Source organism: Delphinus delphis, chromosome 17, assembly GCF_949987515.2.
Source record: "Delphinus delphis chromosome 17, mDelDel1.2, whole genome shotgun sequence".
In the NCBI taxonomy this organism is placed as follows: Eukaryota; Metazoa; Chordata; class Mammalia; order Artiodactyla; family Delphinidae; genus Delphinus; species Delphinus delphis.
The window spans coordinates 24573560-24634507 of NC_082699.1; the positions used below are offsets into that span (position 1 = coordinate 24573560).

Here is a 60948-nt window from a genome sequence, read left to right on the forward strand (position 1 = left end):
TTCACTTTTGAACACTAACATACTTGTGACATTTTTTCTGGTTGCCTTATAAACAGTGTTATATAAAAGAAAGATTCATGAGCTCTGGAGTTAAGACATGTTGAAATTCTGTTTCCACTATTCACTAGCTTGTGACCTTTGGTAAGCTAGCTAATTTCTCTGACACTTAGCTTTCTCATCTGTAAAACTGGGAAGCTATATTTGATGGTATTGTTTAAGTTAGCAATCTTAAATTTCAGATATTTTATATGTTGCCTAGCTAACTCGACATGAGTCAGTTAGTACTGAAAGTAGTAATAATAATAATAAAGTACCAGAAGACAAACCACGTACTTGGGATGTGAGTTCTGGGGTGGGAAGAATTAGGAAATTTTCTCTAATGAAGAATAGTCTTATTTTCAGTCATCTTTGGTTTAGAAGTCTCAAAAGTTTGAGCTTTCTCCAAGCAATGATTCTGGAGTGAAAGTTCAGTCGTGAGAGCACAGAAATTCATGGAATTCAAAAGGAGTTTTCTTGAGGATTGACTGAATCAATCAATCAATTGACTGAGGATTGACTGATTGAGTTTTGAATGTATGGTTCAGAACAAGACATTTTTGTTCTCAAGAACATGATACCATTAGCATGATACCATGTTAATCCTCCTTTCCTCTCACCGGGATAAATTTTCCTCCCCAAATGGAAATATTTTAATGTTTTTTAAAAAAATTAATATATGCTTGATATAAAAATTCAAACAATATAGATATAGAGGAGAAAGGAATTGTTCCACTCTCCAGATAATTTCTTTTAGTGATTCAGTGAATATTCTTTCAATCTAGGCACATGCAAACAAACACATGGAATCTGAGTATGAATTTTTACTAAAGACACTGGATGATACGTCAAGACTTTGTACATACATGCTTTCCCATAACTGTCATCTTCACTTAGTAATGTACCATGGTCATCTCTTCATGTCAATGAACATAAATCCATCTCATTTTTAAAAATTTGCTGCCAAGTATGCCATTTACATATGTGCCGTGTTTTAACCAATAATTCCACTTTTCATAGTTAAAAAAAACTTTAGTAAACATTGTTGTACATGTGTATCTTTGTCTATTTGTGTTACTATTTCTGTAGAATAAATGCTTAGAGATAGAGTTGAAGGGTCAATGGGTATACACATTTTAAATGATGATACATATTATTGAATTGCCCCCAAAAGAGGTTATGCCCTTTAACCTCCCACCAATAGTGAACGATATTACCTATTTCTTCTCAATGGAATTGGCTCAAAATGGGGCTTGTTTTCAATGGGACTTATCATTTGAAATAGTCAACATGGGCACAAGGTGAGTAGACAACAGAACACAAACTTGAGTATGAGGCTGTCTATCCATGATCATCAAGGGCCTGGCTTAGGAAAGGTAAATGAATTGGATGGAGAAATAAGTAATATTATGTACAGAGTTCATGGTCTTCTGCTTTAAAAAAAAAAAAAGAGTAAAGGACATTAAAGCAACTTCTCTTGAGAAGGCTTAGGGGAGATGGTGAGACCTTTTCAAGTTCCAGTCAGAGAGAAGTGGAATATCCAACCTTTAGTCATGTATTTTCACCTGCTTTCCAAATAATGAGGCAGGAAAATTACAGTGATTATTCTTTGGTCATAACTATTCTCTCAATACCAATCAAGAGCTCACAAAGTGTGGTTTTTCCATTTGTGCCTTCTGGGGAGTTGAGAATTTGCTCTTATAGCTCCCAATGGAGATAATTTATTAGTTAGTATAGGAAGCAAGTTTGAAATATTGTATTTTTCTGGGATTAAAAACTTACTATGATTCTAATCCTCTTGGAATGCTTATTCCCTTTAGTGTATAAATATTAGAGATTGCCTTACACAGATTAAGAGACTGGGTTGCATGAGTGCGTTTATCAGTCAGGGAACTAAGTACCCTAATCAAATTAAGTGTAAATCTGCAATGAATATATAATAATCAAAAGTGCATTTTGATTATTGCGTTGGAGTTCCTTTAACATAGAAACAGAGAGAAAAATCTAGCATAAAATCTATTTAAAATTCAGGAAACTGTGGATTGTGTTTCCTAACATTATGATCTCCATGCCCAAGCGTGACCATTGGGACCATGTGCCCTTTCGTTACCCTCCCATGGTTGTGTACACCACGAAGCTGCAAGGATTCTACCAAGAATAATTGTTTCGCTTACATAAAAGCATCAGTCATTCTTCAAAGACATATCAATGAATACAAATGCTGAAAACTTCCTTTGAACAACTCTATTAAAAACTACTACTAGGGTTCGATATTGGTAAATGAAAAACTCCAGGTAGCAACAGTTTCATCTAATACAAATAAAATCAACCCCTTGATTACTTCTGAATGGATTAACCATTAGTATGTGTGTAAAGAACCATGAATTACTTTGACATGAGTTGATTTTTTTTTCAAGGATTTCTTTTGTCTCCCTTTTTCCCCTGGAGAAATCTTTTAATCTTATAATCTTTTCGTTATAAGTTTTGGAGGTTGTAAATTTATTTATGCACTGAAGCCTGTCCTTTTTCAAACGATCATTGAAGCTTATATTTTTAATACGTGTTATTTTCCCAAGATATTCCCTGGAATATATTTACTTCTGCTCCTTAGAATGTTCCTAATTATTTATTTCTTAAATCATCAAAGAAAGGAGTTCTGGCTTAGGGAAAATATCTAATATGAAGTACTCCTTTAAAAAAAATTTTACTTTGCCATAATGTGTCTGAGTTTTACTATAAAATGTGTTTCTTTTCCCTTTCCTGCTTTAGCCAAAGGAAGAGATTTTTCAATAATATTAACAGGCAAGACTATACACTTAAGCATTCCCAGGGATGCCAAAGTGGAATTTCCCTTCATCCAAATTTCTTCAGGGTTTTGATTGCCAACTGCCCTAAAACTTGGAAACAGCTATTCCAGTTCTTGCTCTTTACCCTAGTTATCTTGCCAAATTCTGCAAATGTCATTCTTGCTTCTTTCCAAATCACACTCAGGGACATTGTCCTCACTTTTTTCTAGATGGCTTTTTTCCTTGTCCTTTGACATACTTCTCAGTGCCTCAGGGCTACAGAGCATAGACTATTTTAAATCGAGTCAATGACACATTCTCAGTTCCTAATATTCATGAATTTTAAAAATTCTGATATATGTATTGTCTTTATTCAAAAATAGCATTCTATTAAAAAGAATCACTGAAGAGTAGTCCAAAGTTCAACCCACTATTTCATAGTTGCAAAGATATTTGGAACATAAAACCTTAATGAACAGATCTTAAAAGTACATTATTCCTTCTAATTGATGGATATTTGCCTAATATCATGATTTGGAACTGCAAACAAAAAAAAATCTAACTACATAAAAGAAGGCATATGATAATTTTACGTCTTATGTAGGCTCAACTTTTTGATGTTTTTAAGTTAATTTTTACAAAAATGTGCTTTTATCCTTTATGGACTATAAAATATACTATTCTTAAAATGTTTACTGTTCTTAATTTTCCTCCTAGATTCCTTTAATTACTGCAATTTTATAATAACACCAAGAAAATAATAAGAAAAATCATAGAATTATGCTGCTGTCCCAGTTCTAGTACATTTTCTTTGTTTTACAGATGAGAAAATAGATCCCCAATATGTTGTATGGCTTGTCCTAATTCACACAGATACTAACTCAACCAGCATCAAAACAGAATTCTTTTCATTTTCTCTGTATGCTGTCTGCCATATTGAAATTTTATTTTCCCAGTGTTATTCTATTTTCCATAAATTATTGTCCAATGTATATCATGCTAGAAGTTACAATACTCACCATATATATTGAACACATTGAAATATCTCCTTAAATTTTCTTGATGATGTTGTCTCTTGGGTCCTCTGCCCCAGCTTCCACAGCAACCAAGACAGTAAAACATAAATAACACTGCATTCCTAGAAGGATTGTGGATGTTAACATCAGCATCAATGCAGGGATTGGTGTCCCCATCATATCTCTATTCAGTTTACCTACCTGTCTAGCCCCTGTGAAAACTAGATGGATCATGGAAGTCGATGATGGACTAACCATCAACTTAACCAGAAGGTATCTCCAAACAAAGCTGATGTGTCAGCTCTGGTATTTTTACTGCATCAGACTAGCACATTCAGAGATCTAAGCAAGCAGGCATGGTCAGGTGGGGCTCCCACACAGGTAGCAGGATCACAGGGCACTACTTGGGTCTCCACCAGAAGGCTGATTAACAATAACTAGGCCCAGCTGCTTGAGTAAGGCAGAGAGTTCCGTGTAGTCTGCAAAGTAGGCACTGGGTCCCATAAATAAGAAGGAAGCCCGATTACCAGAATCTAGACACTGATGCTCTGGAGGCTGGGCTGGGAGTCTGGAGGGTATGAAATTGCTGTCTTCAGTGAGGACTGGGATATAGCTTGTGCTTCCAGGGGACAGCAAAGCTGAGTCTCCAGGAAAGGATGACACTTCATATAATGAGTGACCAGGGCCTAAATGGGTCATAATAACCATGAACAATTCCCACCCTCCCTCCCCTAACTGGGCTTTTAAGGTCTTTTTTTTTCTGTGTATTTCTCACATGTGTATTTTATTTTAATGTCTATCTACTACCAGCTACTATTATTACTTTTACTTTTATTAATATTAATGATAATAACATTAAAACATGGTTAAGTCTATTGGGGAGACTAGACTTTAAAATAAATAAATATAATATAGAGTAATAGGTGCTATGGTACAGGCATGTACAAGATTCAGAGGGAAGAATAATTCTACTTGGAATAGTCATAGAAGACTTGACAGGTTGGCTCACATTTTAACTTAAGGTCCACCAAACAGTCACGAAAAGGATGTTGCAGGCAAAGGCGTTTCTTTACACTCTGTGAATCGAGATGGTAGGTGGGGGTGGAAACGTACAAAGAGGCGACATGAAAAACAGCATTAGATCCTTTGCTGAAGAGTCTGGATTTGGTATGGGTAAATTACTGAGAAGAGTTTGAAGCTACAGAGATTTGAGGATTGTTAAGCCACTGAGAAAAACACAATTTACCTTTTATAAAATTCATTCTAACAGCACTATGGGAGTTGGGGCTGGAATCAAATTGGGAAAAGGGAGACAGACAAGCCAGGGAGACCCTGAAGGCAAGAAGACTAAGGAAGAGCTGTTGAAATATATCAGGAGGGAGGGGATGAGCATCTGTATAGCCTGTGTTTTTGTTTGTTTTTTTTTAGGTACACTGGCCTCTCACTGTTGTGGCCTCTCCCGTTGCGGAGCACAGGCTCCGGACGCGCAGGTTCAGCATCCATGGCTCACAGGCCCAGCTGCTCCGCGGCATGGGGGATCCTCCCGGACTGGGGCACGAAGCCGTGTCCCCCTGCATCGGCAGGCGGACTCTCAACCACTGCGCCACCAGGGAAGCCCTAGCCTGTGTTTTTTTAACTGAGATTCTCCCATCTTAATCCTGAGCAAGATACACCCGGAAACCCACCCTATCCCTGACAGGCACCCTCTCCACTCTCACTCTCTCTCTGGCACTGGGGCTGTCCAGACACAGGTTGGTATGGCATTTGGAAGACTTTTGGAACTGACCCTGGACCAGAAACCGCTGAGCCTCTCAAATCTTTGCCCTTCTGCTTCCTTTTTGCTAAACCTTGAATGGAACAGCATATCTTAAAATGAGGCACACTGGCCACCTGCTTCAGAAGCACCCTGGGGGCTTATTAAAATGCCTATTTCTGGACCCCTCACAGCAATCAGAATCCCTTGGGGTTGGACATCAAATCTACTTTTTACAGTCTCCCCAGGGGAGAGTGACTTTGAGAAGCCTTGCAAGAGACCACAGGATAAGGGGTCCTTAAACATAACTAATCATCTAACTGGCTTGGCGAACTTTTAAAAAGTAGCCTTTGAGGCCCCATTCCTCCAGAGATCTGAGAGCCTAGGGTCAAGCGTGGAGTCCTCACACAGCAAGATCCCTGCTGGAGCTGGGATGCTATCAGGTTTGAGAACAATTGCCTAATATTGCCTTCTTGGTAAATTACCCTTATGCTGCTTGAATAAAGGAAATAATTAGTCACAAACCTTTCCTTGTGTAATTACAAAGGGATGGCTGAGTTGCCATTTTACTGAATTACCACAGAAAGATTTTGAAAAACAAAGAGACTAAGATGAAAGAGGAAGGTCCTTCTCACAACTTATTGCTATTAAGAGATAGCCTTGAGAAGGAATACTTCCCAATGACCACAGCACTTCTTCATTTATGCCTGACAAGATGCACATCAGGCAGAAAACCACCTGACATGGGACAAAGAATTGCCTTTCATCTAATCACTTGTATCAGAGCCCTTCCTTCTCCAGCTCTTCCCTCATTTGCCTCAGAAATCTAGAGGAACTCCCTTTAACTATGTAATGCTTGTGCTTCCAGTTCAGAAAGCAAGGGTCATCACTTTTCCACTTGCTCACTTGCCATGCTGTGTGAAGATTTTAGGGCCTAAACATGATCTAATCTAATAATGGACCTGTTTGGGATGAGAGAAGAATTGGGGTAGGGTAAGAACTTTGGATGAATTCAATAACAACTAATAATTGTAAACAAGAAGACAGCAATGAAAAAAATACCTTCCTGAGTTTGTTCACCATATCAGAATCAAGTCTAAGGATGGCAGTCTAAGACTGCAGTTTATGTGAGTTACAATGAGATTAAAGAGTTGAAAGGGAAAGTCCTACAGAAACAGAACATTATGCTGTGAGTTATCACTTAAACTGGATCTGGCTCCACGACTTATTTTTTCCTGATTTAATGAAACCCTCATGGGATTGACTATTAAATTTCTTTGCTCCGTCAGACACACTTGTGAATACAAGGAGGGAGATTTTACTGGTTTCAAAATGATGAAAAGATGCTCTTGGAAGATTGAAGTTCCAAGCTTTAATTTACTATGGTTAAATTAAAGCCTACTTAGACAGATTTCCAGCAAGAGACATTTTGAGAACTTGCAAGTACAAAAGAGGGTGAGCTTTTGTCTCAGGTAAAATGTGAGCCTTCTCCTAATTTCTGTCGTTTAAACATTCATGAAAAGAGAATAACCCAAGAACACACATAACTATTCTTTCTAACACCAGGGAGACCAAGAAGATAATTTCTTTTGAAGCATACCCTGCCAATAGTAAGGCTGCTCATCCATTAGGCCTGGACATTCCAGAAAAGTCTTGGAAAGAAAAATCCTCCTGCGATCTAGAAATATTTAATTCATTATTATTAGGGAAGGATAAGAAAGGTTTTACTGAAGAAGTACCACTTGAGCTGAATATTGTTGGATAATACAAGTTTGCCAGATGGAGGAGGAGGGGAGGGCATTCTAGGAGTGTGACGTGTGGTGATTAAAAAAAAAACGTTCATGTTTTAGTGTCCAAAAGTATGTGGGGGTGCGGGGGCTGAAGAGGAGAGCATAAGGTGTCTGTGTTTGGGGCCGGGCCATCCTAGCTGGTGGATCTGGAGCTGTAGCCAGGGTGTTTGTCAGCAACAGGAACATCATCAACTCTTTCCAGTAGGGGAGTTAGTTGGGAAATCAGATTCAAGTTTTAAGGAGGTAATTCTAGTTGCAGAGTGGCTTAGTTTAAGGAATGACTGGCAGCTGTGACTAGAGACCAATTAAAAGGCTAATGCAATTGTCTAAAAGAAAAATAAATGGGGGGTGCGTTAAGATGGAACTAGGGCTTCCCTGGTGGCACAGTGGTTGAGAGTCCGCCTGCCGATGCACGGGACACGGGTTCGTGCCCCGGTCCGGGAGGATCCCGCGTGCCGCGGAGCGGCTGGGCCCGTGGGCCGTGGCCGCTGGGCCTGCGCGTCCGGAGCCTGTGCTCTGCAACGGGAGAGGCCACAACAGTGAGAGGCCCGTGTACCACAAAAAAAAAAAAAAAAAAAAAAAAAAAAAAAAAAAAAGATGGAAATAAAGGGGGCAGCAGATTTGACAGTGATTTGACTAGGATCACACAGAGAGGGTATTTTGATCTGTAGTCCTGTGGCTTTTCATACTCCACCCCCTTTACTATTGTATCGTCATTTGCTGTCATTTGCTTTTTTCAAAACTCTGTCCTCTTATCTCCTACTCCCACATGGCTGATCGCAGTCTCCCTTCTCTGAAATACCATTTCACTAATCACATCCTGACTTGCATCATTTGTACACTTGTTTGAAATAGGATTTTCTTCCTGCTTTGAACCCAGCTTTGAATGTTACCGCTTATCACTCCACTTAGGATCCAAACAAGTATATTAAGAGAAGCCCAAATACATTCTTCCCATCCACCACCATGACTTCTGCCTTAATGAGATAAACTATGAAATGCGGAAACTTCACAAAGACCCTTTACTTTTCCAAAAGAGCCTGATCCCAAGTGAAATATACAAGCAACTCCTAATTTCCTTCCTCAGGCCCCCTCTATGGCCTTTTTAAAACTTTCCCAAAGTGTAGTATTTCCCAAGAAAGAACACAAGTCCCCAGAACTCTTCAGCCTTTAGAGGAAAAGAAAAAAGAGAGAGCAACAGGAATAAAACGTTTACAATTCCTTTCTACCCTCCTGTTAATTATTTCATGCCTTAGACTTGGTGAAGGGGACAGTCAGGTCATTGCTTTTTGGTGGCCCTACTCTCTGATCAATGTCAGGGACCAAAAGATGATAACAATGAGGATGGGATTTTCACCTTCTTGAGAGCAGGGCTAAGGCTCCTACTATACTGTAACTGCTACGGTGGCTTACTTATCGTGGATATTTAATTGCAATTAAATAAAGTGTGTTGAATTGAATCCTCATTATAATTTTTGAAAATTTGCACTGGTCTTCATAGTTTTAGAGAATTCCTACACTATCTCCTTCTGTCCTGTCCATAATCTTGTAACATAATCAGTCAAAACCTTACTGGTCTCATTACATAAATGATCATTTAAAATGTGGGTTAAAGTAACTTAACCAAGACCAGTAGGCAGTTAAGTGGCAAGCCAGAACTCAAACTCAGGGTTTTTGACTGAGTATTCTCGTCTCTCCATCATTCCTAGGTTTTCTCTGGGATTCTTATTATGATGCTTGCATTGAGGAGCCTGGATCCAGATATATGCATATAGTTTCAAATTTGGGGGCAGTGATGTCAGGCCTCCACTTTCTGCCTGTGAAGGAATTTTTGAAAACTAGGAAAATGGGAAAAGAATAGTAGTGATGGGACAAACCAAATATTTGTCCATCTACCCTGAGTTGATGAAAACTTAGGATTAGACTTCAGATAAGAATATAGGGCTTCCCTGGTGGTGCAGTGCTTGAGAGTCCGCCTGCCGATGCAGGGGACACAGGTTCGTGCCCCGGTCCGGGAAGATCCCACATGCCGCGGAGCGTCTAGGCCCGTGAGCCATGGCCGCTGAGCCTGCTCGTCCGGAGCCTGTGCTCCGCAACGGGAGAGGCCACAACAGTGAGAGGCCCGCATAACGCAAGAAAAAAAAAAAAAAAAAATATATATATAGCACAAGATGTTCCCTGGTTACCTATTATAACAAAGCATCATCCCCCAAATCCTGCATTTGGGGACCATCTGAGGATCTTATGAAAAATGGAGAACCCAGGTCCCACCCCCACGTACTGAGTTAGACTCCCTAGGATTTGAACCCAGAAATCTATGTTTAAAAATCTCTTTTGAAAGTTTGAAAAAAAAAATCACTGGACTAAGGACTTAGTCACCTCATTAAACCTCTCCTGATATTTTAGCCTCAGTTGTTTTATCTGCAAAATGAGATAATAAGATCTTACCTCCATAAAGCTAAGAGGCTAGATCCAATTGTTTCTTCCTGTCCCTCATGTTTGTAAAATTTGCTATTCAATTATTCATTTTTCTCATGAGTCATTACTGATGATTCATTCATGCTTCCATGGGGTTACATCACTGCCTTTGCCCAAATTCCCTTCTCCAAATCCTTCTTTCATTTACAATCCACCCCTTTGTGAAACAGTTCCCAAATGCTCCTACCCTGAGTTTATTCCCCTCTCTTCTGTGAACTCTTAAAGCATTTTTTTTCACATCTTTATTGGAGTATAATTGCTTTACAATGGCGTGTTAGTTTCTGCTTTATAACAAAGTGAATCAGTTATACATATAAATATGTTCCCATATCTCTTCCCTCTTGCATCTCCCTTCCTCCCACCCTCCCTATCCTACCCCTCCAGGCGGTCACAAAACACAGAGCCAATCTCCCTGTGCTATGCGGCTGCTTCCCACTAGCTATCTACCTTACGTTTGGTAGTGTGTATATGTCCACACCTCTCTCTCGCTTTGTCACAGCTTACCCTTCCCCCTCCCCATATCCTCAAGTCCATTCTCTAGTAGGTCTGTATCTTTATTCCTGTCTTACCCCTAGGTTCTTCATGACATTTTTTTTTCTTAAATTCCATATATATATGTTAGCATATGGTATTTGTCTTTCTCTTTCTGACTTACTTCACTCTGTATGACAGACTCTAGATCTATCCACCTCATTACAAATAGCTCAATTTCATTTCTTTTTATGGCTGAGTAATATTCCATTGTATATATGTGCCACATCTTCTTTATCCATTCATCTGATGATGGACACTTAGGTTGTTTCCATCTCTGGGCTATTGTAAATAGAGCTGCAATGAACATTGTGGTACATGACTCTTTTGAATTATGGTTTTCTCAGGGTATATGCCCAGTAGTGGGATTGCTGGGTCGTATGGTAGTTCTATTTGTAGTTTTTTAAGGAACCTCCATACTGTTCTCCACAGTGGCTGTATCAATTTACATTCCCACCAACAGTGCAAGAGGGTTCCGTTTTCTCCACACCCTGTCCAGCATTTATTGTTTCTAGATTTTTTGATGATGGCCTTCTGACTGTGTGAGATGATATCACATTGTAGTTTTGATTTGCATTTCTCTAACGATTAATGAAGTTGAGCATTCTTTCTTGTGTTTGTTGGCAATCTGTATATCTTCTTTGGAGAAATGTCTATTTAGGTCTTCTGCCCATTTTTGGATTGGGTTGTTTGTTTTTTTGTTATTGAGCTGCATGAGCTTCTTATAAATTTTAGAGATTAATCCTTTGTCAGTTGCTTCATTTGCAAATATTTTCTCCCATTCTGAGGGTTGTCTTTTGGTCTTGTTTATGGTTTCCTTTGTTGTGCAAAAGCTTTGAAGTTTCATTAGGTCCCATTTCTTTATTTTTGTTTTTATTTCCATTTCTCTAGGAAGTGGGTCAAAAAGGATCTTGCTGTGATTTATGTCATAGGGTGTTCTGCCTACGTTTTCCTCTTAGAGTTTGATAGTTTCTGGCCTGACATTTAGGTCTTTAATCCATTTTGAGCTTATTTTTGTGTATGGTGTTAAGGAGTGATCTAATCTCGTACTTTTACATGTATCTGTCCAGTTTTCCCAGCACCACTTATTGAAAAGGCTGTCCTTTCTCCACTGTACATTCCTGCCTCCTTTATCAAAGATAAGGTGACCATATGTGTGTGAGTTTACCTCTGGGCTTTCTATCCTGTTCCATTGATCTATCTTTCTGTTTTTGTGCCAGTACCATACTGTCTTGATTACTGTAGCTTTGTAGTATAGTCTGAAGTCAGGGAGCCTGATTCCTCCAGCTCCATTTTTCGTTCTCAAGATTGCTTTGGCTATTTGGGGTCTTTTGTGTTTCTATACAAATTGTGAATTTTTTTTGAAATCAAAAGCATTTGTGGTCCCAGTGCTAATTTGGCCTGAGGAAGCTATTGCCTTGTGGTGACAACCTTTCTTAAGTCTTTACCCTCAGAGTAAAGACTGTTCTTGTGGATGACAGTGATGTTGACCAACACTATGTAAACTACCATTTCAGTTTGTAATAAATTGAAAGTATACAAGTTTTATAATCACTTTGTGATATATGTTCAAACATCATTAAATAGATCCTCTGAAAAGTCTACTAATCACAGACTTTAAGCCAGTCTCTTATAGATTTGGACTCATAGGAATCTGCCTTTCATTAGCTAAATGAAGTTAATTCTCCAGTGTCTAGTTCTCTAGATTCTTCAATTCAGAAAGAGTATAAAGTATTTTCTAAAGCAAGGAGATTATAATTAAACTACATAAAGATGCTAAGTTGAAATTACCAGTCTATGGCTTATGAGGGAAGTAAATATGTTTGAAAAATAATATGTAAAAAGGGTTGTATTCAGCAAGTCAGCTCTTCCCAAGGTGCCCCAAAAATGGATAAGAAAGCAGGAAGCTATATTTTTGACATTGAAACGGGTGGTATTCAACTTCCCCCCCAAAAACAGCACCTCTATTTAAACCTCTATTTAAATATCTGCTAAATTTTCCAAAGTCCCTAGTCAAAAGCTCTCTTAATGCAGGACTGCAATAAACAATTGCAATTTTTTTATTGTACCCTAGTCTTAAAGTTTGTAAAAGACAATGCTTATATATTATCTGATTGTCAGCTTTAAGATTTCTGTTTTATTTTAAAATTATCTGTTTAAAATAAGAATAAGAATACTTTTGGACTTCCATGGCGGCACAGTGGTTAAGAATCCGCCTCCCAATGCAGGGAACATGGGTTCGATCCCTGGTCTGGGAAGTTCTCACATGCCGCAGAGCAACTAAGCCTGTGTGCCACAACTACTGAGCCTGCCCTCTAGAGCTCACAAGCCACAACTACTGAAGCCCGCGTGCTCTAGGGCCTGTGCTCTGCAACAAGAGCAACCACCACAATGAGAGGCCTGCGCACCGCAACAAAGAGTAGCCCCCGCTCGCCACAACTAGAGAAAGCCTGTGCACAGCAACGAAGACCCAAGGCAGCCAAAAAAACACACAAACGTATAAGAATGCTTTTATTTTAAATTCTAACTTTTGAACTTCATGACATTCAGGTTTGAAATTAGAAAGAGAAAATTAATGTCCTGAATAAGCAATTGCATAGAGAAATCCATTGGATATTAGTGGCGTCAAGGGGGAGCCAATATTCAAGCAGTTTCAGAAAGAACCCTGGTGTCTCTCCGGCAGTTCTCTACACTTTGCTATATTCCTCATTCAAAAGCAGCAAAGACAGTTATAAGAGATATGTTTATAGCAACACAAGCTTACCTCAGGAAACAAGAAAAACCTCAAATGAACAACTTAACTATACACCTAAAAGAGCTAGAAAAAGAAGAACAAAAAACCCCAAAGTGAATAGAAGGAAAGAAATCACAAAGATAAGAGCAGAAATAAATAAAATAGAGACTAAAAAAAATATTTAGAAGATCAATGAAAGTAAGAGCTGGTTCTTTGAAAAGATACACAAAATTGATTAAACCTTTAGTCAAATTCATCCAAAAAAAGTGAGAGAAATGTAAGTGAGAGAGGGTCCAAATAATTAAAATTAGAAATGAAAAAGAAGTTACAACTGACACCACAAAAATACAAAAGATCATAAGAGATTACTATGAACAACTATATCTCAATAAAATGGATAACCTAGAAGAAATGGACAAATTCCTAGAAATGTACAAACTTCCAAGATTGAACCAAGAAGAATAGAAAGTATGAACAGACCACTTACCAGTCATGAAACTGAATCCATAACTGGAAAACTCCCAAAAAGCAAAAGTCAGGACCAGATGGTTTCACAGGTGAATTCTACTAAACATTTGAGGAAGAGTTAACACCTATTCCAAAAAAAAACTGCAGAGGAAGGAATGCTTCTGAACTCATTCTATGAGACCAGCATCACCCTGATATCAGAACCAGATAAAGGTATCACAAAAAAAGAAAATTACTGGTGAGTATCACTGATGAACATAGATACAAAAATCCTCAACAAAATATTAGCAAACCAAATCCAGGGCTTCCCTGGTGGAGCAGTGGTTGAGAGTCCGCCTGCCGATGCAGGGGACATGGATTCGTGCCCCGGTCTGGGAAGATCCCACATACCGCGGAGCGGCTGGGCCTGTGAGCCATGGCCGCTGAGCCTGCATGTCCAGAGCCTGTGCTCTGCAATGGGAGAGGCCACAACAGTGAGAGGCCCGTGTACCGCAAAAAAAAAAAAAAAAAAAAAAAAAAAAAAAAAAAAAAAAATTAGCAAACCAAATCCAATGATACATTAAAAGAATCAAGGAGGATTTATCCCAGAGATGCAAGGATTTTTCAACATCCTCAAATTTATCAATGTGATACACCACATTAACAAATTGAAAGAAAAAAAATATGATCACCTCAATAGATACAGAAAAGCTTTTGCCAAAATTCAACATCCATTTATGACAAAAACTCTCCAGACAGTGGGCAGAGAGGGAACATACCTCAACAAAATAAAGACCATATATGACAAACCTACAGCCAACATTGTACTCAATGGTGAAATGCTGAAAGCATTTCCTTTAAGATCAGGAACAAGACAAGGATGCCCACTGTCACCACTTTCATTCAGCAGAGTATTGGAAGTCCTAGCCACAGCAATTACACAACAACAACAAAAAATCCAAATTGGAAATAAAATTGTCACTCTTTGCTGATGACATAATTCTATACCTAGACTATCATAAAGACACCATTAAAAAACTACTAGAACTAATCAATGAATTTGGTAAAGTTGCAGGATAAAATTAATATACAGAAATCTGTTGCATTCTATACACTAAAAATTAACTATCATAAAGAGAAATTAAGAAAGAAATCCCATTTACAATTACATCAAAAAGAATGAAATACTTGGGAATAAGTCTAACTAAGGAGATTAAAAGACCTGTACTCAGAAAATTGTAAGACACTGACGAAAGTAATTGAAGACAACACAAACAGATGGAAAGATATACTGTGCCCATGAACTGGAAGAATTAATATTATTAAAATGACCACACTCTCCAAGGCAATCTACAGATTCAATGCAATTCCTATCAAAATACCAATGGCATTTTTCACAGACTAGAACAAATAATTCTAAAATTTACATGGAGATTCAAAAGACTCGAATAGCCAAACTATCTTAAGAAAGAAGAACAAAGCTGGAGGTATCACACTCCCTGATTTCAAACTACACTATAAAACTACAGTAATCTAAACAGCATGTTACTGACACAAAAACAGATACATAGATCAATGGAACAAAATAGAGAGCCCAGAAATGAACTCACACTTATATGGGCAATTAATCTACAACAAAGGATGTAAGAATATACAGTGGGGAATAGACAGTCTTTTCAATAAATGGTTTTGGGAAAACTGGACAGCTACATGCAAAAGAATCAAACTGAACTGCTTTCTCACACCATATACAAAAATAAACTCAAAATGTATTAAAGAAAGATTTAAATGTAAGATCTGAAACCATAAAACTGCTAGAAGAAAACATAGGCAGTATGCTCTTTGACATCAGTCTTCGCAATATTTTTTTGGATGTCTCCTCAGGCAAGAGAACCAAAAGCAAAAATAAACAAATGGGACTATATCAAACTAAAAAGTTTTTGCATAGCAAAGAAAACTATCAACCAAACAAAAAGGCAGCCTGCTGAATGGGAGAAGATATTTGCAAACAATATATCCAATAAGGAGTTTATATCCAAAATATACAGAGAACTCATACAACTCAACATCAGAAAAAAAAGCAATCCAATTAAAATGGAAGCAGAGGATCTGAATAGACATTTTCCAAAGAAGACATGCAGATGACCAACAGGCACATGAAAAGATTCTCAACATCACTACTCATCAGGGAAATGCAAATCAAAACCACAATGAGATATCACCTTAAACCTGTCAGAATGGCTATTATCAAAAAGACAGCTATGTCTGTGAGTCTCTTTCTGTTTTGAAAATAAATTCATTTTTTTTAGATTCCACATATAAGCAGTATCATATGATATTTGTCTTTCTTTGTCTGGCTTACTCCACTTAGTATGATAATCTCTAGATCCATCCATGAGATAATGCTGCAAATGGCATTATTTCATTTTTTATGGCTGAGTAATATTCCATTGCATAAATATACCACATCTTCTTTATACATTCATCTGTTGATGGGCATTTAGGTTGTTTCCATCGCTTTTCTATTGTAAATAGTGCTACAATGAACATTGGTGTACATTTCTTTTTGAATTATGGTTTTCTCTGGATATATGCTCAGGGGCAGGATTGCAGGATCATATGGTAGCTCTATTTTTAGTTTTCCAAGGAACATCCATATTGTTCTCCATAGTGGCTGTACTAATTTACATTCCCACTAACAGTGTAGGAGGGTTCCTTTTTCTCCACACCATTTCCAGGATTTATTATTTGTAGACTTTTTGATGATGGCCATTCTGACCAGTGTGAGGCTTATGATTACCAAAGGGGAAAGGGGAGTGGGGGAGGAATAAACTAGGAGGTTGGGATTAACATATACACACTACTATATACAAAATAGATAACCAACAAGGACCTACTGTATAGCAAAGGGAACTATACTCCATATTTTATAATAACCTATAATGGAAAAGATTCTGAAAAAAAATATAAAACTGAATCACTGTGCTGTACACCTGAAACTGACACAATATTGTAAATCAACAATACTTCAACTTAAAAAGAGGAAGAAGAGAGGAAAGCAAAAGAGAAAATAAAAACAAATAAAAAGACAGCAAAAATCGATCTATATATCTCCATCTCTATATCTATCTATCTATCTAGATATAGATCATATCTTATTCCTCCATTTATTTATAGATGGGCACTTAGGTTGCTTCCATATCTATCTATCTATCTATTTATATAATGGAATATAACTCAGCCATAAAAATGAATGGAATCTTGCCATTTTTGACAATATGGATGGACCTGGAGATTATTATGCTAAGTGAAAGAAGTCAGACAGAAAAAGACAATTGCCATAAGATTTTACTCATATGTGGAATGTTAAAAACAAAACAAATGAACAAACATAACCAAACAGAAACAGAGTCATAGATACAGAGAACAAACAGATGGTTGCCAGAAGGGAGGGGTTGGGGAAGGAGAGAAATAGATGAGGAGATTAACAGGTACAAACTTTCAGTTATAAAATAAATGTCATGGGTATGAAATGTACAGTGCTGGGAATATAGTCAACAACTATGTAATATCTTTGTATGGTGAAAAAATAGTAACTAGACATCATGGTGATCTTTTTGAAATGTATAGAAATATTGATTCTCTATGTTGTGTACCAGGAACTAACATAGTGTTTTAGGTCAATTATACTGCAAAACCAAACAAACTTGTAGAAAACGATATGAGATCTGTGGTTACCAGAGGCAGGAGTTGGGAGGAACGGGGAACTGGATGAAGGCAGTCAAAAGGTACAAACTTCTAGTTATAAGATAAGTGAGTACTGGGGATGTAATATGTAACATGCTAAGTATAATTACCACTGTTGTATGTTAAATATGAAAGTTTCAAAAGAGTAAATCCTAAGAGTTATCATCGCAAGGGAAAAGAGTTTTTTCAATTTCTATAGTGTATCTATATGAGATAATGGAAGTTCACTAAACTTATAGTGGTAATCACTTTATTTTGTATGTCGTCCGATTATGCTGTACACCTTAAACTTATACAATGTTGTATGTCAATTATATCTCAGTGAAACTGGAAGAAAAAAAGAAAGCAAGTCAATGGATCAGTGCAGGGCAGCATTATGACCTTCATGGTCTCTCATAATTTTTGCCTTCATAAGTCCTTCCCACAAAATAATAACAACATTAAAAATTATTTTTATATAACTTTAAATATTTTATTATTTTAGGCAAATTTAATAAATTGTAAAGGCCCTAAAAATGTTATTCTTTTCTGATGTGAGAAAAAATTTAAAACACTTTTATTACCCTAAAACTTCATTCTTTTTTTATGATTTAACAAAATTTAAAAATTTTAATGGGTCTCTAACAGTATTGTGAGCCATTTGATCTGTGCCACTATGACTAATAGATAAGTTGGCCCTGAATCAATGAAGTAAAGATCATAATTGAAGTGAAATAGGTCTTTTCCACTCTGAACCTTCATTTCTTAGATTTTACCTGGTACTAAAACCCCCTCCATAGTAGATACTCAGTGGTATAGCTCTAATCAAGAGAAATCTGAGAGAATATCTTCAAAATATCTTCACTCTTACACCTGCCTCTCTTATAGGATTAGTCCTTCTAACCACTATATAGTCTCAGATTTTTGCTGAATTTTAAGTAATTGCTTGGACTGGAAAATTGCATTTATGGGACTAGGTTAAAACCGTTTTCCAGTGTCCTCTGACTCAACTAGTTTGCTTGATATTATTTTGACATTTGATCAGCAATTATATTTCTCACAGGTCTTAGAAAACTCTTAAAGTTTTCAAAGATTGAGATTAATTAAGTCAATTTAGTGACTTAACCAAGAATTGATGATAATGATGATGATGATAACTATATTCCGATGTTTTCTTATACATGTTTATTCATTCAAAAAAGGAATACAAATATGTGAATTTCAGTTCAGTTTCTTCCTTATAGTCAATATGTTTAATTATCTCTGCTTCTTACTTAACAGTGTTATTCCTGTTCCCAAAAGAGTGAAAAATAATAAATTAAAAATATTAACTTTTCCCAAAATACATTGATTTAACAATAATGAACCTGACCTCAAAATTACATTCAAATGGTAAGAAGAATATGATATATTGTAAAGAGCACTGGGAATCAAGCTACTTTAGCCTTACTTCTGACCTTTACACTGTGAGAATTTGGGAAATTTAGATGCCTTCTGTATATTAAAAAAATTTAGAAGAGGTAGAAAATTTCCAAGCCCTCTTCCAATGTTAGAATTCTGTGAAAGCAGCAAAAATGTCATAATCTTAATTAATAAAAATTATTTCGTTCAACACCGTGCTTACACATATCTATCTATACTGCAAACTCTTTTGAAAATGCAGCTTCTGGGCCCCAGTTTATGCCCTCACCCACTGCAGAGGTTCTAATTTCTAACAGACACCCCAGAATTGAGAAACATTAACTGAGATAATAGAAGATTTATAAATGTTTCCATTTTACAAGAGTTTTAGCATATCTGTGTCCTAATTAACAAAGATCTATGTTGAAGGAATTAATTGCATTAAGAGGTTGGGAGGAAAGCAAGGTATCTAACTATAGTAACATTGCAAAGGGCTAAGGGCATAGATCAAGTTCAATAATAAAGTCACAATACATAAGCAGGAGACTGCTCTTAGGAAATAGGTTATAAATGCTAATGGGAACTGTCGATCAATAGAGTCAAAAATAGGAATATTATTGAAAAGTTATTAAAATCTTTCCTGTCTCAAAATTAACGCTAATCGTGATTAAAATTAATTTTGAGACAGGGAAGATTTTAATTTAATCAATGGTTTGAGTCTGGAATATCCATTTATCTATTCCTTTGTCTTGTATTTTCTTTAGTTTTGAGAAACAATATTTTTGGAATCTACTTCCTTAACTATATCTAACACTTACTTAGTGTTTACTATGTACCAAGCAATGTTCTAAGAGCTTTCTGTAGAATAAATTATTTAACCACCACAAGAACTCTATGATTTGGGTACAATCATTATCCCTGTTTTACAGATGAAGGCATAGAAATGTTTGATAACTTGATCAAGGTGACCCAGTTGGCATGGCAGCCATTGCTAAACTCTGTCAAATTATTGGTTCTCATCTTATTAACTTCAAAACACTATGTGGTGCATTTTAAATGATTTTATATTTAATGTCCCCCTCCCACCCCCCCCACCCATGCACACCACATGCCAGGCATTGAGAGGGGAGAATGAGAGGAGGAGGGAAAAATGATAAATTAGGATATTCTCTGTGCTCACGTAGCTTACAAATACTGGCTTACATTTGTTATGTTTAATTGAAATGTTTTATATTTGCATTTATATAAATGTGTGCTTGGAATATACATTTTGCATGAATACTGTGAAAGAAGTCACAGTATCTTTGCTAAGCCAGCGTATATTCAGAGGTGGAGTGGGCATAGCGCACTTTTGTGCTTCCCAGAGCTCAGTCTGGAATTTGCACTCTTGAGTATGCTGAATCTTTACAGTTTTGTAGAGGGCAAAGAGAAGAGAGACTCCCCTGAGGGTGAGAGTTAGATCAGTAGCCTGCAGCCCCCAGATATCTCAGTCCCTATCTGACCCATCTGCATTCCTTCCTCATAAGAGCTCTTAAGATGTGAACTCATCCAGTGTTAGGAGACAAGTGACCTTAAAGAAGCCATTTCCCCAGCCATACTTGGTTTTAAAAGACAGAAAAACTTTGAAGAGCCAAAGGGAATAAATGGTGTCATTTGAGGACTCCTGAGAGAAGGAGATATCAAAGAGGTAGAGGAGAATGAGGAAATGGTGTCATGATATCTCTCAAGTTATTCCTCCTACACCTATGCTAGTCCCTCCTATATTCGAGGCTAATGATACATGGATCTTATTGTATCTAGAGTCAATCTTTTTTTTTTTTGCGGTTCGCGGGCCTCTCACTGTTGCGGCCTCTCCTGTTGCGGAGCACAGGCTCCGGACGCACAGGCCCAGCAGCCATGGCTCATGGGCCCAGGCGCTCCGCGGCATGTGAGATCTTCCCGGACCGGGGCACGAACCCGTGTCCCCTGCATCGGCAGGCGGACTCTCAGCCACTGCGCCACCAGGGAAGCCCTAGAGTCAATCTTTTTAAGAATAACTAACCACACTCCTTCCATTTTTAAAAGCCATATTTTTCTTCATTCATACATCTTTTTCCTTTATGTCTAATGATAATGTCAGTATATATAAAATTTTATGGAATTCATAAAAAACTGAAAATGTATCTAAACATAAGAAATTGGTCTTAAAAAGTGATCAGTCATCATTATACACATATCAGAATAGCTAAATTAAAAAGAGTGATTATACCAAGTGTTGGCAAGGATGTGAAAAAACTGAAACACTCATACACTGCTGGTAGGAATATTAAATAGTACATCCACTTTGGAAAATAATTTGACAGTTTCTTTAAAAGTTAAGCATTCTTTTACCATATGATTTAGTAATTCCACTCCTAGATATTTACTCAAGAGAAATGAAAGCATCCATGCAAAAGTCTATGGCACAAATGTTTACAGCAGCTTTATTTGTAATAGCCAAAAGCTCAAAAGGGCCCCAGAGTACATAAAAAATGAATGAATAAACCAATTGTGGTATATCCATATAATGAAATACTACACAATAATACAAACAAGTGAATGACTGATACACATATTTATGATGAGTGAAAGAAGCCAGAAGAAAAAGAATAAATGGTGTATGATTCCATTTACTTAAAACTCTAGAAAATAAAAACTAAATTATAGTGACAGAAAGCAGATCAGAGGTTGCCTTTTGATTGTGGGATGAGTTGGGAGGGAGAGAGTGGGGAGGGATCACTAAGGGAACCAAGGAGACTTAAGAGCAAACGCTATGCTCATTATCTTGATTGTGGTGATGGTTTCACAGGTGTATGTATATTTCAAAACATATCAAATTACATAATATATGTGCAGTTATTCTATGCCTATTATATCTCAATAAAACCATTACTTTATAAAGGAGGAGTTAGTTTAAAGTTGAAGCAGAAAAAAAATACTGGACAATAAACAGCTAGAAAAAAACAATGGACTGAGAAATGGAAAACTTAGCATTGACTGTATCAAAGATTTTCAGATAAATCCTTCTATGATAAATGATAGACATAGTAGGTAGAAATGAAACAGTATATGTAATATCTTTCAAGAAGGGTTCAAAGGGAGATTTGCTTGTACAGTTTGGTAGAGATAAATGGTGGGAGGAAAAACCAAGAAAGCCAACACCTCTGACAATCTTGTAAAGCCTCTTCCAGGGAAGAAAATAAATTTAAAAAATTAAGAGTTTGGAAAGATGAGAAGATTTTTAAAAAACAAAAAGGACACACAATAAAAGGAAATTGATCAGATATCAAGGCAATATTAGAAAAAAATGATATTGCTTAAGTGACAATTTATACTGTACACAGCACCACCTTGAGGAAAAAAATAGGAAATTCTATTTCATGTGTAATAGAACCCAATTCATTTATTGATTTATTCAGCCTTCATTCAGCATTTACCTAGCAATTCTAAGTATACCCAGCATCATTCTAGATACTTGGAGTACAAAAATAAACCAAAATAACAATAACAAAAAAATCTCTGTTCTCTTACAGCTTATTTGTCAAGAAAAGCAGATTTGTTTCAAATAATTTATGGTCATGTGTAAATTCATTTTACAAACTTTAAGACTGACATACACACACTACCAAATATAAAATAGATAACTAATAAGAACCTTCTGGGAGATTGGTTCAAGATGGCAGAGTAGAAGGACGTGTGCTCACTCTCTCTTGCGAGAGCACCAGAATCACAACTAACTGCTGAACAATCATCGACAGGAAGACACTGGAACTCGTCAAAAAAGATACCCCACATCCAAAGACATAGGAGAAGCCACAATTAGATGGTAGGAGGGGCGCAATCATAATAAAATCAAATCCCAGAAACACTGGGTGGGTGACTCACAAACTGGAGAACAATTATACCACAGAAGTCCACCCACTGTAATGAAGGTTCAGAGACCCACATCAGGCTTCCCAACCTGGGGGTCCAGCAACAGGAGGAGGAATTCCCAGAAAATCAGACTTTGAAGGCTAGTGGGATTTAATTGCAGGATTTTGACAGGACTGGGGGAAACAGAGACTCCACTCTTAGAGGGCACACAAAGTAGTGTGTGCATCAGGACTCAGCGGGAAGAAGCAGTAACCCCACAGGAGACTGAACCAGACCTACCTGCTAGTGTTGGAGGGTCTCCTGCAGAGATGGGGGGCAGCTGTGGCTCACTGTGGGGACAAGGGCACAAGCAGCAGAAGTTCTGGGAAGTACTCCTTGACGTGAGCCCTCCTAGAGTTCACCATTAGCCTCACCGAAGAGCCTGTAGTCTCCAGTGCTGGAGAGAACGTACCTCAACATAATAAAGGCCATATATGACAAACCCACAGCAAACATCATTCTCAATGGTGAAAAACTAAAATAATTTCCTCTAAGTCATGGCAAACAGAGAGGGAAAAGAAATGAAAGGAATACAAATTGGAAAAGAAAAACTGTCACTGTTTGCAGATGATGTGATACTATACATAGATAATCCTAAAGATGCCATGAGAAAACTACTAGAGCTATCAATGAATCTGGTAAAGTTGCACAATACAAAATTAATGCACAGAAATCTCTTGTATTCCTGTACACTAACAATGAAACATCAGAAAGAGAAATTAAGGAGATGATCCCATTCATCACTGCAACATAAAGAATAAAATATCTAGGAATAAACCTACCTAAGGAGGTAAAAGAACTGTACTCAGAAAAGTATAAGACACTGATGAAAGAAATCAAAGATGACACAAACAGGTGGAGAGATATACCATGTTCTTGGACTGGAAGAATCAATATTGTGAAAATGACTATACTACCCAAAGCAATCTACAGATTCAATGCAATCCCTATCAAATTACCAAACACATTTTTTACAGAACTAGAACAAAAAGTCTTAAAATTTGTATGGAGACACAAAAGACCCTGAATAGCCAAAGCAATCTTGAGGGAAAAAAATGGAGCTGGAAGAATTAGACTCTCTGACTTCAGACTATACTTCAAAGCTACAGTAATCAAGACACTATGGGGCTTCCCTGGTGGTGCAGTGGCTGAGAGTCCGCCTGCCAATGCAGGGGCCACGGGTACGTGCCCCGGTCCGGGAAGATCCCACATGCCGCGGAGCAGCTGGCCCGTGAGCCATGGCCACTGAGCCTGAGCGTCCGGAGTCTGTGCTCTACAATGGGAGAGGCCACAACAGTGAGAGGCCTGTGTACTGCAAAAAAAAAAAAAAAAAAAAAAAAAAAAAAAAAAGACAATATGGTACTGGCACAAAAACAGAAATATAGACCAATGGAACAGGATAGAAACCCAGAGACAAACCCATGCACCTATGGTCAACTAATCTATGACAAAAGAGGCAAGGATATACAATGGAGAAAAGACAGTCTCTTCAATAAGTGGTGCTGGGAAAACTGGGCAGCTACATGTAAAAGAATGAAATTAGAACACTCTCTAACACCATACACAAAAATAAACTCAAAATAGATTAAAGACCTAAATGTAAGACCAGACACTATAAAACTCTTAGAGGAAAACATAGGAAGAACACTCTTTGACATAAATCACACCAATATCTTTTTTGACCCACCTCCTAGAGTAATGGAATAAACAAATGGAACCTAATGAAATTTAAAAGCTTTTGCACAGCAAAGAAACTATAAACAAGACGAAAAGACAACCCTCAGAATGGGAGAAAATATTTGCAAATGAATCAACAGACAAAGGATTAATCTCCAAAATATATAAACAGCTCATGCAGCTCAATATTTAAAATGGAAACAACCCAATTAAAATATAGGCAGAAGACCTAAATAGACATTTCTCCAAAGAAGACATACAGTTGGCCAAGAGGCACATGAAAAGCTGCTCAACATCACTAATTATTAGAGAAATGCAAATCAAAACTACAATGAGATATCACCTCACACTAGTTAGAATGGGCATCATCAGAAAATCTACAAACAACAAATGCTGGAGAGGGTGTGGAGAAAAGGGAACACTTTTGCACTGTTAGTGGGAATGTAAATTGATACAGCCACTATGGAGAACAGTATGGAGGTTCCTTAAAAAACTAAAAATAGAACTACCATATGACCCAGCAATCCCACTGCTGGACGTATACCCAGAGAAAACCATTATTCAGAAAGACACATGCACCTCAATGTTCATTGCAGCACTATTTACAATAGTCAGGTCATGGAAGCAGCCTGAATGTCCATCGACAGACAAATAAATAAAGAAGATGTGGTACATATATACAATGGAATATTATTCAGCCATAAAAAAGAATGAAATTGGGTCATCTGTAGAGACGTGGATGGACCTAGAGACTGTCATACAGAGTGAAGTAAGTTAGAAAGAGAAAAACAAATATCGTATATTAACACTTATATGTGGAATCTAGAAAAGTGGTACAGATGAACTGGTTTGCAAGGCAGAAATGGAGTCACAGATGTAGAGAACAAACATATGGACACCAAAGGGGGAAAGCTGGAGTGGGGCGTGATGGTGGTGGGATAAAGTGGGAGATTGAAATTGACATATATACACTAATAGGTATAAAATAGGTAAGTAACAAGAACCTGCCGTATAAAAAATAAACAAAGAAAAAAGAAACCTTCCATATAGCACAGAGAGCTCTACTCTGTAATGACCTATATGGGAATAGAATCTAAAAAAGTGGATGTATGTATATGTATAACTGATTCACTTTGCTGTACAGCAGAAACTAACACAGCATTTTAAATCAACTATACTCTAATAAAAATCAATTTTAAAAATATTTTGAGAATTCAGAGGAAGGCTTTGTGTGGAAAATAAGCGAAGAAGTCCATTGTGTATTTTTACATGGTTTTTCACATAAGAGATTTGCATAAATCAGAGGTTTTTTGTACCCCTCCATAGTCAATTCTAAGATTGTTTAAAATAAAAGGTATGCTTTATCCCCCTTTTAGGACTGAGGCACACATCCATCCCAGCTTCAGGGGTGTAGGCTTCTAAAGACTCACAGCTGTGATCCCATCCTGGAATGACTGTACCCTTATATCAAACAGTCATTGGATTGTGGCTGCTCCTCCTTCCTGACAGGTGTTTAAACTTGGGAGCTCTCTGTAGCCAAAAGCAGTTTCCAGTCTTCATTTCTCTCCATGCTTCAATCTGGATAGATTCTATTGCTATGTCTTCAAGTTCACTCATCTTTTCTTCTGCAGTTTCTAAACTGTTCTTAAACTATCCTGCAAATGTTAATTTCAGGTGTTGTACTTTTCATTGCCAGAAGCTTTATTTTCCATTTCTCTCCTCATTATGCTCAGGTTTTCATTAAATCATTTAGCATTTCAGCATATAGGCATACCTCATTTTATTGTGCTTTTCCTTATTGCACTTTGCAGATACTGTATTTTTCGTTTTTACAAATTAAAGTTTTATGGCAATCCTTCATTGAGAAAATCTATTAGAGCCTTTTTATAATGGCATTATTTTTTAATTAAGGTATGTACATTGTTTTCTTAGGCATATGCTATTGCACACTTAATAGACCACCGTCCATTAAATTTACAATAGTGTAAATTTAACTTTTATATGCATTAGGAAATGAAAAAAGTGTGTGACTCACTTTATTGAGATATTTTCTTTATTGTGGTGGTCTGGAAGCAAACCCACAATATCTCCAAGGTATGTCAGTATTAATATATTTTGAAGCAATCTTAAATTCTGTGTCTGCTAGTTGCCTCATCTCTGTTATCTCTGGGTCTGTTACTACTGACGGATTTTTTTCCTCACTATAGATTTCATTTTCCATCCCTTTTTCTTGTTGTGTTTAATAATTTTTGACTGGATGCATGGGCATAGTGAATGTAACATTGTTGAGTACCTGAATGTTGTTTTCCTTCAAAGTGTATTGATCTTTGTTCTCACAGAAATTTGAGTTACTGGCAGATCAGCTTAATCCTTCCAAGGATTTTTTTAACCTTTGTTAAGGTGGGTCTAACCTCACCTTTATTCTGGGGATAGTTTAGCTCTAGTACCAACAGAAGACCTTTCTGGGGTCTCTCTGACCCATAACTGAATACCAAAGATCTCCATTCTGGCAAGAGCTTAACCAACTCCCTGCCCTGTATGAGCTCTCTGAGTTGTCAGTTTACAGCCCTCCGGTAATTCTTTCCCTGGCCTCTGAAGTTTTATTCTATGCATGAGCAGCTGAGGATTTTGCCAAGAATGTAGAAGAACTTTAAAGCAGATTTCTAGAGCCTTTTTTTCTGTAAATCTTTCCTCACCAGAACCCTGCCCCACATCTTCCAGCTGCCTCAAACTCCCTACCTTCCCATCTCTGTCTTCTCAACTCAGTGAGACCACTGTACTCTTTTTGTGATTCCCCTCCATGCACTCCCATTGGGGAAGTGTCCCCAGGCAGAAAACTGGGACAATGGTGGGATCTCCCCTCAAGTGTTTACCTTCTCAAACATCATGGCCCTGTATGTCCTGTAAATTCAATATATAAAAATAGCTGCTTCATGTACTTTGTCCAGTATTCTAGCCATTTATGGTGCAAAGGTAAACCCAGATCCTTGTCACTACACCATGGCTAGAAGTAAAGTCTCAAACTTTCTTTTTATCTAATCTGCACATGTAGTATAGTATGAATACAAGTTCATTTAGATAATTCATATCTCCATCTTTATAACATTGTTCTTTAAGAACATGTATTTGAGGTCCTAAGGTAGGAGAGGGCATAGCTTTTTCTCTTTGCCAATCCTTAAGTAGTGGGAATGGAGGTGGGTGCTGGGAATAGAGACTTGAGATGCTGATAGCCATCAGTACAACAGGCTGCCTCTCCGTATTCCTACATTTGTGCAGGAAATGGTAACTCTCTAAGAAACAAACAAATGAAGAAAAAATGAAGGGTAGTACTGCAAGGGAAGAAAGGAGCTGGAATCTAGACTGAAAATTATGCTGACCTGAACTGTTCTATTGCAAGCTGGGGGCTTACAAGGACTTTACTATTTTGAAACACAGTTTAGACTCTCCTCAAGGGAAGAGACAAAATAAAGATTGCCAAACACAAGGTATTACATCTTGCATGTAAGAGCTCCGATGTTTCACATTTGATAAATTTGTGCTTGGTATTCCAGGGTTACCGTTGCCAAAAAATAAACAGAAAGTCCCAATACTTTACTATAGGCATTGAAATAATAGTTATAGAATTCTTGAGATTAAATTATTCTTCCATTCCTTCTCTATCCTTTTCTAGCCTTCAACATCTTTTGAAGTAAAAAGTAACACATAATTAGAAATAATCCTGGCTTAGGTACAATCTCAGAAGTAATGCCGAAAGCCTTACTTTACTTTCAAAGCTTTTTATCCAGCTGCAGTGTTACTTAGTGATTTAGAACAAAGCCTTTACAATGAGGTAGACTTGAACCCTGGATGTGCCATTAGCGTCTCCAAAATCTTGGGGAAATTATTTAACTTCTGTAAGACTTAAGTATAAATGACCTAGTAGATCACTTGACACATAGTAGGCGTTCTATCCCAGTCAGAACAAGTAGAAATCACACAGCAGAGAGATTTCAGTATTAGGAATTGTTGAAGCTGGTAGTAGAGAACTAAAAAAGTCACACAGAGATAACACAGAGATAGTCAACAGCAGGATTTAGCTACTACCCCTGTAGCTGCAGGAGCAAAGGAAGAAGACTGGGGTTTTACCATTTTAAAGGTTTGAGGAGGTGTCCCATGAAGCTGGGATTCAGACTTCTGAGTAGAGGGCATATGCTGCTGAGCTGGTGTTGGTACCCCCTGAGTATATGAAGAGACTGGGGCAGTGAATGAGTTCACCTTATTGTTTCCCTTCTCTTAGGGATTCCTGTTTGATTTTTCTGAAGTCCTGTGTCTTAAAAACCACTGTTTCATATCTTGTGTGTGGTTTTCTATTGTTTCAGGTGGGAAATAAATCTGACGCCTGCTACTCCATCTTGGCCAAGAAGAAAGTCTCTAATGTTTTCTAAATAAATAAATGAACCAGTTTAGTTGATTTTCATACCCTGTTCAGTTTTCCAGTGAATTTATAAAATCAGACAATTGTATGGCCTAGCTTAGATGTAATGTCACTTAGTAACATGTATCTCTCTAAAATCTAAGACCAAAATGTTTTAAATCACCCTTAGCTCTCTCCTTCTTTCAAATTCAACCCATTAGTAAATTCTGTTAACTCTAGAACTAAATCCCAAATCCCACAACTTCTTGTCGCCCCCACTGCCATCTCCATTGCAAGTCACATCATCACATGCTTGGAATATGGTTTCAACTTCCTAATTGATCGGCTTAAATGACTGGCTCATTCCTTAACTTCCTCATAGCTTTACTCAAATGTCATGTTTTTTGTTCCTATCAGCACGACCCCAGCAATATTCCTTCAGACTGCCAGCAGCAGTAGGTTCCAGTAGCTGCAACTGTTTTCAGTTCAGTTTTCCAACCCTCTCAGAACCAACCTCATTTCACCACATCAGAGAAGCCAGCCCCAGCCATCTGGAGTCTCCTCCTCAGAAATCTGGGTCCCAACCCCACTGGTCTCTCATGAAGGTTGCTATCAGCAGACAGGAAGTGAGTTAAAGGTGTCCTCTAGAGCCTTCCTGGAACATGGGAAAGGCAGATGGAATCATGCATGGGATTCTGGGACAGCCTGCACAAGCAGAAGGGTTCGGCATTGATCTGTTGTATACGTTAGGGCTCTGCACAGAATTTATTTGGCAAAAGTGTCTATTAATTTAAAAAAGTGTTTGAAAACTGCCCATGACCAAAATTAGATCAATAAGTTTTGCAGGGTATGCAAAGAAGTGCTCATATCACAAAAAATGGAAGGTATAATTCTTTGCCATAAGGCTTAAGTGAGTCTCTTTCTGTCAGCAAGAGTCATGTTTGCATCTGGTGCTGGACTGGATTCAGTATATTCATTTTATTAAACGTCAAATCTCATCAACAATTCAGCTCAGAGCAGGTTTAGACTAGTGACTTTAGTTTTCCTTTCATTTTGTCTATAAGACAAAAGACATTCCCAATGGTGTATAGCGATTGCTAAGAGCAAATCCACACCACACACCAGAGGGCAGTCAGATCTGGGACAACCACAGACAAGACCTGGTCACCTCTGTTGTCAAGGGCACCTCAGTTCACCAGTCTCTTAAATGACAAATTCTATTTTATGAGCCTCAGAGCCCTGCTTAGTGCTAGAAGCATCTTTCCATGACTTCTCCACACTGTCAATGTGAAAATTTCCCAAATTCATAACATGTAACAATATTCTCCACTGATACTTAAACATACTTCTCATCTACAAATGCTAAGCTAAAACTTACGAGACCTCCATTTCTCTTAGTCAGCTCCTCTGGTCTCAGAATCTTAGATTTTATTCCTTTTCTTTAGCACATTGAGCAAGAATTTTCTGACAAATCTGTCTCTCATACAGGTGATAGATTAGTCATGGTTTTCCTGTTTTGCTTCTTAAATCTTCAGCTCCAAAAGGTCATCTTTTTTTTTTTTTTTTTTGCGGTACGCAGGCCTCTCACTGTTGCGGCCTCTCCCGTTGCGGAGCACAGGCTCCGGACGCGCAGGCTCAGCGGCCATGGCTCACGGGCCCAGCCGCTCCGCGGCATGTGGGATCTTCCCAGACCGGGGCACAAACCCGTGTGCCCTGCATCGGCAGACGGACTCTCAACCACTGCGCCACCAGGGAAGCCCTAAAAGGTAATCTTTTTAAAACATTGAGGGCATGAGAGTTTAGGTAGGGTAGGTTTCTCAGGCTTTACAAGTTCAGGTTAATCGTTTTAACTATGCATTTATTTATCTTATTTTTACATAGAAAGACTCTAAAAGAAACTCTAATAATTTCATCTTGATTTCTGGGAGAGGCATTCTGGCATCATGGTTAAAGAACATAGACTTGGAGTCACAGACACCTAGCTTTGAACTTTGACCATGGTATTGATGAGCTGAGGAACTTCAGGCAAAATATTTAACCTCCCTGAGTTTTAGTTTATACTTTTGTTAAGACTTCACAGAAGAGAAAGAAGATGAGGTTTGCACAGAAAGTGCTAAACACGGTGTCTGGCAATTAATAACTACTGAAAAAACAGTCTGCTATTATTATTGTTATTCTATTTTCCATCTCAGATTATTGTCAACTGAATTATTCAAATGGAACATAATTTTCCCAAACATATTTACCAGATAGAAAATATTCAACATTTGTTCATTCCACTGTTTAAATAAGACCTAAATATCCTCCTTTACTGTAGTCAGTGGTTTTCTGATTTCTATTCTGGTAATATTTTGGCCAAATCTGAATCAAAGAGTATGATTTTTTTTAATCTATTTTTTAAAAAAACTTAAATTTTTTTTTTAAGTTTTGATTTTTTAAAAACCTTTCCCAGCTTAGGAAATCCAGGTCAGATCATACCTCTCTAGGAATAACTTCACATTCCCTAAATATCCTGAATAATGATCATTGACTTGAACTGAATTGGTGCAAACCGCTCTGCGGCCACAGCACAGAAGGCTGCACTCTAGGACAGAAGTAAAGTAGGACACAGGGTCCACCTGTTCTTCTCCCACCAAGACTGTCCTCATCCTTTCTGCTCCTGCCACCCTATTGTTAATATTCTTTCCCTCTGAGCAAGAAAGTTATTCACCAAGAAAGTGGTATTAGATCTTCCTTTTTCTAGGTGGAAACATTTGTTTTACAATCTGTTACAGACCTTCCTTGACTTACGATAGAGTTACATGCTGATAAACTCATCATAAGTCAAAACATCATGTCAAAAATGGACTGAATGCATCTACCTTACCAAACATCATAGCTTAGCCTAGCCTACTTTAAATGTGCTCAGAGCACTTACATTAGCTTATAGTTGGGCAAATTCATCTAACATAAAGCCCATTTTATAATAAAGTATGGAATATCTCGTGTAATTTATTGAATACTGTATTGAAAGTGAAAAACAGAATGGTTGTGTGGGTACAGAGGGTTGTAAATATATTGGTTGTTTCCTCTCCCGATCCTGTGGCTGACAGAGATGAGGCTCGCTGCCCTGCCTAGCATCATGAGAGAGTATCAACATGCATATGACTAGCCTGGGGAAAAGATCAAAATTCAAAATTTGAAGTACAGCTTCTACTGAATGTGTATCTCTTTCACACCACTGAAAGGTGAAAAATCATGAACCATCTGTATTTATATTGATAAATTCCCTGAGATTAGCGTGCTGATATGATACTTTCCAACAGATCCCTTTTCTTCCGAGTCAATCAAGGACAGTGAACACGACTTAGCTCTCCTTCCATCACCAGTTCTCACGCAATGCCTGGAGTGTGCAATAAATCCTGAATTACAACATCACCTTAGAGCAGTGGTAGTCTTGATGGATTTGGTTTTGGATGGATTGCCCGACCATACCTGAAGGATATTCCATGTCCATTAGCCAGTGTGAGTGACCTTCTATTTTAATGATTTTCAGTCAGGTGAAGGGGTGAGAAGAAGGTGGGCTGTTAACCTCCCCTGAAAACTTTTGCTTGCTTCAGTTGTATTTGTGTGTGTGTGTGTGTGTGTGTGTGTGTGCGTGTATTTGGAGTACCCTAAAGTCTGTAGACTTCATCAGATTGTTGACAAATAAAATCATATTAACAGCTATATCCAAATGCCTGGGAGTCATCAGGGTGTCCTGTGTTCTGCTTGTACCTGATACCTATCACTTCACCTCAAGGCTTCCTGCATGGGCTCCTACTGCCTGTGAGACTACCCCTTGCTAATGCAGACAAGGAACCCTCATACCAAAGACAGAAGCACTGTTTGTGAAGGTCCCATAGCCACTGACCCTTGAGGTGTCAGAGCGGTGCTGGATTCCTCTCCAATGGGGAAAAGGCTCTTTCCCATGTCTGTGCAGCAACTGTTACCTGGGCCCTGCCACAGAGCTGCCCACATTTACAACCTACTGGGTCCCAGGGAAACCACTCTCTCAGCCTCTGTCTGGACTCCTTCCTCTGTCCAGTCCAGGAAGCTCAGAGAATGTTTTTCTATGCCTTGCATTGTCTTCTGCATCGTTTCAGTACACCCACAATAAGCAAGCACTTTTCTCACTTCTCCGGAGTGTCACCATGTATAGATCAATGCAGGCAAAGAAGTAGTGACAGGCCACGAGTTCAAATGGTCAGAACCCACGTCCTCACCTGGACTTAGCTGTGGCATCCTGCCACACATTTTAAGGTGAAGGGAAGCTTGTGTATTCCTTAGTTTGATGTAGTGTTGTATTTGATTCATAACTCTACACTGTGAACCTGTTTCTACCTAAATTCCCTTTATTATGACTGTGAGGTAATTAATTAGGAAACATGGATTCTTATTTCCAGTTCTTCCTGAAACCGTTGGGGTGATATTGACATGTATACTTTATCAATTTGGGCCTGTTTCTCCATCTACAAGATAAAGGATCAGTCCACATGGTTTCTAAAATGTCTCTCTGGTCTAAAATCTCTCTCTGGCCTCTTTTATTTGGTGCTAATAAAATAGAATATTTTCCTTCATGTTGGTTTTCAGTGATGGAGGTAGTGACTATCGTGTTCTCTGTAAAAATAGTTTGGTATTATATTAGATTATCAGTTATTTCTCTGGTTCCAAACCTGTTTATTACCCTTCCACATACAGCTGAGATATAACCCGTGAGTTACACTATGTCCCAACTAGTTTATTTAAAAATTAGTATTATTTTCCCAATATAGTTCAGATCACATTGAATTTAAAAGATTAACACATGTCCAATGAGAAAAAAAAATCAGCATGAAGTGTCTGCCCAAATATATTATAGCAGCCCTGAAATAAATAGGATGTATCATCCTGGTTTCTCATAGCTGCCAATGCCAAGGTACTATTAGACACAGACATATTCGACAGGGCAAACAAAATTGTTGATGTTTGTGCAAAGTTTCCCTCATATTAGCAGTCATAATATTTTTATTTAAACAACCTCGGCAGTTTGGATCACAGTTTGAGAGTGCCTAAGAGTTTGAGACTGAGTTTGTTTGTACTCTCTCATATGTTCAAATGCAGACCACATTGTTCACAGCACTTTCCTAGAAGGCAAACAAAGGATAAGACATTTCAGTACTCTTGGTGAAATTGGCATTTAGAAAAATACAAACTACTATCCATCCATACATTCCTTAAAAATCTGGAAAAGAGATCTTTATAGACAACCATAAATCGTAACTATTGGCTGAGTGATTTTGCCATATATACATATATGAGATTTGGCACTAATGAAACAGAATATTTTACTTGTGATAAAGTAACATTCTACTTAGAGTATGTATATATATATATATATATGTATATATATACATGGCAAATCATATATATGTTACACATGACATATGGTATATAAATGTGTGTGTGTATATATATATATATATTTGTATATTATATATAAAAGCATATTTATAGGAATTTGAAATCTCCATTAAAACATTTTTAAATGCCTACACTGAGGCATTTTTGTAGAGTTTTACATACTCTATATTTTTCACATAATAATTTACATCAATACAGTATTTCATGGTTTTCAGAACATTGATATGTACATGATGGTATTTAATTCTCTCCAAAAGAAAAAAAAAGAAAACATTTTCTACATTTTGAAAGCTGAATCTTGGAAAGGATAAATGACTTTTCCAAGGTCACATAAGTACTGAAGGCAGATGTGGAAATCCATGTCTTCAGATTCTGAATCTAGTATTTTTTCTAATGAGCTATAAAACCTATCTGTTTAATGATTACTGTCATCAATAAAATCCATTAGCCTTAGTCTTCCACTTCTTACTTTATAATGAAATGTGCTCTTCATTGTTGAAAGAAAACTATTCCTATGTTAAGAAATGAGGATAGATTTTTTGTTTTAACTTCACACAATTCTTGCATATTCCCTTAGAAAGAACTATTTTATATTATGTCCAAAATTATTTTTATTCATTTTGGTGGAGGTGGGGTTTGGGAAGAGAAGAATCATGGACATATTTCCCTCCACTTTGTACAAGTGAGAAAGATGACCTGGGAAGCCGTCCTGAGAGGGAGCAGGATAGACTCAAAAAAGTATAGACTTTGGAATTAAGCCAACCTGGATTTTAATCCCAGCACTACCACATTTTCCTAGCCACTTAGGTAAGTCAGTGTCTGACTCTTAATTTTCTCACCTGTTAAATGGGCTAAATAATCTTATTTGACAGGACTATTATGAAAATTGGGTAAGTAATACATGAAAACATGGCGACATCATAGCCACATAAATGTTAGTTTTTATTTGTGTCCATTGATCCAGACATCAAACAGACAACACTTAAGCTTTGCTTCCCTAGTTAAAATTTCCTTTTCATGCTTTTGGTTGGTGTTGATTGGGAAAACGCTAAGAAATTCATCCTGGTGTGGAGCAGAGGATCAGCAACAACTCTCAGTCCCTGTTGAAATCTTTCTTGCACAAATACATGCTTGTTTTCACTTCCACGCCAATCAAAGAATTAGGCAAGACAATTTTTAAAATTCTAGTTTTTTACTTTCTCAATCCTTGCACATTTTATAATCTTTATGATCATACATTTATCTGCCAATATTCCTCCTCTCCCATTCTTATAGAGCAAGAGGAAAAGAAAAATTACATTCACTACCACTGTTTTAGAGCAAGCTATCTGAGTGATTTTATATATAGGTGTTGGAGTAGGTGAAAAAAATAATGAGAAACAGCTCACTCACCCTTACCATTTTCCCATCCACTAGCTCCCTCCTGATGGTGGTTTCTTTCCCATCCCAGTCCTGAACCTGAATCAAAGAGTGGTTGAGAGTCTGCCTGCCAATGCAAGGGACACGGGTTCGTGCCCCGGTCCGGGAAGATCCCACATGCCGCAGAGCGGCTGGGCCCGTGAGCCATGGCCACTGAGCCTGCGCGTCCGGAGCCTGTGCTCCGCAACGGGAGAGGTCACAACAGTGAGAGGTCCGCGTACCGCAAAAAAAACCCCAAAAAAACAGGGAAGACCAAATTCAGCTCAGACTGTCATATTTAAACTCTAAAATTTTATCAGGTGCCAAATTCTTTTCAACTCTTGTGATACTCTCAGGTAGCTTTAGAATGGTGTTTACAATTCCATTTATTTTAAGACTCTGTCAACAATAATTTTGTTGGCTGATTCTTCTGGGGATAGAAAAAGTTTTATGAGTGAAAACAAAATATCTTGAGTAAGTAAAGATTTTTTAAAATATTTTATTGTATAGGCCAAGTATTATCTTTCTGCATAAAGAATCACAGGTAAGTTTCAACCTTAAAAATGCACATGAAGCTAATTCAAACCCCTACTGTAAGATCACATTTCCTCTTCTTACCTCAACAATATATTCTGTAACAGCTTATGGAAAAACCCAAGTGAACCTTTTGGCCAACACAATAAAAATAATGATAAGAATAATCACAACAACAACAGTAACTACCACTTACGTAGCACTATTTTTTGTGTGAGGCACTCTTCAAGAGTATTAATATATTAACCCATGTAATCCTCACAACAGTTTTATGACATAAGTACTATAATAATCCCCTTCTGCAAATGAAAAGACTGAGTCAGCAAAAGTCTGTGACTTGCCCAAAGTCACATGGTTGATTGGTGGCAGAGGTGGGATTCACACTCAAGCAGTTCTGAGCCAGAGTCTGCATCTTGCTCCACAAAGTTTAGAGATATGTCTGGTTAAACTCTACTCTAGTGCAATACCATAGTATATAATCATTGGGAAGCATACATCTCAGAGTTTACACATCTACCAAGTCGGGCCTTCTACCAAAATTATTTACAGTCTGTCCCGTGACAGAGGTAATGATGATCACCAAATTTTCCTTCTGTTCTCCTATAATTTTCAGCCTTTTTATTCTAGTAGATTTTTAATTTACTATAGGCATCTTTATTAAACACTTTTGGTCAAAATTCTTCTTCCATTTGATATTATACAGGAATTTGAAGTCTCATATTATTTAAGAACTATCTGATAATGTGGTATTCAGTTCCTTTTGTTAGAACCTCACCCTCCATATTGTTTAACAATCCTCTATTGAGTGTATTCATTCAAATGATAAATATTTATTGAGCAAACATTATGTAACAAACACTGGGTTCTGTAAAACAGAAGAGGCAAGAAATCCTTTCTTTGAAGATCTTACATTCTAGTTTGGGGGAACAGACAATAAACAAAAAATATATAAATAAGTTGTGTATTCAATTTGGAGCCCGTAAGATGAGTGAAACTGTGTGTGTCACTTCCAGGCTGAGGCAATAAAAAGCCCAGTGTGTCTTTCTCTATCTTGCTGACTGAGCACACAAACTTCAGATGGCCCAACTATAAGATTGTTGAACTTCCTTTGGCCTGGGCCCTGGAGAAATTAAGAGGGGCAGATACCTTATGCCCCATTTCTTGCCCCCTTCTCCCCCCACACAGAAACTTCCCCAACTCCGCCACAACACTGAATATGTACTATGAGTTAGAACTGGAAATGTGTAAGCCACTGAGAGCTTGTGGATAATGTGTTACTGTGATTGATATGACCTCACCTATACTGGCTAATACAAGTTTTATTCATTGTAATTCTATGTGTGGAAAACTGCTGCAAAATAGAAAGGTAGAAGTTTTGTTTCTGAGAGAACAAGCTAAAGAAATAATTCTCAAAATGTGTTCTGCTAAGCATCTGCATCAGAATTGTTAAAAATACAGTTTTCAGGTACTGGTCCCAGATATCAGAGCCTCTGGGATGAGACCTAGAGGTAGGTATTTTTTACAAACATTCCGAGAGATTTATGTGTGTATTAAAATTTGAGATCCTCAGACCTAGGCTTAAGCCCAAAATTAGTCTAACACAGATTTTAGATATGTTTGCTATAACTGCTTACTTACTTGGGATGATTTCAAAATTAACATTCTTATGAAATTTATCTGAAAGAGTGTTGACGGTCTCACCTTAGTTTTATGGCCACCTGGTGTGATTTCCTCAAACTCTCCTCCCAGTTTAAAGGATTCTTCCAGATCTTTATTTCTTCCCTTACATTCTTACATGTTCACATGTATAGGGTTTGTTTTTTCTATTATGTATTTTTACTGTGGTAAAATACATATAACATAAAATTGACCATTTTAACCATTTTAAAGTGTACAATTAAGTACATTCACAATGTTATACAACCATTGTCACTATTAAAAATTCTATACATACTAATACTAATATTTATTTATCTGTCCCCTTATTGATGGACATTTTGTTGTTTCCTTTTTTGTTGGTATTACAAATAATGCTGTAGTGAACATCATTGCACACACAACTTTGTGCAGTACATGTAGGAGTATATTCTATGGAAATAGTATTACATATACTTCAATACCTAAGTTAAATTTCTAAGAGAAGATACATTGGGGAGACACTGTAACATGGTTCATGGAATTCATATTGTGAAACATGATGGCAAGATATGACAGGTTGGAAAATTGTTCCCAAAGATACTCACGTCCTAGTCCCTGGAACCTGTGAATGTTACTTTATATGCCAAAGGGGACTCTGCAAATATGGCTAATTTAAGGATGTTGAAATAGGGAGATTACCCTGGATTATCCAGGTGGACCCTAAATATAGTCACAAATTTCTGTATAAGGAGAAATTTTCCTTGTAAGAAGAGGAAGAGGGATATTAAACTACAGAAGAGGAGAAAATGTGACAATAGGAGCAAAGATTGAAGTGTTGTGGCCACATGCCAAGGAATGCCAGCAATCATCAGAAACTGGAACACAAGATCTATTCTGAAAATCCTCAGAAAATTTAGAGCAAATGTTTGCAAAATGATCATTTTTTTAAATAATTGTGACTTTTTGTTTAAAATCATTTATTGAAATCATTTGCCATTTAGTATATGGCACATGCATGTTTAATCTATGTAAATCCATGGCCAATTACATGAGAGGAGGGGTTATGTCAATTTCAACCAGTTTTTCACAGAACTGTATCTAGGTGCTAAATTAATATTTATTGTTTCTGTGTGAAAAACTGAAGGGAGGGGTTCATACAGAGTAAGTTCTGTGCTATCAAAGCTCCCTTTTTTTTTTTTTTTTTTGCGGTATGCGGGCCTCTCACTGCTGTGGCCTCTCCCGTTGCGGAGCACAGGCTCCGGACGCGCAGGCTCAGTGGCTATGGCTCACGGGCCCAGCCGCTCCGCGGCATGTGGGATCTTCCTGGACCGGGGCACGAACCCGTGTCCCCTGCATCAGCAGGCTGACTCACAACCACTGCGCCACCAGGGAAGCCCGAAAGCTCCCATTTTTACTTGCTATGATATGCAAGTAAATATGGCTTACCCAGTTCTTTCATATGGTCAAAATTTTCTCAAGGAATGGATTTCCATGTTCCCTGGAACTGATCAACTATTCTGCTTAAGCTGGCTTTAAAGAAAAATAGCATCATATGAATGAGTATGTTCACTGAAATAGTGTTGGAACCTGTTTTTAATACAATTCTGGTAGATAGTGCAGAAAAGTCAGGGAAAAATATAAGACACACTAATCCCTGTCAACTTCCCATCAAACCATCCAAAGCTGGAAAGCTCTCTCATATATAACTCAGGATGAAAATGGAACATGGTACAGATTTTAGCAGAACTAGATATAACTTTTCCATCTGTAATTTAGGATCAAAACTGGATGTTACAAATTCTCTCTAGTTCCTTCCCTAAGAACTGCCGCACACACAGAGCAATGTGTAAGGGGTAAACCTAGGCAGCTGTGTTTATGCCATAGGACCCCTAAGCTCCAGCTCTTACTCTGAGCAAGGATGATCTAGAAAAAAAAGCCAATTTATCAGCTGTTTAGCAAGCTTATCATATTCTCAGTTTTGATACTTTGAACTAAAAACCAGAGAGACTTCAGAGATGACATTTGGCATTTGAACCAAAAAGCTAAGCTTAGTCAGGGCTAGAACAATCATTTTAAGTCATGTACATATTGAGCAAAAGAATGAAGCAGAGAAAAAAGAAGGAAATACAGCAACTATACTTCAATTAAAAATAAAATAAAAAGAAGCAAAGAGATTGTGTTATATACACAAACACACAAAGACTTGTTATTGATGCTTTTCCATATGCCAGCTCAGTTTTGCATAAGCTTAGATAGTCATCATTGCCATGGGAACACCAAATATCTTCTTAGTAAATCCCCCTTAATCTAGGCTGAATTCTGCTCCTTTCAACCTTGACTTTAACACTTTGATGTCCATGGATATCTGTAAGGAATCAGAACAGAGGAAATGAAATATAATAGTAAATACACCAACTAGAGAAGAGGAGTCTCTAAAGGATAACTTACAAGACAAGCACAGCCTTACCCATACCATCAGTCCCAAGGACATCATTGTTAATTCCAGGCAGTGCTTGATGTCCATATTCTGACACAGAGTTATTAAGAAAAAGTGAAATTAATTAAAATCTTTTTAAGACAGGAAAGGAAATACAACATTCTCTAACAATTCCCATTAAAATGTTGAATTTCCACTATCTAAATATCCGCAAAGACACTTATCCAGGCCAATGGTCTTACCGAAAATTATTCAACAAACATTTATGGAACAACTAGGATTATACACCTAATATGAGGCTAAGCAATTTTGCAGACAACGTTTATTTAATGTCCTAACTAGAATTGGAAAGGATACTATAGTTTGTTTCTGTTTTTCTTCCTTTCCTGTGTTAGGCAGTTCAACGTTATGATGTGTTTTTTTTTTTACATTAATGTGTACAATTTGTAAAGTTATGCCCACTCAATTGAATAGGCTTGAGGCTGACTCCAGGAAATGACTCATCTATGAAGGTACTAATGAGATTAAAATTAGGCACCAAAGATGTTAAAATTCCTTGGATTTTTCAAGAAAATGTCCACTGTGTTGCCTCATATGTTGGATGCACACTGATCCCCCAACATAAGGAAAATCAACTATAGAAAATCATCTCCTTGAAGAAGTCACTTTGGGAGCTCAGCGTTTGTGTCCATTGCTGGCAGGTTAGGCGTTCAAAGATGTCGATGGACCAGAGCCCGGGCACAGCCTCTAACTCTGCCCCCCGTGGTCCCTCTGTTCCTGTGATCACTGTGTCAGTTCAAAGACCGGCCAATGTACACTGGCCTAGTCATGCATCTGATTGGTTGTTCCTGCCTTTCCTGTGACAAAGGCTTTCTGGTGTCCATTAATATGTGTATTAAAGATCTTTACACATTATCCCCTTTCCTGTAAGTACATCCATATTCCTTTATGCCAAACTTCTTTGTCTCCAATTTTTTAGTCCTTTTCCTTCAAACCCCTGACCAGCCTATCAGACTGTATTCCCTCTACCCACGAGGATGTGTATATGCTCATCTCAGGCCACTGCTCCCTCCACACAAAATGAGTAAAAGGATCACCGCTCTGAGCTTTGTCCATTGGGACGATTTTTCTCACCACTGGTTTTCAAGTACCCTCCCAACCTGAGTATAAGCAAACCACTGCTCACTTTCAGCCTGCATTCACACGCTGAGCTGACCTATCCATAACAGACGTCCAGGCTTCTCCTACTGCTTCAGCGGGTCACACGAGACACCCCTCCCCCCCTGCCCCCCTCACCACCCCCGTTCTAGAAATGATCTGAGGGGGGGGGTGCTGGTACTCCTGTGGTGGGTGACATGGTCTGGGCAACCTGCTCATGCAGTTACCTCATGTCTTCTGGTCTTGCTTAGCCTCGAACCCAGTTGCACAATTTCTGTCTCATGTAGGATTGCTGCTGGGCCTGCCTGAGTTTATGACTCTGTGGGTCTGACAGAACCCAGATCATAATGGACAGTACTAGACCCATGGTTACTTAGTGTTCTATAATCAAGAATTCTGTCTCTACTCAGCCCCCTTAACACACCAGGAACTCTTTCTCAAAAAACATACAAATTTCCGTTGCAGATGGCATGGCCTTGTTCCCAAATGCCAGAGGTCTGTGTTGTGCTACTCCCACCCAGGCTTCACCTATGTGCCACACTGGATATTTTCCCATCACTAACCCCTCCAGCAACATAGGGTTTGCTAGATCATCTGGCCCAAGCAGCAGGGTTGCTTGCATTGCAGCCCTGACTTCCTGTTCCAGGCCTCACTCACAGCAGGGAGATTTACTTGTCACCCAGTATATGGGCTGGAACACATTCCTAGATGTAGGGTATGTCGGCATCATAGGCCAAAGCATCCTACCAGGAATTATTTTTCCTTCTTTCTGGTAGAAAGGTAAGATGCAGCAATTTGTCTTATGGAAGAGATGTCTTCACCTGCCCTTGACCCACCTGGATCACTAAACACTTTACAACAGTGGAGGTTCCCTCAGTTGTCACCAACTTTAACTCCCATACTTTGCAATCCCTGTGTCTTACCAACACCTCCAGTATGCTAGCTACTTCTTGCTCACCCTCCTAATTAACACAAGGTTGCACGGGATGTCCAGACAGCCTGTATATTATCTGATTATATTATGACAGAGAGCAGGAGGTAATGTAGCCCCAGACAAACCTGTAAATGTATATTGCTATCAGTTCTATGTAATTGCAAACAGTCTCTGATCTTTCCTGATTGGGACAGAAAAAAATGCCAAATCCCTGTGTACATGCCATGTACCTGAGGCCATATTAATCTGCTCTTGCAAAGGTAACACATCTAGCACAGTAGCCACAACTGGGGCTATTATTTGAGCTTGCTGTGGTCTACAGTCAGTCTCCAAGATTCGTTTGGTTTGTACAGTGGTGAGACTGGTGAATTAAATGGAGCTGTGATATGGACCACTATCCCTTGCATTCTTAAGATCCTTTAGAGTAGCATTAATTTCTACCATTCCTCTTCATCACCACCTCCAAATGCAATATTTTTGGATTCACCGTCTTAGCCAGGACTGACAAGGGGATGGGGATAGAAGGGATTCGAGAGTACGGGTGCAGTTTCAAAAGATTCTACGTCACCTTCTCACTATGATAGCTCATTTGGTTTGAATGAGAAGAATTCAAGATGGAGGCTACTCCAACAGCCACCTACATCAATCCCAATTCTACATTCAGGGATTGGGGAGGTGACCACTGGCTGGGTCCACGGACCTACTGGAGCTACTGAGAACCAGACTCTGACCAGGATATTGTTTATTACTTGGCCCCGGTATGCCTCCTCTCTAATAGGATGTTTTGGAACTCTGTGAATCAATGTTAATTCAGATCCAATACCCTCAAAATATTTTTATATTCCTCTTTCCCCAGTGTGTATTTTCTCAGCTGAATTACTGTAGGTCTTTTTTGAGGAAAAGGAGGAAATTAACATACTATATTTTTCCCGTGGTATTTCAAGATACTTCTTCCTATGGACTTGGTCACCTCTTCAGCCGATGGTTTCTGGGTCTGAAAACTGCCTGAGATCTGGGCAAAGGATCATGAATTTCTATGGGGGTGACCACCCTCAGCCTGCTGCTCATCTATCCTTGCCTTCTTTTGATTGTATGGATTAAGCTGTACCCCCATTGGTTATTCATCTATTTTGCCTTTAGGGGCGCCATGTTCTATTAATCGTCTCCACAATGCCCTCCAAGTCAAGCCCCCTTAGCTGCAACGCCCTGGCTTTGGCAGTCAAGTGCTGCCACCTGGCCCCTATTTTGCTTCAGAGTCTCATCATCCCCATTTCCCCATTGCTATCAATGAACCAACTGATTGATTGACACAGATGTAATACAGATAAGATACAGATATAAATGTTGGTTCTCTTTTTACAGAAAGGTATTGTAACTATATTGATCCATCACAGAAGTACAGAGCTTATCATATTCCTGCAGAGAAGGAGAGGGGAGAACCCCACCATACAAGAGTTTCCAGTGTTTTGGAATATTGAACTTGAGTTATTTCAGCTAAGCAATTTGTTTTTGTTTTGTTTTTTAACATCTTTATTGGAGGATAATTACTTTACAATGGTGTGTTAGTTTCTGCTTTATAACAAAGTGAATCAGCTATACATATACATATATCCTCATATCTCCTCCCTCTTGCGTATCCCTCCCACCCTCCCTATCCCCCCCCGCTAGGTGGTCACAAAGCACGGATCTGATCCCCGTGTGCTATGAGGCTGCTTCCCACTAGATATTTATTTTACATTTGGTAGTGTATATAAGTCCATGCCACTCTCTCACTTCATCCCAGGTTACCCTTCTCCCTCTCTGTGTCCTCAAGTCCATTCTCAACGTCTGCGTCTTTATTCCTATCCTCCCCCTAGGTTCTTCATAACCATTTTTTTTTTTAGATTCCATATATATGTGACTTGAATTGCATTGGAGCTGGACAAGGCATAGTGCACACTCTGCAGAGACTGGCATGCTAGAAAAACTCAGGCTTCACTCATTTGCTATTCATTCAATAAACTTTTGAGTGTCTGCTAAATGAAAGACCCCCATGCTAGGCACTGGATGTATAATGGTGAATGAAAGAGATGTGCAAAATGTTTCCAGAATTATGAAAGAGAATCTGAAATTATGCTAAATTCCCCAATGTTTCCACATGGAGATCTCTCTCTATGGTAAAAGTATGGAGAACCGTTTGCTATTTTAGAGCAGGGTTGGCAAGCTATGACCTATGTACTAAATCCAGCCACCACCTATAGGTGAAGATTTATTGGAACACAGCCCCACTTATTTTTTTGTTTTGTTTTTGTTTGTTTGTTTGTTTTGTGGTACGCGGGCCTCTCACTGTTGTGGCCTCTGCCGTCGCGGAGCACAGGTTCCGGACGTGCAGGCTCAGCGACCATGGCTCACTGGCCCAGCCGCTCCGCGGCATGTGGGGATCTTCCCGGACCGGGGCACGAACCCGTGTCCCCTGCATCGGCAGGCGGACCCTCAACCACTGCACCACCAGGGAAGCCCAGCCCCACTTATCTATGGCTGCTTTCAGGCTACAACAGCAGAGTGGAGTAGTTGTGACCGACACCACATGGTTCGCAAAGCCTCAAGTATTTACTGTCTGGCCCTTTATAGAAAAATGTTTGCTAACCCCCATTTTAGAGTCTCAAGTGGGACTATTTAAAACTCAGGATCATAACAACTATTGTGTTCGTAGGCTTTCTTTGCTTGGGATACAAGAGTGATGGATAACATTTGGCCTACCACAGCTTTTTCATCAAGAAAACGCTTTTTCATCAAGAAAACACATTTTCATAACTATTTCACAGATAATGCCAACAGAAAATTTAATATAAAAAGCCAAGCTCATTTTACAAAAGTCATGTGAGACAGATAGTTATCAGTAAATACAAATGAAATATTTTAAAAATTGCTTTGAATGCTACAAGGCAGAGGACACAAGAGTTTAAAATTCATTGATTAGGAAAGAAACAGGATAAAAAAGCTGTCCTGCCGTCTGAGTCTGCCTCTTCATGAGTCTAACCTCAAATGACTAAGGGTTGTGTGAAATTCAAAAGCTTTCTGCAGAAATAACCCTGAGTATCCCACCCTTTTAGTGACCTTAGTGATGTTGAGCCGTCTGATTTTTCATGCACCTCTAATACACTTAGATTAAAACTATATTGTAAGAAAAATATCTTTAATCATTTTTTAAAGGAAAATGTATCGACAATAGGAAAAGTCTACTACAAACAGTTTAGGTGTTGTAGCAAACAGAAGGTAGTGATCTAAAGAGTTACATGGTTCTCTTCTTCTATTAGTTGGGGTTTGCAGGGTGTTTATGGAACGCAGGAAGGCAGCCCTCTTTGGTCACCACCTCAGTGTGTGCTGCTCAAGGACAATGGAAAAAGACTGGTGACTTGACCATTTGCGAGACTCAGGGTGTTTCTGCATTGCCCCTACTGTTCAAAAGAGTAGGTGGAGGTAAACAGAAGACAGAACTGAATGAAATAAGGCACACGGACACACAAGCAAACAGTAACATGGCACCCTTCTTCACACACTTGTTCAATATTTTTTAGTAGGGTTAGGAACTGTAGTGAGTTGAATTATGACCCCCCCCAAAAAAAAAGATGTGTCCAAGTCCTAACCCCCAGTACTTGTGATTGTGAACTTGTTTAAAAATAGGGTCTTTGCAGATGTAATTAAACTAAGGATTTCAAGATGAGATCATCCTGGATTTACGGTGTGCCCTAAATCCAATGACACATGTCTTTATAAGAGAAGGAGAGAGAGATCTGAGACCCAGAGACAGAGGAAAAGGCCTTGTGAAGATCAAGTGAGGCAGAAATTGGAGGGTGGCCTCGAGCCAACTACTACCAGCAGCCACAGTAAGCTAGGAGAGAGGCATGGCATGGATTCTTCCTCAGAGCCTCCAGAAGGCTGTCAACACCTTAATTTCATACTTCTGGACTTCAAAACCGTAAGAGAATAAATTTCTCTCATTTTAAGCTACCAGCTTGTGAGGATTTATTATTGTAGCCCTAGGAAACTAGTAAAGGGAGAAACTAATTTTTAAAGATCTTGGACAGTTTATGTTTAAAATAAGGAGTTTATTTAATTATCCAAAATGACATCTAAACTTATTGTTTTTATTTTACTGGATTTTGGTTTTGGTCAGTTAAAAGTTATCATCATATTTACCAAGGATAGATGTAACTTTATATAGATAATAATAATAATATAGTAATTTTGATAATAGAATAAAAGGCTAAATATAATTAGTAAATAATAGTACAATTATATAATAAAATTATATAAATTAATTTTTCTTCTTAAGTTCAAGTAAGAAAAACATTTTTCTTATTTCTCTAGTTTTTTAATCTTCCCCTGCCGCTCCCCGCCAGTTTTCCCTTGAAATATTCAGGATCATATAACTTCTTTTGGGTGAACATTGAAGGATATAAGATATAGACAATAAAATAAATTCCTTGATACTAGAAAACAGTACTATGTTGTGCTTTATTCCGTTTCAGAATTTCAGCAGATTACTAACTTTAGGCTGGTCTTGGGGTTGAGTGCTGTCCACTTCTGAGCAGTCATGTGATTTGGACACATCAAAATAATAGCCTTCCTGAGGGGATTAATAAAGACAGCAAGGTCAGAGCCAGGCAGGCAGAAGGCTGATGATTCAGACCCTGCTGGGTTCCCAGGCTCTCCTGCCCATTTCTTCCCACAGTTGGAGCTGATTGAAACTCATCTGCTGCCTTAGCATTGTCCTGAGGCCACAGTTACACATTCACCAGTAAAGTAGCATGAACCTCAGTGGTTCCCAAGCTTCACTTGCATTTGTAAAAATGCCAACTCATGTGTGCCACCCTAGATTTTCTCAATCCAAATTGCCAGGGACCAGACCAGACAATATGAATTTAGAATTGCTCCCAGGTGAATCTGGTTAAGCGTATGGCTCAGAAATGAAGGACAAATGTGCCAGACCAGTGGTTCTCGAAGTCTCTGAAGTGTGGTCTCTGGATGAGCAGCGTCACCATCACCTGGGAACTTTTAGAAATGCAGATTCCTGGGCCTCACCCCAGGCTTGCTGAATCAGAAATGGGAAAGGGGCCTAGTCATCAATTTTTTAACAAGTCTTCCAGGTGATACTTGTGAGTACTCAAATTTGAGAACCATTGCCCACATTTAGATTCACTTCCAAAGAACAGAGTCTGGAAAGGGGAAATGTAATTTTAAAAACCTGGTGGGTATCACTTTAACCATGTAATCAAGTTTAACAACCTCTTTGTTAAATCTTGCTAATGTCACGTGCCCCCGATACGATGAAGCTCTTTACCTCTGTGGTCTTCTTCCTAGAGACCCATAACCCAAGTCTAACCATTAGGAAGTGTCAGACATGTGAAGAGAAACTGAGGGACATTCTACAAAATACTCTTCAAGACTGTCAAGGTCTTGAATAGCAAGGAAAAACTGAGAAACTGTCACAGATTGGAGGAAAATAAGGAGACATGACAACTGAACACAATGTGGGATCCTGAATTGGATCCTGGAACAGAAAATGACATTAGTGGAAAAACTGGAGAAAATCTGAATAAAGTCTATAGTTTAGTTACTAGCATTGTACCAATGTCCATTTCTTAGTTTTGACAAATGTACCCCATGATGTAAGATATTGATGTTAGGGAAGTGGGATGAACAGTATATAGGAACACTTTGTACTATATTTGCAACTTCTCTGTAAATCTAAAAGTATTCCAAGAATTTTTAAAAATCAACAAAAACAAAAAATAAGGCAAAAAAAGTTTGGTCCACAGATCAGCAGCATTTACATCCCCTGAAAGCTTGTTAGTAATGATGATCAGAACCCATTCCAGATCTGCTGAATCGGAATCTGCATTTTTCAAAAGGTCCTCAGGTTAATCATTGAGTGTACAATAACAGTTGAAAAACCCTGCTCTTTACCACAAGCCTGGGATATAGCATCAGCTCAACATTTTCTGGGCCTGAAACACGCACCAGTTTTTTGTTTGTTTTTTCTGTACTGTTTTTTGTTTTGTTTTGTTTTTTAAACATCTTTATTGGAGTATAATTGCTTTACAATGGTGTGTTAGTTTCTGCTGTATAACAAATTGAATCAGCTATATATACATATATATATATATATATATATATATATATATATACACACATATCCCTATATCTCCTCCCTCTTGCATCTCCTTCCCACCCTCCCTATCCCACCCCTCTAGGTGGTCACAAAGCACCAAGCTGATCTCCCTGTGCTACGTGGATGCTTCCCACTAGCTATCTATTTTACATTTGGTAGTGTATATATGTCAATATTACTCTCTCACTTCGTCCCAGCTTACCCTACACCCACCCCGTGACCTCAAGTCCATTCTCTACGCCTGCATTTTTATTCCTGTCCTGCCCCTGGGTTCATTAGAACCATTTTTTTTTTTTTTAGATTCCATATATATGTGTTAGCATGCCGTATTTGTTTTTCTCTTTGTGACTTACTTCACTCTGTATGACAGACTCTAGGTCCATCCACCTCACTACAAATAACTCAATTTCGTTTCTTTGTATGGCTGAGTAATATTTCATTGTATATTTGTGTCACATCTTCTTTATCCAACCATCTGTCAATGGGCACTTAGGTTGTTTCCATATCCTGGTTATTGTAAATAGTGCTGCAGTGAACACTGGGGTGCATGTGTCTTTTTGAATTATGGTTTTCTCCAGGTATATGCTCGGTAGTGGGATTGCTGGGTCATATGGTAGTTCTATTTTTAGCTTTTTAAGGACCCTCCATACTGTTCTCCATAGTAGCTGTATCAATTTACATTCCCACCAACAGCACACACCAGTTTTGATTATTGAGCAACTGCCTATTTCTTAAAACCCAAGCTCAGTTTTTCAACCTGACTGAGATGCTAGGCTCTGTGCCACTCCCTGGGGCTCATTCCTTACATTTTAACAACCCCCAGAGGCTCAGACCCAAGCTTTTGTTTGTGAGACATTTCTTCCCTTAAAAGACAGGAGTCTTGCCTTTGGTCCTTAACACTGCCTGGGGCCTGCTACCTGCCACAGACTTTCCTCTTGCTGACATGCCTGGTATTTTAAGTGCTGCCTCCTAGAAGCCCTCTGTCACATTGTTCCATGCACCTCCCATGCTGATTCGTGCTGGGATTTCCACCTATTGTCACTATAAACTCAGATGTTGTACTCTATTTGCAGATTCAACCAGGACTGGAAATATCTAGAGATAGGATGATATTGCTTCTCCATCAAATAGCTCAGCAAAAAGACAGGATTTCTAGAGGTCCCAATGTTTACCAAAAAAGTGGGTTCAACAGGATCCGAGATTTGAGATAATGGCTAAGAGCCACTAGAGGCTTAGGAATGGAACTAGAAAGATAAACAATTTCCTTTGTGACCAGACTTTTTCCTTTTGTGTCATTGCAGTCTCAGAAACAAGGACCTACTGATGTTATAAAGATAGTTTGCTGATGGGATGTTATAAAATCCAGCTAGAATGGTGAACATGGATACTTCCCCTGGACCCGTTGGCATTAACCTTCTTCTCTTGGGGGAAAGTGCTGCAGTGAATTTCTGAAGGTTGAAAGTCAAGAGAAATTACTCCTGGAACAGATGCCTGTCCCAGTCTGCCAAAAGGGAGACCAGGCTTCTTGCTTTTGTAGGGAAACACTGGGCGCTCTCCTTGGGGCATCTTAGCAAGTGTCATCCTCAGGAAACATTGTGTGAATCAGACCACGGCACATGGATTTTTCAGGGAAGAGTTGCACCAGCACCCAAATGATTTGAGAGCAACTGAGGCAACCGTGCAATGACGTGAAAGTTAGAACCAACCTGTTGAGTGGGGAATGGGGAGAAGTTAAAGGGATTCCACATCTCTCTGAGCCATGAAAGTTCTGGATGGGGCTGGATGTGCCCACATGTCTGCAGGTGAGAGGTAGGTCCTGGATAACCAGTAGTAGGTCATGGATAAACAGTATGCAACTTTCTAGGGTTGTCATAGGAGACAGAGCATTTACACTTTGGCTTTGTGATCCTAAGCTGCATTATGAAACTAAATAGCTGTAGGCTAGGCAGTATGTGAGTCATTTATTCTTCTCATATTAACATCAACTGTGAAATCTAAAGTGAATGATGACATTTCAGGAACAGTTGCATATGATCCTTCTTCAGCATGTTTGGGCAACGTGGAGTAGCTGTCATAAGGGAATAAGTCATCTCACGCTATTTTAATGATGATGTCTCCACTGGGAAGGAACATAAGGGGGAAAATGAGTTTAGTGTCTGGGCTGTGTTTGAAGTCAAAGTGAAGATGAAAAGCAATACTATTTTGAAATGAATTTACTATTTTGAAATGGATTGTTGACAACAGGTGAGAAATTATATTATGTCTAAAAACAAACCAATAATTTTGAAAAGTGATGAGTTTTTTCATTCATTCATCTGTGGGTATACAAAATTATTTACATTCTGATCAAAAATATGAAAAAAAATAGTAAAATGACTGGAATGAAATGCACTAAGTTAATAGTGAGTGTCTTAGATGACAGGACAATGGCAAGTAAATTATTTCTTCCCACTTCTCAATAATTTCAGCTTGTCTGAAATTGTTCTATAATTAAAAGAATAAATTCCTCTCAAAAAATAAAGCACAAAAGAACAAATACTATATGATTCTACTTACATGAAGTATCTAAAGTAGTCAAATCATAGAAACAGGAAGTAGGAAGGTAGTTGCCAGGGGCTAGAGGGAGGGGGAGGGAGTTTCAATGTCACAAGATGAAAGATGGAAAGATCTAGAGATCTGTGCACAACAATGTGAATATAGTGGACACTACTGACCTATACACTTAAACATGGTTAAAATGGTAAATGTAATTTTATGTAAAAAGAACAGTACAATACAGGACCACATGTAAAATAACAATAATAAAAAGACTAAAATGATTAAATAAAGTATATTCAACAAGGACTTGTGACACTGTCAAGATGTGGGAGTTAAGGTCAGAAATTAAAGTGCCCTCCTGATGCTGGTACTATGCAAGAAATAGGACGTACAGAAAGGGAAGCAGTTTTGTAGAAGAAAGGGAGATATGAGTTCAATTTAAATAGCCAGTGTCTGTAGGATAGCCAGTCTAAAGTGTGCATTAGGAAGTTGGATACACAGATCTGGGGCACAGGAAGTAAAGATCTGGATCAGAAAAAAGGGAAAAAAAGACATAGCGATCTGAAGTGGGTGGGGTCACCCTAGATTAGAGTGGAAAATACAAGAAACACATGCAGAGCTGTATGAAAACTAACATGTTAACAACAACCAGTGGTGTGAGGAGAAAAAGGGAGTGTGTTAGTTTCTTAGGGCTGCTATACCAAATTACCATAAACTGGGCAGCTTATAACAAAAGAAATTTCTCTCACAGTTCTGAAGGCCTGAAATCTGAAATCAAGGTGTCATTGGAACATGCTCCCTCCAAAGGTCCTAGCAAAGACTCTTCCCTTGCTTCTTCAAACTTCTGGTGTCTCTATGCATTCCTTGTCTTGTGGCTGCATCACTCCAATCTCTCTGTCTTCACACGGGCTTTTCCTCTGTGTGTGTGTCTTTTCCTCTTCTATCTCTTATAAGGAAATTTGTCATTCAATCTAGAGCCCACCTTGATAATCTAGGCTGATCTCCTCTCCAAATCCCTAGCTATATATGCAAAATCACTTTTTCCATATAATATGACATTCCCAGGTTCCAAGGATTAGGATATGGACATCTTTTGGGGGATCACCATTCAACCCATGATAAGAATAAGGTCAGGAAATTATAAGAACTACGGGGGTGGGGAGGGATGGATTGGGAGTTTGGGATTAGCAGATGCAAACTATTATATATATTCTAGAATGGATAAAAAACAAGATCCTACTGTATAGCACAGTAACTATATTCAATATCCTGTGATGATAAACCATAATGGAAAAGAATATGAAAAAGAATGTATGTCTATGTATAACTGAATCACTTTGCTGTACAGCAGAAATTAACACAACATTGCAATTCAACCGTACTTCAATAAAATAAATTTAAAAAATAAATAACTATAGGGAAAAGTGTCTCTTTGTATGGGTTAGGCAATGAGAAGTCCTACACTTAAAAAAAAAAGACCTGCTTCATTTTGTGTAGCATATCTTTCCCCAAATGCATTTGGCACTCTCTTCTCCCAGTGTAAATACAAAGATGAATAAGACCCAATCCCAGCCTTCATGAAGGCCAGTGGGAAAGAAACAAAATAATTGGATTGCACTGTTTACATGCTGCAATAGAAAAATGTTCAAAGTATTTATGTTGGAGGCTCAGTGAGAGGTAAAAGTAATTTTCTGTGGAATCAAAGAAGAGTCTAAGTGGAAACTGGAAAAAAAAAAAAAAGTGGGGAAGGAGGGTTAATTCCAGGAAGAGGCTTCACGACCAGTGGCTTGGGGGCTGGGAAACTTATGGAGTGTTTAGGGAAGAGGGAAAGGTTGGGTAACCCTAGAGGGTAAGGCCTGGGGTGGAAGTGAACAAGAGGTTGTGGTAATGGCTGGGATTGTGCACAGAAGATCTTTATCCTTACCTTTGCGTCCCATTCTAATCAAGATCTGGAACATTAAAGGAGTCCCGTGAGGAAAGAAAGAATACTGCTAGTCACCATAGAATTTAAAGAATGATTTGGGGCTCTATGAGCTTAGACCAATCCACTTTGAGCACAGGCTTTCCAAAGATATAGGATAGAAGGATAGTTAAGAGCAGGGTAGCCATGTAAATGGACAACACGTGGGATACAGGAAAGTGGGCTCTAGCAGAGGCCAGGAGCAAAGATGATTTCTGGGCTTGTCAGCTTGGGAAAATGGACGAAGAGGGACACAGCTGAGAGGAAGTGACGGCTGAGAAGGGACATGGGGAAACAGAGTTTACAATCCGTTACCCAAGGTTTCAAATCTCAACAGCTTTGAAAAGCTAACATTTAAAAATAAATCTGGTGCGACTCACTTGGTGGTGAACCTGACCTAACATGAGGCCATTTGTAGTCTTCACGTACCCGCTTTAGATTGAATAAACATCTTTTGCTGAAGAAATACTGTATTTGATTATAGGGTGTTGCCCCATAATATATGGCACACGCCTCATGTTACCTTTCTCAGGTCTGATAAACGTCTGAACCAGCTATTTCTGATTTCAAGGCCAAGGGTTAAGGATAAATAATTTTGCACCTGTAATGAGTCCAGTGTGAAAGTTGCATTTGAGGAATTCAAAATCAACTTACTCTCCTGTGGAAAGAAAGTTTACACAGAGTACAGGTATAGGAAAAAAACATTTTCCAGCAAACTAGAATCATTTCTATATATAGTGGAAATTTTAAATAAAATGCCAAAATAATCCAGAAAAAAAATTCTCCTCACAGGAAGAGTTCTTAAATTATCTTTTTCATATTGAAACAAATTCCACAGTAGGACTAAAATTTAAGGCCTAATGTACATAGTGGCAGTGCATACAAATTTTCCTGTATCATTTTTCATCCAAGGAGACTCCTGTGAGAAAATTTCAACAAGTAAACTTTACATATTTTGTTATCTGTTCTTTATGTTTCCACTTCTTAGCTCTTACTGAGCTGGATCAGTCTAACACGGACAGCTGCCTGTCTTCAACCGTCCTCCCTGACTCTCAGAACGCTCGGGTTTCTTTTGAAGCGAGGCCCTTGGAATACAGCCATTTTCCGGAGGCTATTTTTACTTGTTCAGACAGATTTATAAGAGTGATTTGCAGAAACTCACTTGTTCCCTTTACGTGTACTTTCTGAGAAATGTGAAGAAGAAAGGAGAAAAGAATCAGGATTCCCACGTTTTATATCTAGAGAGGAAAAAAAGCAGACACTGAACAATTAGAAAACTTAGGAATAGAAGTCATCCTTTGCCAGCTCACAAAGTCCTTACCTCTGGGCCAGGTTTAATTTAACTTGGTGAATGGGGAAGAGGATGTTACCAAAACGTGTGTGTGTGTGTGTACACACGTACATGCACATACACACATACACAAAGATACATACACCATAGACAACTGAAGAGACAATTTAAGAAGCACAGACTACTATGTATACAATGGATAAGCTACAAGAATATATTTTACAGCACAGGGAAATATAGCCAATATTTTATAATAACTATAATATGGAGTATATGGAGTATAATCTTTAAAAATTGTGAATCACTGTGTTGTGTACCTGAAACATATAAATTTGTAAATCAACCATATCACTTACATGTGGAATGTAAAAAAATGATACAAATGAAATTATTTACAAAACAGAAACAGACTCACAGACTTAGAAAACAAACTTATGATTACCAAAGGGGAAATGTGGTGGAGAGAGATAAATTAGGAGTTTGGGATTAACATATGCACACTACTATATATAAAATAGATAGTCAACAAGGATCTCTATATAGCACAGGGAACTCTACTCAATACTCTATAATAACCTATATAAGAAAAGAATCTGAAAAAGAATAGATATATGTATATGTACAACTAAATCACTTTGCTGTACACCTGAAACTAACACAACATTGCAAATCTATACTCCAATATAAAATTAAAAAATCAAAAAACCCATGTCCACCAGAAAAAAAAAAGTGTGTTTCTCTCTCCCTCCCTCCTTTCTCCCCTCCCCTACCAGTCTTCACACTACACAATAACCTCAAAGGCCGTTGGGATTCACTAAAAATCAAACATATTATTGCAAGTAAGGTTTGGGGACAGATGAGTTCATTTGATCACATTCCAGTTTCTTAATTACTACACATTAATTTTAAGGAGAGAAAATACACATAAATTATAACTGCTTTTCTTTTCCATTCAGCAGAAATATTACAGTATTACTGGCAAAAATGTTACAGTGTAAATAATTGCAACACATCCTGTGATTAACACTTACTGTCTTATCTCTGCCAGAGTGGGACAGTGGGATCCACAGAGCCAACAATTAAAATGAGACATTGTGACTGACTTTCTAGGCCCAGTTTAAATCACTCAGTCCTGTAACTATCGTTTAGTTTTCCATATCTCATTCATTCACTCAATACACATTTCACATGTACTTTTTCTTGTGCTCACAGCATTTGTCAGTGTCAGAAACAAGGTGAGAACACAAACTCTTGAAGGGAAGGTAGTTAAAGGTTGACAAGCATCTACTCTGGGCCAAATAACTTATTTTGTCATCTAATTTATTCTCCAAAACCATAGTTATTGTTATCCCCATTTTAAAAAGATGGGAAACAGATTTAGGGAAATAAAAGCTTTCACAGAGCTCATGCGGCTAAAAAATGGTGAAAACCAGATTCATTTTTTCCATCCTCTGATTTACCACTTACCAAGTGTCTGGCACTGCCCTGGGATACACCATGATACAAAACAAACAAAGGTGCTTTCCTCCCACTTCTTTCCACTGTAGCAGTGGCCGTCAACTCTGGTTGAGAACACACTAGAATAACCTGGAGACCTCCTAAAACACACGAGCACCAATGTCCATTTCTGGTAATTAAGTCAGAATCTCTGGAAGTGAAGCCTGAGTTTAAAGATTTTTAAAATTCACCAAATGTTTCCAAAAGGCATCCAGGATTGAGAATATTTCAATTTTTAGATTAAGCTGAATACAAGGCCATCACCCTCAAAAGGCTTACACTGTACGGAAGTTACAGATAAATACATAAAAATATAACTCACTTGGAAAACAATTTTGAGGTAATGCATCAGGATATTTGAAATTGTGTGGTACATATTTAAAGTAAAGGAATTCATGAAAGGCAAAATTACTTTTGGAATTGGGATGGTGTTATGCATGGAATTGTGCTCCCCCCACCCAAATTCACATGTTGAAACTCTAACCCCAGTATCTCAAAATGTGACTGTATTTGGAGATAGGTAATTTGATGAGGTAATTAAGTTAAAATGAGGTAATTAAGTTAAAATGAGGTCTTTAGGATGGACCCTAATCCAATCTAACTGGTGTCCTTTTAAAAAGAGAAAATGTGGGCACACAAAGAGACACCAGAGGTACACACACACACAGGGGAGAGACCATGCAAAGACACAGCAAGAAGGCAGCTATCTACAAGGCAAGAAGAGAGGCCTCAGGAGAAACCAACGCTGCAGACACCTTGACCTTGAACTCTTGGCCTCCAGAACCGTGGAGAAAATTAATTTCTGTTGTTTGAGACACCTAGCCTGTGGAATTTTTTATGGAAGCCCTAGCAAACTAATATGGATGGGTTCATGGAAGTATAATTTCACAAATGAAGGGAATGCAGGGAAAGCACTTGAGGACAGGGTATACTTTTGACTACAGTCAAAAGTCTAGTTCAGTTCGGAAACTTGGGTGTGTATCAGAACCATCTATGGAATTTGGTAAAATGAAGATACCCAGGTCTTATGTTACTTCCACAAGTTGGGGCCACTCTATTCTTTGCTTGCTTCTGGTGATTCTGATACATAACACTGTTTGAGAATCATTAGACTAGGGGGTGGGAATTTGGAGGACATTATTGGCAGGTGAAGAGTGGTTGTTACTGGGGGAAAGAGGCTAGAATGAGTATAGTATGTACTGAGGGGACTGATGATGTTAAGGAAATATACATACTTAGGAGAGAAAGAGTGATGGTTAATTTTATGTGTCAATGTGGCTGTGCCATGGTGCCTAGATAATTGGTCAAGCATAATTCTAGATGAGTCTGTGAAGGTATTTTTTGGTTGACATGAACATTTAAATGGGTGAACTTTGAGTTAAGTAGATAATACAGGTGGGTCTCATCCAATTGTTTGACGGCCTGAATGGAACAAAAACTGACCTCCACCTAGCAAGAAGGAGTTCTGCCAACAGAAGGCCTTTGAGATAGGTGTAGATAGATAAACGATAGATAGATAGATAGAGAGAGAGATAGATAGAGAGAGAGAGAGAGAGAGAGAGAGAAGATAGATATAGATAGATATACATGAACACATACACACATGCTCACACACACACACACACACACTGTTAGTTTTGTTTCTTTGGAAAACCCTGACTAATTAGAAAGGAGAGGTTAGAAAGATGACAGAATACATTAAAGGAAGGCTTTCATGAACAAGCTAAAGAGCTTGGACTTTATCTGATGGGACTATAGAAGTTTTCAGATAAACCAGGTGAGTCTTCAGAATACAGGTTTTGCCTTTGGCACTCAGCTTGAAACAAAAATAGCAGTATAGAGTATGGATTAATCCCTTTTCTCTGACACCACAGAAAGAGGATAAGCTATTCAAAAACACATAATTTATCAGAGCAGGATTAAGAAGTTTGCTACAGTCAATTTCCTTCATTGTTATGCCACAGAATCACCAATACATCACAGGGATAAAGTGGAAGAAGAGGTGAAACAGGGTAGTGAAAAATGAGGCTTTGGGTTTCAAATCCTTCATGCAGGTATCAAGCCCATGTTCTGCTGTCATTTGCTGAGACATTCAATCTGTACTCTTTTGATGTAGTCGCCATGAAAACTATCCCAGCGTTTTAAGAACTAAAACAAATCAAGTTAGACTTCAAAGGTTGTATAGTGAAGAACACTAGGAATTTTATAACCTACCATTCTAACTTGGTTTTCAAAGACTCTGCTCACACACATCTGTGTCTCTAATGCCATTGGAAGGATGGGAAAAGATGCTGCATGTATTTGCTTAAAAAATGTTGAAATCATCTGTGCTTATCATACCCTTGTTGTAGCTTTGTAGTTAAATTTTCTTAGTCCTAGACCAGTCTAGATGTTCTCCTTAATTTGTCTAAAATCTGTTAGTTCCCTCTCCAGTGTTTTATTAGTAATGTGTGCTGAGGTGCCACTTCATTCCTTCATAGATTTCTTCACTCCATTCAGAATTTATGAAATAAATATTATTAAGTACCTACTCTAATCTCCACACTGTGATAGGCGCTGGGAATACAGTACAGTCTTCAACAAGACAAAAGACACAATCTTGTTCTCATTATAATCTCTTGATACCTTATAAAACTACGTCTTAAAATGCAAGAAATAAGGAGGGATGTTATAAAAGATACTGACTCAGACACATGATGAGATCCCATTAGCTTAGCAAATGTGTTGGGGGTTTTCTTGGCATGTGCTGGATTTCTAGAAAGTTTATGGAGCAGAACTTTTGCGAGTGGAGATTCCAATAGGCATAAAATACTTCTCCAGGAGACAGGCCCTCCTCCCTCACCCCCCCCTTCTTTCATTTAGCAAGTATGTTTAAATCCATACTAAGGAGAAAGCTGGGTGAGGATACAATGAGTAAAAACACAGTCTTTGCACACCTAGAGCTTACAATAAAGTAAGGATTAAACAGAAAATGTTTCAAAAATCATACGGATCAATGTAAACTCTAGAAACAAGTGCAATGAGTGAAAGGCTCACATAGAAATGACAGGAGAGCTCACTTAGTCTGAAGAATCAGTCAGCACCAAACCTAAGTACCTGTGCTCTTATTTACAGAAAATTCTATCAGGTTTTAGTCAAGCAGTTGCTCAGTTCAACTGAGTCTCAATCAATTCTTGGGAACAACCATGATTTTTTTCCTCTAAAATGCTCCATAAAATATCTGATATTTAATATCCCCAAAAGAGGGCTTCGCTGGTGGCGCAGTGGTTGAGAGTCCGCCTGCTGATGCAGGGGACACGGGTTTGTGCCCTGGTCCAGGAAGATTCCACATGCCGCGGAGTGGCTGGTCCTATGAGCCATGACCGCTGAGCCTGCGCGTCCGGAGCCTGTGCTCCGCAACGGGAGAGGCCACAACACTGAGAGGCCCGCGTACCGCAAAATAAATAAATAAATAAATAAAAATAAAGTTACCATATGATCCAGCAATCCCACTCCTGGGCATATATCTGGAAAAGATAAAAACTCTAATTCAAAAAGATACATGTGCCTCATGTTCATAGCAGCACTGTTTACAACAGCCAAGACATGGAAGCAACCTAAATGTCCATTGTCAGATGAATGGATAAAGAAGATGTGGTATATTTATCGAATGGAATACTACTCAGACATAAAAAAAGAATGAAATAATGCCATTTGCAGCAACATGGATGGACCTGGAGATTATCATACTGAGTGAAGAAAGTCAGATAGAGGAAGACAAACATCATATGATATCACTTATACATGGAATCTAAAGTATGATACAAATGAACTTATTTACAAAACAGAAATAAACTCACAGACATTGAAAACAAACTTATGGTTACCAAAGGGGAAAGGCTGAGGGAGGGATAAATTAGGAGTTTGAAATTAACAGATAGAAACCACTATACATAAAATACATAAACAACAAAGACCTATGGTATGGCACAAGAACTATATTCAATATCTTGAATTAACCTATAATGAAAAAGAATCTGAAAAAGAATAGATAGATATATTTATCTTTGTTGTACACCTGAAACTAACACACTGCACATCAACTATACCTCAGTTTGTTTTTTTTTTAAACTCTCCAGTTGATTCTAATGTGAAGCTAAGATTAAGAACCACCAGGAAACTGTGATCTCTATCCACGGATCAGTGTTATTCCCAAAACGACCTACATTCTCTGATCTTTGGAATGGGCTTGACTGTATTCTCAAATTTGTCCACTCTATAAGTATTTGACTCAAGGAAGAAAGGTGCCAGGATTTTCAGAAGGCAATCACGTATTATTGATCATGGTTGCTTAATTCACTTCAGAGACTAAAAACTTGTTTTATGAAAGGTCTTGAGGCAGAGAATATTTGGGGTACCTGTGAAACACTGTGTCTGGGTTTGAAATTTATCTGAAGACTGGACATTCTGACACAAATTCTAGTGGGGATGTATATTGGAGCTTACTGTATTTTGCTCAACAGACACTTAGAGCAAAACAAAAATTTGCAACTATGGTGACTATAAATTTTAAACTTAAATCCTGAGACCTTAAACGAGCAATTCAAATTATGCAAGCCATGGAAACTGATCTGAGAGAGACATGAATGCGATGATCAGGAAAGCTTCCTGGAGATGGAGGTCAGGTAGGCCTTAGCAGGTGCAAAATTTTTTCAAGTAGAGAGGACAGGGAGCAGGAAGTGTGGGAAATATTACATGAAGAGGGAAGATCATGGAGAAATGGTGCAGCATTGGAAATAAGCAGCAGATATTCAAGAAATGGTGAGGAAACTGTCCATCATGCTGAAATGTAGATGTGCTGCTATGTAATCCTGGGAAAGAAGCCTGCGTTAATACAGTGGGACCAGACTGGGGAGTCCTTTTAATTACAGGTGCAAACATTTATGCTTTAATTTCTAACCAAGAGGACACCCTGAAGCTCCTCAGCTGCACGCTGATAAGATGGCATTTAATTACAGGGAGTGTGTGTGAAAAAAAAAAAAGAAAGAAAAAAGAGGGTTAGGAATACATATAATTGGATTTTTTTGCAATATTATTGATATTAAAATTTTGTGAATAAATTAATCCCCCATCCATTAAAAAAAAGGAAGTATCATGAAAGTAATTTTGACCTGAGAGCCCCCCTCAAATGGTCTTGGGGATCCCCCCACCTGGGGCCCACAAACCACACTTTGAGAACCATTACTGAAGCTTATTTTTTCAGAAAAGTCAATGACAGAAAGAAAGAGACATGAAAAGACCACAAAAAGAG

At 38.3% G+C, this 60948-nt stretch overlaps 1 protein-coding gene across 1 annotated transcript; it reads right to left on the reverse strand.

The window, feature by feature from the left end:
• Positions 1–33767: 33767 nt before the first annotated feature.
• On the reverse strand, positions 33768–40213 carry LOC132440301 (fatty acid-binding protein 12-like). The gene is given in 4 exon segments (XM_069541553.1): positions 33768–33842; positions 35512–35605; positions 37745–37833; positions 40157–40213. Coding segments are annotated over 4 exon segments (315 nt in total).
• Positions 40214–60948: the final 20735 nt, after the last annotated feature.